This window comes from Passer domesticus, chromosome 14 (genome assembly GCF_036417665.1).
Source record: "Passer domesticus isolate bPasDom1 chromosome 14, bPasDom1.hap1, whole genome shotgun sequence".
Lineage (NCBI taxonomy): Eukaryota > Metazoa > Chordata > Aves > Passeriformes > Passeridae > Passer > Passer domesticus.
The window spans coordinates 15,655,950-15,728,038 of record NC_087487.1 but is presented as its reverse complement, the minus strand read 5'-3'; the positions used below and the strand labels follow the sequence as shown (position 1 = coordinate 15,728,038).

General features: G+C 41.0%; 3 long non-coding RNA genes across 4 annotated transcripts; 1 reads left to right on the top strand and 2 right to left on the bottom strand.

The window, feature by feature from the left end:
* Window positions 1-20,664: 20,664 nt before the first annotated feature.
* LOC135281085 (uncharacterized) lies at window positions 20,665-22,530 on the bottom strand. Of its 2 annotated transcripts, none has more exons than XR_010347863.1 (3): window positions 22,432-22,530; window positions 22,209-22,274; window positions 20,665-21,120 (listed from the first exon to the last, which is right to left on the bottom strand). It is a non-coding gene; the product is annotated as an uncharacterized LOC135281085 (long non-coding RNA). The 2 variants fall into 2 exon arrangements; XR_010347862.1 differs by lacking the exon at window positions 20,665-21,120 and adding an exon at window positions 21,554-21,978.
* A 27,863-nt stretch (window positions 22,531-50,393) lies between these two features.
* On the bottom strand, window positions 50,394-55,319 carry LOC135280536 (uncharacterized). The gene is made up of 3 exons (XR_010347426.1): window positions 55,256-55,319; window positions 54,997-55,074; window positions 50,394-50,512 (listed from the first exon to the last, which is right to left on the bottom strand). It is a non-coding gene; the product is annotated as an uncharacterized LOC135280536 (long non-coding RNA).
* Window positions 55,320-55,471: 152 nt separating this feature from the next.
* LOC135280705 (uncharacterized) lies at window positions 55,472-59,470 on the top strand. The gene is made up of 3 exons (XR_010347561.1): window positions 55,472-55,668; window positions 59,164-59,273; window positions 59,413-59,470. It is a non-coding gene; the product is annotated as an uncharacterized LOC135280705 (long non-coding RNA).
* Window positions 59,471-72,089: the final 12,619 nt, after the last annotated feature.

Genomic DNA, 72,089 nt, shown 5'->3' with positions numbered 1-72,089 from the left:
CTTTCCATCCATGCAGGCTGAACAGAATCAGGAATATGCTGTTAATTAAAAAGGGGCTGCAGCTGTTTGCCAGATAGAGCCAGGTCTGAACTTTGTTGTCTTGGAGTATCTGAGCTTGAGACTATCAGACCATCTCGGCTTTGTATACAACAGTCAGCCACAGCTCCCCTGATTGTCCAGGACTATTCCAATAATTAAATAGCTTTCAGGCTAATTTTTTTTAATTTTTATTTTTATTTTTTTATTTATCTGATTTTTGGGGTCTTTTTGGTGCTTTTTCCCCCCTTCCTTTTCTTATTTCTTCCTGCATTTTTCTGATGTGCTTTCAGGCCACATGCACAGAATTAAGAGAAATCTTCACCAAGATGGAGGAATGCATCATGTCACTATTCAGTTTTCTGCTTGTATAGGTAACCCCACTATTCCTTATCAATTTTGCAATAAAATTGACCTTGATTTGATCCTATTGAATCTTGTCTTTGAAAGATATCAGCTTCTCTGATGGTATCTGCCACTGTTAAGTAGGAGACACAATTTATGCCAAAATTATCCAAAAGACTTCATAGTGGGCCAAACCCAGCTTTATCATAGGTAAAAGGTACTGCAGGCTAATGCTCACCGACCACCTCTGTGGGTCTAGCTCTCTTTTTTCTTGTCAGACCAAGCACTAACACCTCAGCACTCCATACTATAGTGAGGAAAAAAAAGATTGTTTTTCTCTTAGAAAGAAAAAATATTTATGAAAGAATACTGATGCTACCATAGAACATGTGCTCAAATCTCAAGGGCAGAGGGAATTCTTTCCCAACCAGTGAAATGATGGTTGGTAAGATTTTTAAAGTGGAAAGGGCTGGGGGGGAACCAGGTAAAATCTGAATGGCAATGAGGATAGTTACTAATTTTAGGCTACTAATCCCCTCAAGAAATCCTCTGAGCATCCAAGAGCAGGTAGAGTGTTGCAGGTGAGTGCTTTGTGGGATTTGCATAAATCTCAGGGAAAGGTAGCTCTCCTATCTCTTTTTTCTCCTACATTTCCCACTCAAGTGGCTCTTCTACTTAGGAGTGAGGTTTCTATCCTGTCTATGGCTTTGTGAGGTGCTCTCTTCTGCAAGCCTCTCTATTCTATATACTTTAGAAGTCAGTGATATCCAAAGCCCAAACAGGCTTTATGAATTTGAGAGAATTACAACCAAAATGCTTTTCCTATTGTGTTTCTGAAGACCACCAGGGTTTGGTAAAAATTAGGAATGTAAATGATCATTTATATCACTAAAATGGCTGGGATACATATGGGTATAAAGGGAATAGAAATTACTGGAAGCTGTATTGATAAATGTGAGACCTGAAACAAAAGAAGAGATGCATTTGGACTGGATTCCCATTAAAACAAATATAACAACTACACAGATATATGTCATTCATATTTTTCCTGAGGAAAAGTGTGATATGCATGTCTTGGACATGGATAATGGTCTTCAACAGTCTGCATCAAATTATGGCACAACAGGTGAAAGCTGACGGCTCTTCAGCTTCCTGTAAACTTTTATCTTGGGGTTTTATCTTGGAATTCAGTTATCCACAAGTCTGACAGCACCCAAAGGAAACCACAGTATTTCATATCTTTGGACATGAAAGTGGTTTGGATATGTCCAGATCACATAAAAAAAAAATCCCAGGTTTATTCATGCTGATATTGGCTGATATTAGCATTTCACTAAACTTTGCCAAGTCTGGATTTATAATAAACCACCAAGCCAAGCCTGGCTGCCACAGCTTGATCTTGAGAGCCACATCTTCTCAATATTGTCTTGGGACTGTTTTCTTTGGGCTGATAATTATCAGTTTGGGGCTTCCCATGTTTTTGCTGTGAAGGAATTCCCTTTAGCAGTATCATGACTACAAGGGATGAGTACATGCCCAAGTATGTGTGTGACACCCTGGCAGAGGAGCTGGCCAGTAGCCTGGACACAGAGAGGTATCAGTCTGTGAATCAATTTACATATACTCCTTAAAATTGATGCTGATATGGAAGGGTTTTTTTGATTGAGTCTACTTCTAGAAGTGTTAGAATATTGGTCAGGTATTAAAAATTGTTAAAAGTACCACTGCTTCCATTCTGAAGCATCCCCCTTTTAACCTTTCATGAGGGATCCCTGTGTCCCCTCTGCCTGTTTTGCCCTTCAATGTTCCTTCAAATTTCTTGGACAATCTGTTCTTTCAAAGTTGTTACAGCAATTTGATTGCAGTCAGCTTTCTGATGCCTTGAGCAGTGGTCTGGGGACATAGTTCCTAATCTTATGAAGAAGTCACTGAATGGGTCTTTCAAACATCCCTTGATTTCCTTATTAGAGGGAGTTCACTCAAAGGCAGAAGCTCAATGTGTGTCTTGCAGGTCATAGAAATAACTCAAGACATTCCTTCACCTAGAAATGAATCTCTGGAGAGCTCAGTTTACTGCAATCAGATTCAGATTTACAAACCAAAATGAATAAAACCCAATTTTGATACTACTAATATATAAACACTCACGCATCTATATATTTTAAATACACTTAAATTTCATTAGCAATGATTGTTTAGAGAAACATCATTACATTCCTGGGCTTGGGAGCCTTCTCCAGGGTTGTGAACAATCAAAGATTTATTTGAGCTTTCTGCACACTGGGAAATGAAGACACAGAATCTCATTATCATGTCTATTAAAAGGCAGAATCTGGGGTACATCTAAGAAAAGATGTATTACTTTTTAAACTGCACTGCAAACTGTGAAGTACTACAGGGACTTGAACTATTTAAAAATACTCTGGGCTTATGAGTAAGAAAAAATAGGGTCTCTTTCCCAAACAGTATAAAAATATCACACCATTAAATTCTGCTGTTATTACAGTCTTGGAAATATGATTGTATCTACTTTTGCTTGAAGCTGGTTGATCCCTGAGCTTGATGTTGGGGTCGAGGGACCATGGAGGGCTACCAGAGTGAGTTACTTAGGGGACGATGCAGTGGGGGGTATGAACAATGACCAGTTAAATTCTAGTTAACCCCAATTATAAACCTTCACCTTTGTTAATTAGATTAATTCATCAGCAGGCACTGTGCTTACATTGTCTTGGAGGTGTGTGATCCAACATTTTCACCATTTAGTAAAAGTTAAAATCTTTCATGTCACTAGTCTGTTGCACACAAATGGCCACACAATATATTACTGTAAAGGTAAAACTGGGTTAAGTTTCCTATAAATTAGAAAGTAACATTTATTCTAAGGATCCTTCTTAGAAGTGAAAAATTTGCCTTGCAAGCACTTTCTGTAGTTATTAAAGATCTCCAAGCTATGAATCTGAGAGCTTAATTAAAAGCAACAGAGACATGTCCAAGGAAGGAAAGAAAAGAGCTGAACAGCAGTACAGGCAATTCTCCTAGATTTTCAATGTCTCAGCCTTTCCTTGATCAGTGTCTAAAATTTTGCATGCATTGATGAAGTGTCTTAACACACTGACCTCTGAGACCTGAGTCCAGCCAAGGCCCCTCTCAAGGCCCCAGGTGATGGTCAATGGGTGGCCTTCCAGAGCTGAAAGGTTGGTTATATCTCTTGGTGCCCTGGTGGTCAAACTTCCATGTGGACTTCCCATCAGAGAAGCAAAGTTTATTTTACTGCAGGTGTGGAAAGCAAAGGGCAGCCTTGAACAGCACCTGTTAGGTCTGTGTTGGATTGATAAATCTTTTTCACAAATGTGAGAATGACTGATCATTTTTCACGCTAGCAAACACCACACAATTAGTTTGCATAAACAGAGACGAGTTTTGCTCTCAGTCCCACACGTGCAATAAATTTACACTGATCCTAGTAAATACAATGGGGGTCATTTCTAATTTATATTTGTGAGAGGGCTGCATTTTATCCATTAAATATTTCCAACATCATTTGCAGCTCTTCATAAACTCAGTAACACCCTTGTGATGCAGAGATATATAGAATATATGTAGAATGCTGCATATACAAAACATATATTTCCGATATGCAGTGTGTAAACTGAGGCAGGAGAACTCAGCTCCTGACAATGTCACTGCTTAACTTCCCATTTGAGTGAAAGATCTCTAGTGACAATATTCAAAGAAACCATCAAGAAAACTGTTTATCAAAATGAGAATATTTTTAACATTGAGAAATCTTTAAGAACTGGTTACAAAACAGTAAAAAATAAGACTTTGAATTATAAAAGTGCTTTGCACTCTCCAGCAATGCCCAGACACTTCCATGTGTCTGCAAAGCTGGAGCTTCTCTTAACCCTGGTTATTTTCTAATTGTGTGTGTGAATGTTGGATGGAGCTTTGCATTTTGGGGGAAGATCTTTTCTTGGCTCACCACCTGGGTAAAAGAATACAGAAATCACTGAGATTTGCTCAAGAAGCCACACTTTATCTTTGAAAAAGTGTTTGAGATGCAAAATGTTTTGGTATATGTCTATGAAAATGGGTATTTGTTTAAGAGATTGCTGCAGTACATTTCTGGCAATTTATTTCTCTATATTTCAACAGCTACTTGGTTTGGGATGTCTGGACTAAATTGAAATTAAAGGAAAGAATATCATCCTCACTTCACCTGAGAGGCAGGGAGCAGCTGAACTGGAATAAATGCAGGAAGAACATCTTAAAATTGTTACTCAAGGTAAACAGGAAATGGGTTTAGTCTTAATTAAGAATTATGTGTTTGTGGCTATTGCAATTGCTCTGTATCAAATATCCAGAAACACTGCCCCCTTTTTCATACACTAAGTAGTGATATTGTTCTGCCAGCCTCTCCCTGAAAACCAAAAGTTCTTATGAGGCAAGCAAACAGAAATTCCAGATTATGGAAATTAATTAAAGCACACAATGCTGCCTTTCTCAATGTTCAGGCTCAGCTAATTAGGGATTAGATTATTCAAGAGCACCAGATCAATTAGGATTGCTTTCTGTAAAAAAAAACCAAAAAAACCAAAACCTCAGTGAAATATAGTTACCTGTTGAAAAGTGAAAGAAATTTTGCCCGAGCATAAATGCAGGGATCAAGGCACAATACTGCACGTTGACAAAATAAATTATGAAAACAATAATCATGTTTATCCAATCTCTTTGTGCAAAACTGTTATTTTGATTCTAGTGCCAGCTGTCTGAAACTTTAATTTAAGTGCTTGCTTGAGGCAAGACATTTGGGATACTAGTTTAGAATGTTTTATAGCCTAAGCAATATGTTTTACTAACATCAAATCCTATGATGATGATTTTAATGGTAACTATAATATGTTCAAGGGGGTTCCAGAGTGATCTTTGATTTTACCAGAATGCTTGCATGCCTAATGAACCCCGATATTTTTTGGCTTCATTAGCTGCCAACTCCCCAGGAGACTTCTCTGCAGGAGGTGAGTACTTTGTATTTTAAAGGGAGACATACCAAGTAACACACTGCACTTCACATTAGTGTCAAATGAATGTGTGTGTAATCTGGGGAAATGCTTAATGAAAGAATTCAACCCATATTGCAGAATACAAAAAGACTGATAAAAATAAATACTTTGTAATACTCTCAACTATCCATTTCAGCAGTTGGTGCCTGTTTACATGCTTAGGAAGAATACATTATCCCTTGACTTGTGGTCTGAGACCCTCCTCTGAAAATCTGGGCTTTTTTCTGCTTGTGCCAGGGCCAGCAGGATTGCACTTCAAGGGAGAATCCCACTGAACTCGATGGATAACCAGGATTCAATTATTTGTGCTGGAAGAGGTCTCTGGGACATGTCACTGCTCTGGAAACTCTGGCTCTGGTGTTGCCCCCACACATCCCACAGCCCTTGTGCCTCAGTTTCCAGCAGCCAGCAGGTTTGAGGACACTTGCAGGGCTCTGGGACCCCTGAAATCCCTGGGTTCGTTGTCAGCACTCAGTTTACCTTTTGCTTACCAAAAGATTTGGTGAAAAAAAAAAAAAAGGGTTTGGAATTGCTGCCCGGAGAAGCTGTGGCTGCCCCAGCCCTGGAAGTGTCCAAGGCCAGGTTGGATGGGGCTTGGAGCAGCCTGGACTAGTGGGAGGTGTCCCTGCCCATGGCAGGGGGTGGAATGAGGTGAGCTTTAAGGTCCCTTCCAACCCAAACCATTCTGTGATTCCATCATTTTATAATTCTTCATATATTCAGAGTTTTCTGAATACACTGGAGTAGATGATGGAAATATTCTCAGTGGGTTTGTCTACTCTCTACTAAAAAGCAACATGTTGAGTAAAAAATATTGATGCATAATTTTTAAAGTGATTTCCAAATACAAAGATTTCTTCAGGCTAAAGGTAGCGGTTCTGTGCTTTCTTTATTTTTCTCTCTCTTTTTTTTTTTCTTCTAAGTTTACTTGTTTTGAATGAAATATATCCCTTTCAATGAGTTTTTTTGGCACTTTAACACATAGCCTAACCCAGAAGTTGATGGCTTAGAGAAATAACAGCTTTGAAAGGGATTTTTTCAAGGAAGGAGAAATATTTAATTTGCTACATGTTAACACTGATTCATTCATGTTTTATCAGAGCAAAACAACTGCTTGCACGAATGTATATATTATATATAATTATACTACATAGTATTTTCTTCCCTCAACTGATCACATAATTTCACTGATTCTAATATAAAGCTTTTAATTGAAGATAATCTGTCCTGTCTTTTTTTTTTTAATATATATAATGAATATCCAGTTTGAAAAACTGTACTCTTAAATCATTTTAAATGCATAGCAATTCTGGGTAAGTCTTTATAAAAGGAAAGTTTGGGCCTAGATCTCCTGGGTCTAATGCATTACCTGCACGTGCAGCCTTCATGAAGCCATTAAGTTTAAAACTAATACTACATTCCACAACCTACAGCCTCTGGGCCATTTGCAACACTCTGGGATGATTTTTCTGGCCTGTGACTTTCCTCTTCCTGTGTTTTTCCTGATGGCTCCTCACAGATCAGCTCAGAGCTATGTGCATTGTTCAACAGAATTAGCAATCAGATCTCTGCTCCCAGCCAGCAGACTTTCCTCTGTTTAACTGTTCCATTTTCTGACTAGATTTCTAGCAGTTTCTTTCTAGTATTACTTTTGAAACCAATTTTTCACTCTAAAAAATATTTGTGTTCCTCATCTTTTATATGTACAATATTTGGTGGGTTATTTACTCGTTGAATATTCCTTTTATTGTTGGACATTCTCTAGGAGAAATATTAAAAGACAGGCTTTACAATGCAGGTTATGTGACTGCAAAAGAATAATCCAAATTTGGAGTTAGTTCTTGTAATTTCTTTTTATTTTTTTTAATTGATTTACTTTCCCCTTTCTGATTTTGAGCAATGGACCTGAAACATGATCACACAGTTGGATGATTTCATCTGGAGAAAGCTAGGAAAGTGGTTTTGTACTGTTTTATTTATTTATTTTTACTGCTGGTGACAAAAATATGGAACTGAATGAGAGGTTATTTCATTCAGCCAATTTATTTTCTCTGATAGAAACTGCATGGTTCTAAGTCATCCTGGACTCCACTAGGTTTGACATCCACTGGACAACGTGGGTCATTTTCATTCCATTAGTGTTTGTTTCCATTGCAAAGAATCCTTTTCCTGCTCAAATTTATGTCAGAGATAATAATCTATGTCTTGTCACTTTTCACTGTTAAGGGGCTGAACCAGTTCTGATATTAGTAAACATTTGATGTTCTTGTGGTTACAACAAAGAAAGAGTTTATTCTATTTCCATCCAAGATTAGCAGATGCTATGTGGTTTTGAATATTTACTTTAAATGGATTGACATGGCTTTTACAGCTGTAACTCCCAGCTCATGATCTGTGATAAGGAGAAAATCTGTGAAGTCACCAGAAAATCACCACAATCTAGATTTTTTCCACATCTAAGGCAAGGATGCTGCATACCAAGAAAAGACAACGGAGATGTGTTCACAGGGGATGTGGTTTAGTGTAAAAAAATGGTTTCACTCAGAGGTCTTAAAGGTCTGGTCCAACCTAAATGATTCTATCATTCTCTATATTTTGGAGCAGAGCAAAGAAATTTGATGTAGCATAGAAAAGCTGTGCATGACAAGACCTGACAAAATGAGACAGAAAGCTCTGGCTGGATGTGATGCACTGGAGCTTAGACCCAAATGTACCAGCTCAGACCAGAAACACCTCTAGTTCTTTTGAGCAAGGATGAAATTTCCCCCCCCCGCTATAAAAAAATTAGCAAAGAAGTCCCATTATAATAGAAATCAGGGTATGTGGAGAAAAGAATCTGGAAAATTCTAGACTCAATGCTGCAAGTCAGCAGCATTGTTTGGACAGTCATATTTCACCTTAAAATTATGACTACCATTGAAAGCACCAAAAGCAGCAAAAAACCCTGGAACACCATATTCATTAGTTAAAAAAACTCCACATGTGAACCTTTTGGTGAAGACAAAAGGAAGTGCTGTAATTTTCAAGATACCCCTTAATGAAACTACATATTAAATCTGTGGGAGTAAATGACACAGCAAGAACTAATTGAGATTCTGCAATATAGAACAAGAAGAGAAATTCCACTGCATTTTTATCCAGTATTCACCATGTGCTGAGCAGGACTTTGAACACTGAATGCTGGCTGGGGATGCCTTGCAGCACAGACATTATTAATAATGGCGAAATCCACGTATGATATTTCCTATTGCTTCTCAATGACTGGATTTAGTGAGCATCCAGCATCCAGGGAAAGAAGAACAACAACTCCACAGGAAGTAAGGTGAAAATGTACCTGGAAATCCAAACAGTCCAATGCTGATATGAGTTACAAAACCACCCATGAGCACTTGAGTACACATCCATCAGCATGGTTCCCTATTACCCAGTAAGGTTTTTTCTTTTACTTCCACTCCTGTAGATTCAGTAACTTTGCATTTGCTTCACTGAACAATGACAACAAATGTGTTGATTGTTGCAAAAAACATATATCTTAATATGCATTTTATTCTTTTGCCTATGTATTTCTGCTGAAAATCCATAACAGATCATAAAAAACACTTTTTAAATAAAAACACATCTTAAAGGCACCCTGTGAGTGCAATTAGAAACATTTCCCATCATACAGCAAAGATAATGTATCCTAAATGCTCTTAATTTCATACATCTGTTATGCTCTGTCATGGAATTTTTTTTCCCCTCCCAAGACAATTTTTGAAGATTTCTGCCAATTTAATTCAATTTAAAGCTTTTAATGTCAGCTCAGCAGGTCATGCCACTTTCTCCACATTTGTATTAGGCTTAGGGAAGTCAGAAATATGATGAACACTTTTCATCAGTACCCTATACTCATGACAAATAGCCATTGCATTTTGCCCCACTATTTGTTGAATAAATTTTGCTATTGTTGTTTTTTTTTTGTCTCTTTGATGTATGCACAACACATGTGCATGTGCACACATATGCAGTATCATTTTATCTGGTATTTTCTCAGGCCACAAGTCCTTTGTACTGTTTTAAACACTGCAGAATGTCTTCCTAATTCCCCTTCTTTCAAAAAAGGTCTGCAAGTATTTTTTGAATGCTTATTGAACAATAAACGTACGTTAGTTTTTGGCATTGTCTTGTAACTATCTGACTTGATATTATTATCCATTTTTTTTAAGAGCTATCAATTCTGCTTGCTGAACAATTTTCAAGTTCTGGAGCAAGTTAGATGGCTTAGAGTTATATGTGTCAGAAATCCATAATAACCTGGATATTACAATATTTTTGTTCTGCTTCTATTTCACAGTGCTACTGTGAAATTTGAACTCATTCATTGTATCTGTATCTGAGTAGTTGCACTGTCACTGAATACCAGGAAAACACCCAAAATGCTTCTTTTTTTACCTTTGTGTGGGAAGAGTGGAAGGATGGAGGGGGTATGCATATATGAGAAAAAAATTGCACTATTTGTAAATATGTGTATATATTACTATCACTCTGTCTTTAATTTGAGAGTCATTGTGTGAAGCTCAAGATTTCACTTGCAAAGGAAATCACCAGTCCCATGGGGTGATATATTTAAAGAGACACTGCACTCTGATAGACCAGTTCCTGGCTGTACACAAACTTGAAGAGTCCTTGGATATTCCAGGCCTGGGAGAAAATGTTTATTACAAGGAGGTGGTGATTCAGGATTCCCTGCTGCTGATTCCCAGGTTTCCTCAGAGTGGTCACCATTGTCTGCTGAGAAAGGGAACTCCAGGACTGCTCCACTAGAAGCTCTTTGAAGCCTTTGCTGACTGAAATGGCACAAACACGAGGAGCTTTCCTTTGCTAAGCCCTGGCCTGGGGTCACACCCAACTGCAGTGAGCCTTCTCCATCATCCTCACTCACACCACCAGAGCCAAGCTGGTGTTATTCACAGCACCATGTTCTCCAAAATCACACTTCTCTCTTGACCAAGAGCATAAATGCTCAGAGTCTAAATTATCAGTGATTCCTGAGGGTTGCATTCCAAAGAGTTTCCCAAAATAAGTCTCAAAGTTTCCTGCAAAGGCCAAGACTTGGCTTATCTTCCATCAGACCAGCTTTTTTTTGGAGTCAGGACTATCATACATTCCTGAAAAATGGCTTATCCTCAAGACCAGGTTCACAGACCTCACCTACCAGCCTCTCAGCTGTGTTTTTGTTTACTTCACTCTCAAAATGAATTTTCAGTTTCAGTTTTGAGGTGCTGTACTAGTGGAGAACTGAGTTAACACAGCAACTGATTTATGGAGTCACAGTGAGCCTCTCAAAATTTGCCTGCATCACCAGGTGGGATGTGGGGTCCTTGTTTCCTCAATGGCAGTTTGTTTATGCATTGACATTTGAAACAAAATATTTTTACTTTGTTGAAGCAGAATTTACAAGTTTAACTTTTCTAAGATGGCCCCGATCATTTAATTTTGTGACAATAAAATCCTGCACTGCAGTTTTCCAGTTTTTAAAACACCTCTCAGTTACCCCATCTCTAAGTCAAAAAAAGCTTAATCCAACTGTAAATAATCACCAGAATTTGAGGCCACATTTCTCCAAAAGAACCAAGAAAAATGGCAGAAATAAATCTGCAGTGTCCCTGAGTTGTGTGACATGCCTCTGTGGGAAGTTTATACAGCATTAGTGCTCCAGCTAAATTCAAATGGCTAAATATCCTGACTGGGACAAGTCAGTTTTAAATGATACACATTGAGGTTTATATCTAAAAATCTTCTGTGCCCCCCTCCCCATCAGCATAGCCTTTCACCGACATGTTTTGATTTTTATCAAAATAAGAAAGTGATTTTCCAAAAGGGAATTCCAACACAGGTTTTATTATAAATTGTTTCACTTTCACCTTTGTGGTATAAAGAAGCAGAAACACATCAAGATCTGCTAGCAAAACAGTGTATCTGTTTTCCCATGGGAATTAATGGCTAGGGAAATAAAATCAAGGGGAGATTTTACATTCTTAAATACCGGGCAAAAATGTCTCAGAAACAGTTAATTCCATTACAAGAGCCTGGCCTTGCAGTCTGGGGAGATGGTCCTGTGCCTCATGACTGCACACCAGCTCTAACACTGCTACAATTGATCAGGAAAGCAGATTTAAAATATCAGTCTAAGGCTTTTCTAATTGTCTTAAAATAATCGTTTCACCGCTTGAAATGAATACAGCCACAAAGCAAACCTTGCAGGCTGCTCACCACACACTAACAGACACAGACTAATGACCCTGGAGAGCAGGCCAGCCCTTCTGATGCAGCATGCTGTGCTCTCAAAGACTAAAGTGACGTGTCCTCTGCTCTCCACGTGTTCTGCCGACCGGGAGTGAAGCCACATCACTTCCAACACAATCCCGAAAATGACACCTGTTCAGCACAGACACCACCCAGGGACTCCCAGAGCCAGTCCCTCGCAGCTATGCAATCAAAGATCAGTTTTCAATGAAATATTACTTACTTGAATCAATGTTGTCTTGATTCTTCGTGAAGGGTGCAGCAGGCATAAAATGTGATATTGATTTCTGAGATGTAGCCTGGTCCTCTCTTCATGGCCATTTCAAAAAATGCAAAGTATTTCTTTTGTTTCACACCACAGATCACGTCATCTTTACAAACTGGAGATCAAGGCCCTTTTATGTTGCCTCATATTTATCTCCTGCCCTTTTTTTCCTGTCCTCCTCTCTTCATCTTGCAGTTTTTCTTTCTCCTCCTTGAGTTTTTATTGCCTCTTCGGCTCTCCTCTTAGCTCCTGTTCTAATTTCTGCCTTTTTCCCTGCTCTCCTGAGTGCTTTTAGATTCTGATCTAATTTCTCATGTCTTCTCCCAGTGCTGCTCTCTCTCCTTTCTATCTTTCTGACCCTCACCTGTTCTCCTTTCTGCATCTCTGACTCCAACTCCGCTGCTCCCCTTACGATGCTCCGGCTCTGGATTTTCCTCCTCGTCGCTCCCCACATCACTCTTGGGCTGTTTTTAGCACTCATTTCAATATAGTTTTCCCTGCTGTATGCACAAATACAATGTCCCAGCCTCTCATAATAATACATCTCTTTTCTAGGTTGCCTCCCATTTCCACGATTAGCATGCATATCTTTTTAATGAAAGCTGCAGAAATGACCAGGAACAAGGCTCCCTAAATATGTAATCTGTTGCTGCCAGCCTCCCATAATAGACAAGGGTTACTTTTTTTTCCTTTCCAGAAGCCGATATGAATTTAAGCCTATCCCACTGGTTTGCTTTAATTAATTTTGGAGCTATAGAGGGGTCCAGACCAGAAATCATAAAGCCAAAACTGTCTCTCAGTGGTCTAGGGCATGAAAGAGGGAAGAATTAATATATTTTCCAGTTATATTCTGGAGCAGCAATTTTAGATAGAAAAACTAGAATTTTCTGAATATAGTACTGGCTAGGTGACTAAAATTAATATTTTATCTGTGAAAAGTGCCTCAGAGGCTTGATCAACAGTTAAGACAGGCTGTGTCTGAAACAGCCTCCAATGCCAGCACTTCCCTGGTGCTCTGCAAGGTCTCAGAGGAAGGGTCATTATATCCTTGATATCCAAACCATGTTACTAAGCAGCTTGCCTGTTTTGCCAAGATTTGAAAACAATTCTTGCTTAGTTTTTGAGAGCTGAAAAGATTGCAGTGCATAATGATTTGCCTACAAATATCCTGGCTGATGTGTTGAATGTCATCCCACACTCTTGGGGCTGATCTTATATATGGCAACAATTTGATACCATAATTGGATGAACCCAAAAGCTTAGACTTAGGTCTACACTACAAATAGTTGTGGTTGCAAGCCTGAAATTCTCTTTCAATTACTTCATGTGTTATTTACTTAAGACATACTTTGAAAGTAGTTACCAGTAAATTAATTCACTAAGGTCAATTTAAAAAAGGGCTTGAATGCCCTGTCAACATGGGTTTCTTTCAGACTAAAAAATAAGTAAACATGAAAGTATGACAACTGATGGACTATTTAAAAAATATTTTAATACATTTATTTACATACAGGCCCCCTAAAACTAATATTAACCAATCTTTCTTGCTTTCATGTTAAAGTTCAATGATTCTATTTATTTCCCATTATATGACACCAGTTCCATCCATGATCCAAGGAGTTGTGATATCTTCATTTGGTACTCTGATTCCTTCTTGGTTCTGAGAGCAGAAACCTCTTATTTTGTCAGGGTAGAGAAAAATAACATTGTTACCTTAGAGATACTTCAGACATGGTTAAGACTGTGGACATGAGACTTCTGTGCAGAGAAGAAGTCCTCTGGCAGGCAGAAATCCAACGTATCCCATTGGAGAATCTGATCCAAAACCAATTAGAAATGCCATCTAGGGCCCAATTTCTCTCAGTTTGGCTTTGGCCCAGGAACATGCCCTTCTTCTGAACAGGAAATCAAGTTTTGGAAACAGATTTGAAAGGACGACGAATGACTCTAGACTCTGTTAGTTTACATTTCACACAAGTTCTATGGAAATCATTAGTGCCGCTTCTAATCTCAGTAGCAAAACTTCAAATCTCACACAGTTCTCCTGGAGTTATCTGTGTTTAGAGCAATGTGGCCTGACAATTTGGTTTAAGTTTTGTTTGACTAAGTCACAGAAGTATTTAGCCCAAATTAGTACATCCTGCAAGATGAAATGTGAAACCACGGCACAACACAGACACATTTCTCTTTCAAAGCCATGTTTGGAAGAACTTAAGAACTTTGAACACTTTAAAGCTATTAAGTGGACAGCTTTTGAGTTAGATTTGCCTTAGTACTGACACTGATCTCACAGGAATGCAACAGTCTTTGCCACAAATCCTGTGCTAAGGCTTTCCCTCTGTTGTTCCATGATGTCCATGTCCAGTACATTATTTCATGTGATTGACTAGGTGACAACTCACCCAGCCCTGTGTCTCTAAACTGGAAGTTGTCTTCAGGAAGTTTTTTGCAGAAAGAAATGTCACTTTTCGAAGAGTGTTCATTGGAAAATATTTTATTTCACTATAAATGCCTTGAAGGAAGAATTCAGATTCAGTAGAATCTAATATAACATGTCATTTTATATTCCAGCATTCCAGCAGGCAGAGGTAACATAGTTCAGTGAAAGCACAGGTTCCTTCCGACACGCTGTTTAGATGAAATAGTGTGTATGTACATTTTATGTATTTTTTCTTTGGTTTGGTCTTTAAAAGATCTTTTTCAATTTAAAAGCTTTAATTTTTCATAAATGTAACCATTTCTGCTTGGCAAATAGAAGGCTGAATGGAATTTACTGTGAGAGTACTCCTGACTGTGTTTAGGTCAATTAAATTGCTCAGGAAAATATAGTGGAGCTTTTGTGGTTTGGGCTAATTGGTGGCATTAGTTGTTATTATCAGCTTGATAATAATGTGTATCTTAGACATCTGGAATTATTTCTACACCTTGATGGGTAACCTGGGACATTGGAACCTGGTATGTACTTGCAGACCTCTTGAATTTAAGATAAAATTGAAAATTAGTCCAGAATTCAGATAGAAGTGTACCTGAATCAGATGGCTCCTATGTTTTTAGTAAAAATAAATCCTGCATCTGTACTAACTCAGACTAAGAGAAATCTGGAGATAGGCCATACATAAATACTTTATAGAGTGTTGTGTACACTAATTAATAAACACAAATTTCTAAGAGCTTTCTGAACCTTGAATAAACATTGCTTAAACAAATGGACACAAATTATTAATAGAAACTGTAATCTCCCTCTTTAACTATTATTTTTACTGGGCCCTAACTGCTTTGATACCAGAAGATTAGAAGAATAAAACCAAGTTAGCTTTGCCAAATAGAAAAATAAAATGTCCCAAGGAACAAAAGAAATAATCTTAAATCTGAGGCCCTGTTCAAATCAAAGCATAACAAATCTTGTATTGCCCAAACCTTGTTGTTGATCTTCTAATGGTAAAATCTGTGCCTTCCACTAACTGTTAGATATTCTTGCATGACTGCAGTGCTGTTTTATGTATGTGAGCCAACCTTGCAATATAGGGTGACAAACAAAAAAGATGGAAAAATATATAAAATGGTAAAAAAAAAAAAAGAGGGTCTACTTGCCACCTCAGGCTTTAAAACTCTTCTTACACACTTCAGCACGAAGTCTATTAAAGCGGAATATAGTGGAAATACAATATACAGCAATGAATGTCTCCAAACCAGCAATTTAGCGCTAAAGCTGAGGGCAGTTCTTATGCACCGACTTTTAATACCGAGACGATTTGTGGTCTCACAAAGTTCCTGCCTTGGGCAAGAATTGTGCTGTGCTCTAATAGGTCTAGTTTGTTGACTGTCAGAATAATGGAGAAATTGGTAGCAGAGGGCCTGAGCGCTGTAAACAGCTGAGATAATTAGAAGGTCTGTCAGGAGGAGAGTGAGGCTAAAGCAGTTTACGTTCTGTCACAGGGAGGAAAGTATTCATTCAGAAGGCTGCTGGATAATGTGGGATATGTTGTCTTGTGTCCTTGTCTAGAGATGAGGGAAAAAGTGCTTCTCGTTGACTTAGTTGCCTTTCTCTACCCTCCTTCCTACTGCAGACTTGCAAGAGTTTATATTTCTTATTAATAAAATAATACATGTTGCAAGCAAAATGCTGACTTGCTGTTTTTTAAACCAAGCTGCTGGGTTAATAGGATGCTCAGAGTCAGGCAGGGCAGTGCAGGGGGGGCTGTGGAAGCTGCAAGGGTTGAAGGAAAGCATTTGTGAAGAGCAGACATGAAAAGAATCCTCTCCACACACCCCCCACAAAAAGAAAAACCCCAAAAAACCAGCTGAGTGTATGGTTATGTCACCACCTTAAAGAGGATGCTCCTGTGTAGACAGAGAAGTGTTCCATAAGTTGTTAACACGAGAATTCTGGTGCCTTAGCCAAGAAACTAGACAGTGAGAAGTTCAGCAATCTAGAAATTGCCGTGACTAAGCCTTTTCTAGGCAACGACATGCCTAGGGATGGAGTAAGCCAAAGATTTCAGGGCTGGTTTGTGGTTTTGGTTCTTAGTTTAGGGCCTGACTTCTGGAAAGACCGAGGTTGGCTGTCTTCCACATAAAAAGTGTTAGAGTTCAGAAACTTGTTATTTAAAAAGATAATCACTTGAATTTGATGGTATTTGAAAAAATACCAAATTAGTGTAGGAATATCATATAGTGCAGAGCATCCAGAAGTGAGTAGGGAAGGAGGCTGCTGAGGTTGAGTTCTTAATGCTTAATAACAAGTAAATATTATTAAGTTTTGAGTTATAGTGAAACGGGGAGAGTGGGACAGGCACATGGCCAAGAGACCTTTGTCCTTCTCCTCGCTCTGCCTTTAACAAGTCACACATTAACTTTGCTCTCACATGAGGCTCTGTACCTCACCGAAGAGCCTTGGGGATCCATAGGTGTCAGATGACTTTCAAGCTGCTGTTTATGGATGCTGCCATGGCTTCCATCTCACGGGGTAGAACTGGGAAAACAGATTCTTGCACGCTGTTTTAATTTAATGTGGATTTCTCCAAGGATTACCACATTTTCTTGGGTCTGTGGGAAAGAGAGAGGCAAAACAGAGGCTAGGAGTGGATATTTTTAAAACTTGGACAGTCCAAAGCCACCAAAGCAAGGAACACAAGGGACCTGGATCCACTCAAACAGTGACATCACTCAGACAGCAATATTTGACATTGTTTCTCCTGCAACATCCACATCCCTCCCTTACTCCACTGCATTTTAGAGTAAGGGGCAAGTAATTCTTTGCTATCAGTTTCTGCCCCTGGTTCCCACAGTCTTCTGAACACCTGAAGAGCTGCTGCTTTAATAATTCGGTTGTCTTTTTGACAGGACTGGAGGAGTCTTTTTTAAGCTCCTGCAGCACTGTGGAGCAGCAGGCAGCAGACAGTGCATGATTGCATTGGGACTTGAGAGCAAACTCCAGCTCGCTGTCAATGGCTGTGTGCCAGACAGCTCCGCCTGCAGAGAGCAAAGCCTTCCAGGAGGCTGAGCATCCAAAAAGGAGACTGTCAACATCCCCCTGAACAGTGAGTGGGGGAATCGCCACGGAAAAAAAGGGAGCAAGCTGGAAAATTGAGGTGTATGGGGAGAAGTGGCGTAAAAGGGCTAATTATCTTCCTATTCCCCTCGCGCGCCTATTAAAGACCACCAAAAATAGCATCTGCTTAAGGATGAGGGTTTTTTTCCCTGCCAGTTAAGTTAAATGGACATCCCACCTGTTGTTTGGTGAAGTGAGATCACTCAAGGAAGATAGAGTTGGCCAGAAGCCACCTCCTGACAGCGAGAGGCAGGTCTGAACAACAAAGTTTGGATCAAGATCTGAACTTCTCTCCCATCCAAATGTGCTTGGATCCGGAGGCTGGCTGACACCCATCTCTGCTACATCCACTCTGTGATTATGTGTGAATGGCCCTAGTGCTTCTCACTACACCCCATGTAATCACTTGCATTTGGGCATCATTCTGCAAGAAAATCTGCTGTCATGATGGCAAACGTGTGTGATGCTTTTCCGGATAGATTCACCCCTCAACCTCACCAGACATCAGTTTTCACCTGGGAACCTGCTAACTGAGCTTTACTGATGACAACTCCCATATTTACAGGTCTCATTATTAAGTCAGCTTGAACTCCAGGTTTGAATGGAAGATCCTTTCCCAAGCTGATACCAAAACACTGCATGCTTAGCAGCCTGTGTGCATGTGCAGTGGGCCTGATTCTGGCTGTTCACATCTGGCTCCTGCCTGTGCAATCCCATGGACTTCAGTGGGATTGTTCCTGAACACAATTTGATGAATACCATATTTTCCTATGTATCACCCACAGATTATCTATAAAAAGTGTGATTCGTCAGCAGTGTGGTTTACAGGCATATGTAAGTTATGTGAGGGGAAGTTTACTCTGGGGCCCCCTCTTTCCCAGTAGTCCCATTGCTCTAATTCCTGCCCCATTTGCTTCCTTCACCCCCAAGTCCCACTGCTTCAGATTCCTCCCTACTTTGGGTTCTGCCCTGCCCTCTTCACCTCTGGTTCTGTGTGGTTTGTGAGAAGCCATCTGGGGATGCATTTTCAAATGTCAATGCTTTTTAAGGAATACTCAATATATGCAAAACAGCAAGCTAACTGATTTTTTCCTTATTTTTTTTTTCCTTTTCTGTTTGCTCTCTGAAAAATAGAAGGAAAAGAAAATGAAGACAAGTTTCAGTTTTCTGACTGAAATTGAATCTGGGGAAAAAACCCATGCAATACATGAAATATTTCATTTACTTGAAAGTTACTATTATTTTAAACTTTAAAAATATAAGTTTGACTTTGTTCTAAAATTATCCTTCTGAAACAAAAAAAAAAAAAAAATTGGAATTATCTGTTTGAAAAGAAAAACCAAAAGATTCTGACTTTCTCTTTCTGTGGTCCCAATAAGTTATTCAGAGTTTAACACATATTCTGGGAACATGTTTCTCAGAAAAAAAATGCCTTTAAAATCTACTTTTGATTAACATGAGGGAAGAGATGAAACAGACCCCATGCATTTGAGGAATCATTTACTCACCCTTAAGGTGGGAAAAATGAACAGAGGTGAAATCCATAATAATTTTTGGCACAGGAGCTCTTTATTCGGGAGTCACGTACACAGCTGTGATGAACTGCAGATAAAGTCATGCATCTCACCCAAAGTCATACAGCAAACCTCTGGCAGAACCACGAGTACAAGTGCACTATGTGTGGTTCCTTGCTATCTGTAGTAACCACTCATAAATGGTGGTTTTATATAATTACGTGCAGCTAGTGTATAACCAAAAGTATAATTTTCACTTTGTATTGTGTTCTTTCCAAGTTTTTTTAAAAGTGAGGACTGTATGTAGCAATCATGGTTGATGCCCTCAGTTGACCTTCAACCAAAAATGAGGTCTTGTTTCTTTGGAAAATTATCCAATAACTTCTGACCTCATATACACTTCAGCTACTGTCAGAAGAAAGAGGCAATAAATAGTGCTATGCAAAGAAAACAAAATGATTATCCTACAACCTAATAAGCAATTACAAAGGGCAAATTACTTTTACCCTCAGTAATTTTCTGCCATTAGATAATTAACATCAGAAGTATTAATAATCATTTTAACAAATTACCATATAATTATAATGTGTTTCTTCATTTAGCCCTACATATTGTACAAATCCTTCTAAGATTTGTCTATTAATTGAAAATACATTATTTATTGGTTTAGCTGAGTAACAACCCATACTGGTAACTAAACCCATTAAAGAAATGCTGTACTGGTTGTAACTAGCTGTCACCCTGTGGTCACCAGAACAATTCTTAGTGGATGCAAAGTGTCACCGACCAGGCTTAAATTAAGGATCAAATGGAAAACTGTAATGGGTCACAATATTTACTGGGGTCACAGACCTAGAAATGTCACTTCTCTGACTCGTGTTAACTTCAGCTGGAATGGAGGCTGAGTGGAACAAATGCACTCAGGAGTTTACAGGGCCAGCACATGCTGATGGCAATGCTGCTTCTTAGATTAATTAATTTCATAACATTTCCATAATAGAATTTTACTTAGTGTACTTTTCATAATCTAATTTTAGTTGAATTGCTTTGCACAATCTGCTCAAAATGTGTTTACGATTCAGAATTGTTAGAGTCCCCTTCTCATTTTTTGCTTAGCTGCCTTTGTAAAATCTGCCTAAATTGGTGAAATAAATTAGGGGAATGCTGCCAAAACTGGGTTTTGTACTATCCCAACATTCAAACCAATTCACTTGGGCCAGGTTTTTCAGCACTTCCCATGAATCCTCCCTTAGATGCACAAGAACAGGAACGTGGCTGGAAAAGTGAGCTTCAGGAGTGTGATAGAGATTTTTCTATGGGAAGAGGATTTGGGATGTGGGGGCGGGTTTGGGAAGCTGATTCCAAATCACCCATTTCCAATTTGGGAACAGATATGGCCCATGTGACCTAAGCATCTTGTCAAGACAGCTTGAATTTGAAATTGTGAATATGCATGTGGATGAGCTACAGACCCAAAAGGATTCACAGGATGATATCTCTGTGAATAGCCTGGAATTCACCCTTGGGCAAAAGACTGGGAGAAAGCTTGGAAAACTTGGCTCATGTGAGATACAAGTCCTACAGCTTTCCTATGGCTCCCTTGGACAATGTCAGTGGTATGTACAACATATACATGGACAAAAAATTCATGATCCCCTTCTGACAATTCCTGAAGAAGGAAATGATTTGGAATAAATTATTCATTACAGAACTACTCAGCTTTGGCAACAAATCTGCAGGTTAAGGGAGAAGGGGACCTATTCTATCTGCAGTGGTGTGTTACAGGCATTCTCAATTTTGGAAGCTTGAGCTTTGTGTACAGTTGATGATATCCTTCCTCTTTCTTAATTTCTGTGCCTTTTGGGAGCCTCTCCAAGATCCTTCTTCTTGAGAACCCTGTCTTTCACAGGACTCAGGATCCAGAGGGGCAAAGCAGGTGTTTAAAAAAATATTGTTTTTCCTAGGAAAGACAGGTTCCAGCTCAGGTTTCCTCACACCTTGATAATCCTTGTACTAGTAGAGTTTTCTGCTCCAGGTCCCTCATTCCTGCAGTGTGCTCTTCTGTGTGTAGGTAAAAGCAGAGAGAAATGAGCATTCAAGGACTTTTCAACAGCACCTCTGAAATAATAAAATATCAATTTCAGGAGTGGTTTTCTTGCTTCTTGGATAAAAGACTTCAGATCCTCCCATAATTACAGTTAATAATATAGGGATACAAGGAATGAAGCTTAAGGCTGAGCATATCAGCATGAAGGTTGTGGGGTGTAATCCTTGTGCCACTAAGATCTCTGGCCCAACTTCCATTATCTAGGCAGGGCAGGACAACACTCCAGATATCACTGGCCATTCATTTTCATAGATATCGAACTTTTCTTTTTTTAATTAAAAAGAATGATTTTTTTCCCTCCTCCTGCCATTTCCAGCTGTCTGAACAGCTATGATGACACCTTACAAAGTTGCCATTACATTAGTGATATTAGTATTAATCACACGTTGCTTGATACTGTAATTGAATAGTTTTTACGCAGATGATATTAACTGATAAAATATGGCATCCTCATGAGAAAACATTACCTTGAAATATTAGTGTTATAATATGTTAATTTCTATGGAGGATAGGAGCACAGATATATGAGGAGATGTAAATTTCCAGCACTTCTGCTGACAATTTCCATGTCAACATAATTCTTAGGAATTCCTACTCACTATTTTGTGATGACTTATATGATGATGTATAACAACTTAAGGGGCTTTAAAATGCAGTATTTTGACTAATGCAGGTTGGTAAATAGCACACAGGACTGTTCCCTCCCCTGGATTCTGGGAAGGCTGACGCAAGCCCTTGGTATCGCCAGGAAGTCACCAACCCCAATGCTGAATCCCAAAGTGGGGGCTCAGGTGGCTCTGGGCACTTTGCAGCTGCATTTGGCAGTGAGAGTAAAGGTTTTTATATCACAAATTGATGGTGAAATAGAATAATAATTAAAAAAAAAAAAAAAGAGAAAAGGGTAGGTGGTTAGTCCAGCATGTCTGGCAAAGCTGTAAGAAACTGGATTTTGGCTAGAAATCTGACTGGTAAAACACAGTCCAGACAGTTTGTCCCAGCTGTAGACTCCTAATTCTGATCTATCTGTTTTCTGTATGCTTACCTCCATGAAGAGTTGAACCTGGCTGTGTACTTATTAGGATAAAGCAAAGTGAGCAGTGCCAGGGCCCTGAACCGGACAGAAACCACAAGGCCTCATTAGCAGCTCTTATTGCTAGGGGATAGTTTATAGCAAGACAGCTCCTCTTGCCTTGCTGGCTTCTCATTTAATGCCACTGCTCCCCATACGTTCCTCAAGAAATAATCTGGAATAACAAGACAAGAACCTGAGAGTGGAGAGGGGCACCCCAAAGGTGGGAGAGATGACAGCAACAGGGTTCTTGCATCCATAAAGAGGCAGTAACCTGGCTGCTTACTCTCTCTTGGGCTAATCTGAATTAATTGGTGCTATTTGTGCCTTTGATACTCAAATGCAGAGCCTGGGGGTGGGAGTTCTCATGAAACAAGTGGCCACTTGGGAGAGCCGTCCCAGGTCCAATCATGTCATGGGCTCATTTGTCTCCCACAGTAATTCACTACTCACTTCAGTCACTTTAAATGTAAAACAGCTGCTGCTGCTTAGCCCTCTTTTAAGGTACCTAACCAGCAGCTTTAAACCAATCCTGAATGGGTCCCATCCCATAATAGTCTCCCACACAGTGGTCATTTGGAAACAATTAACCCTTGATTCAAGATCCTCTTGAAGAATCCTTTTCCAGGCTCTTCTCTGCTGCGGCCCATTGCATCCTTGCCTTGCCCCTTGCATGGGAACAGCTTTATCCTTTGGGATTGCTGGGGTTTGTGGGGCAGTAACCACCCCTGTGTACCTGCCAGGGTTGCTGCATGGATTTTGGGCCAACCCCATCTGCACTGAAGAAAATTGAAGGTTCACATAAAACAGACTAGTCCTTTATTAAAAAAAAAGAAAAAAAAAAGATATTTGTTTTCTCTCTTCATTTCTCCTCCCACAGTACCTGGGGGTCTCATTCACACATGTTTGGCGTGGTTGCTACCCCTCACCCCTCTCAGTCTCTAATGATATGATGAACTGGAGATTAATCTGTTTTAAGGGGAAGCATCTGGCTTTGAGCTAATAAAATATCAATTTGTAACAGCGAGGAAAAGGCTCAGCGAGAGGTCTGCATGCTTAGGGCTTTGAGACCCAATTTGATTCGGGACTTTAATGCCACTTGTGAATTTTAGCCTGTGCTCTGAGCACTTCAAAACCTTTCTCCATGCAGTGGTCTCAGCTTTCTCCACAAGCCCCATGTTTTCCCCTTGTTGGGGGTATCTCCCAGCTCTGGATCCTGCAGGGCTGCCCCCTCCCAGGCACCCCCCACCTTTCCCTTTTTCCTCTTGGCTCTGCGGCCAGATGTGGCGGCCCCTCGCTGGGATGTCAAACTGGCAACACCCTTGATCCAGGCAGACAGACACTCAATAGCCAACTTCTGGAAAACCTCCCCCCGCACTGGCCGGCTCTGACACAAACCAGCTGAAGACATTGCAATGCCAGAAAGTGTTACAGCTGGGCTGCCTGACAGATTGGCAGCACACACGCTGATTTGGGGACTGCATTTGGGGGCCCGTGAAGTACTCACTGTCCAGGCACCGAGCCACTAATCACAGTTTACATTAGGCAATCAGATACTTTTCAACTACTGAATGATCTGCTCTTTCCCCCCCTTTTTTCACCTTACAGGACCCTGTGTGTATATACAGCACCTCCACATCTGCATCATGTTTGGAGCCGTATCTAATGCGCAGCTACCAAGCTCAGCTCAGGCAGCCACGAGGAGCCCAAATCACTGCTGCTCTCCTTCCCACTCCCCCAGCCTGACTTTTGGCTGTTTCTGCGCTGAATCACTTGATTAATTTAACCTGGGGGTTACCTAGTTATGGAAAAATCCAACAGGACTTCAAATGAAGAGAAAGGCTTGGTGTCATTCTATAGGGGTCTGTCAGCATATAGAATCCTACGAGTGGCTTTAGATCCAACTCCAGAGATCAGGTCTTCCCTGAAAACCATAGATTTTAGAGTAATTTTTCTGGCACACTGCTGGCTTAATCACTTTTATGTTAGATGTGTTTCATTAGGAATGAATCTATGTCAGCCCCATGTGCCAATTCTGATCCCTGCCTTGGCCCAGCCACGATGCTGGAGATATATGCTCCTGTAAGATAAGTGTGCCATGGCTGGATGTCTAATGAATATGGCCTCATTTACAATAAGGAGGACTTAGACCTGGCTACGACCCAGAGGTTCTATTCCAAAGAAATGCTGACATTTTGGAAAACCTGGGTCCCTGTCAGAATGAATAGCTGGAATTTTTATCTTTTCCAAGCAAAAAAAAAAAAAAGTTGTTCTGAAAAATGTGCACAGTATTAAAACATTAAAACCAAGTTAGGCGCCAATTTAAGGAAAATATGTAAACACAGAACATGAAAATTCATATTTTAATATAAACTTATAAGTGAAATTAACAAAAATGTTTTGATGTTGGTGAAATGAGATATCATGACTTCTTCTCATCAAGTTTTTTTGCCAGAGCTGATTTATTCCTATGGAAATGTTTTGATTTTGATGAAACGATATAGTTCCCACTTATAATTATTTTGCAAAAGGAAAGAAAACAAATTGCACCATGTGAGAGAGTCCCAGACATTTCCTATTGAGGAGGGATCTATCACCAATATCTAAATAAGCTCCCAAATATCCCAAATTTGCTTGTGGAGAGTCAGCTCGTGGGGTTCAAGCAGAGCAAGAAGATGTTTTAATGGTTTAACAGGTGCTAAACTGTGCTTTGTTGGATTAATATTGCCCTCTTCACTCTTCCTTCACAGACATTGCAACCAATCTTTGCCAATTATGGCTCATTTTCCTTATGTAAAAGGTGCAAACACTGCTGCTTACTCATCTTTCTAAAGATCTCCTCTTACATAAAACTCTGGGAAGCACCAATTAACCAATTAACCAGGTGTAAACACACCCCGATGTGAAGTGGGCACCCACACTGTAGTGCAGATACACACAAAAAAAAAATAAAAGAAGAGGGTTTATTTTGGGCCCAGTTTTATGCTTCCAGGGTAGAGCTGAAGACTGTTTATTTCCTTCCCTGGTGAATTTGGGATGTGACAACCAACAAACATCCCTGACGACAAAATGGGAGAGGAAGAGGCTGTGGATGAGGCAAATGCAGTGTATAACTGGGGAGGCACTGTGTGCAAGCACACACACTTAGAGTCTGAACCAGAGCAGAGTGGACTTGAGAGATGTTATTACACATTCAAGCAACTTCAATGTGCCACTAATAAAATTAAGTGTTGGAACATAAATGTTTTAATTTTAGTGCGAATGCTCCAAGCAATACCCCCTCCTGCACCCTTCTCTCCCACCCCCAGCCCAGACTAATCCATTTAGAGACAAATTTACATTTTATTTCTCCAAACCCTATTAGCATTAATATAAAGGTCAGCACTGAAAAGGCAGCTTCAGAAGCTAATGTGCCAGTGTGCTGTGCTCTGTGACCAGATGAGGGCACGTGGGTCCCTCACCCACTGAGTCTGACAAGAATTTGTAATTTAAGAGGGCGGTCCTCCTCTCCCAGCATCACCATAGCTCATGGAGATGATCAGGTCACCCTCTGGAAACCAAATGGGACTGCTTTTCCTGATATCAGAAGGGGCAAAGGGGAAGAAATCACTCTGTGAAAAGCCTTCGATGCCATGGAAAAAGCTATATATTACATATATTGACAATATTTAAAGGCTTTTGGGGAAAACAACATTAATTTTGGAAAAAAATTCAGCTTCAACAGCGACGTGCTTTGGGTGTCGCTTACTGGGGATTTTATTAAGGGATTATGTGGGGTGCAAACAGAGTAGTGCTGGTTGGGATATTTGGCCTCTCATCCTGTCTTTGCTCCTGAAGAAGTCCAAAATATCTGTCAGGAGTACCCCTGCAGCTGAGTGGTGATGTCAGAGCATTGAAGAGAAAATTACTCTGGTTTCAGAAGTGCAAAATATCTGTACAATAACTCTATGAGCTTGATGCGGTTTGAGGTTTGGTTCCAACTGAGAACCCTACCCTGGCAAAAAGCTGAATAACCTGGACTAATCCCATTGAATGTACTGGGCCTTCTTCTGTGTATAAAATTACTTATGTGCTAATTTTTCAGAGGACCCAAGCCAAAGACATTGACCATGCATGCTGGACATCTAATTGCCTCATGGCTTTGTGTCTAAATCATGTGAATTTCATCTCAAGTTTCAAACAGATGTTTGGTCAGACTTAAACAAGAATGAAGTTTGCTTCATGTCCTGGATCGAGATCCTGTGAAATTCCTATTTTTGTATAATCACAAAGCAGATGCCAAGGTAAAGCCGTGTGGCCCAAATTAACGTCATTCCTCCAGGCAAACTACATCATCCATTACATTTGTTTTCCCCCCCATTATACTTGTGGGGTCTTCCTCCTCCTACTGCTACTACTATTACTACTAATCCACCATTAAAAGCTAAAGATTTCTTTAAAGAAAACCTGTAAAAATAATAAATCTCAAGCCCCAAATGAGCTCTCAAGCCACTCTAGGCCGAGCTGTCTAATTCAAGGATAAACTGATAGAGCAGGTGGAGATGCCAAATGTCATTAAGTTTGCCAGAGCCCAGCGCTGAGGAACACAAAGGTGAGAAGTATATTCCACAACAAATGACCCCTGACCGGGAGCTCCCTGCTACCAGTCCCCCTCGCTTTTAAATTAAACCAGTAAGCCTACTTGAGTGTCTAGCTTGTTTCATTTGATTCCACTCCAGGGGAAATGCAGCCTCTCAATTAAAGCTTTTAGAGTTTCACATGTGAAACCAAGGCATGGAGGCTCCTGGAGCTTGTGTGGAGGACTGAGGCAAGACATTTGAGTTCAGTTTCTTCCCCTGCTATGAGGAATTGTATTGTTTCACCTCATGCCTCAGTTTCCTTTTCTTATAAATGTGCACGCCCAAAAGGCACTTTTAGAACATCCAGGTGGAAATATGTGTAGTGTATCTTTTGCTTGTACATTCTGAGAGTGTTTCAGCATCTTCTTGAATTCTCAGGGTTGTATTAGTGATCTTCATTTAATTTGCTTCTCAAACAAAAAGCCATAAATAAAGAATCAATGGAAAAGCCCAGATGTGTCTCCATAGGTGAGGGCTGCAGGAATGCCACAGTTTTCATACCATCACACAGGCAGACATTTGGAAGATTAGAGGCTCCTAATGCATTGCTGGGGATCAGCACAAAGTTATTTGCAGTTGTTTCTGTAATCGTGTTGCTCAGGGAGAAAATTCACAGTATGTCTTGCTGCCTTGCCCAGCTCCCAGCCAGGCACCCTGGCACCATGCTGGGGGGTGCTAATGCCCTGTGCCATGCCAGAAGACATGTAAATTAATTAAGTGGCTAAACACTTGCTCTGTGTTTGTTTCTTTCCTGCTATGGTTTGGATTTTTAAATATACTTTTTAAATAATTTAAAACTATTCACGACTTTTTTTGATAGGGCCACAAATAGTTCTCATGCATAGCAAATATAAAGCTGGGCATTTATGGGCTCACTTTACATGAGTTGCGATAGAAAGATAAAATAGAGATTAAGGTCTCTAATTCAAACATTCATATTAATTTACCCAAAGATCCTGTTTTCAGGGGACAGAACTGAACATTTGGTATTATGCATGTAATCCCATAGTCTCCAGGAAGGAATGGTTCTGCCCTTCCTTATCTAACTTCCAGGGTCAGGTGTATGATTTCCTCTCATTTTTGGGGGAGAAAAAAAGGGACAGTACAACTTTCATTCATAGCCTGCTTTCCTACAGGAGTGACTTTTACCTGATCCCCCATTGCCTATATGGTTGGATGGGCATTTCTGCTCCTCTGCCAGTCCACTCTTGGTAATTCTGAATCTGTCAAGAAATTGCAGACAGGTTTAAAAGAGAAAACTTTTTAAATCCTTCAAATTTGATAAAAAGAGGTAGGCAGAAATGTGAGGCTCTGATAATGAACCCATTGAGGGAAAGACCCCAGCTTATGATCAGTACTGATCTACCAGAGAATTCATGTCAGAGAGCCATTGCCAATGCCCTGTCCATGGGCAAAGCTCCAGCTGGTATTTCCAGCTTCTTGGATGCCAGAGTCTCCAAGGACAGCCTTTGATGCCAGGGGAAACCAAGTGGATCTACTTCTGTAGGCTACTGGCCTATTTGTTGCTTGGATGGAGAGTTTCACTGAGCAAGAAAAAAACGAGGAAGTAGATTCTAACTAAAAAGTTGTATTTTGTCAACAGATCACAGGAAAACAACTACGTGAACTTCATTGGTTACTGATTCACATTTTCATTAATAGCACAATCAGATCTCCCCACACATCAGCACATAGTGAAGGCTGGAGGATTTTACTGCCTTAAGCCTTGTGTTTTAAATCTTTGCTGATGTTCCTGTCAGAGCTGAAAGGAAGTTTGCATTACTGATGGGTAAACCTCAGAAAGCATCAGGTAGGAGTGCTTGGTTTGAATAGGGAGACAGGACTTCCAGGGCTGTGCCAACACGATCAAAACTTCCTTGATTTTTAAAATATTTAAAACTCAAGAAATACAGATTTGCCTTGGAGATGCCATTTAGTTGTTGTTTTCCTTTTGGCAGGCCGTGGGAAAGTACTTATCTTATGGATGTTTTTGTTTCTTTTTTTTCCTGAAGTTAATTGAGCCCAAGCCCCCAGTAGCGAGGTACCTGACTGTTGGTTTTATGGACCACATCTGCACAGTATGGGCAGAGCCTTCCAATCCTCTAGACCTGTTCAGCTGTACAGAAGTCAACAGAGCCACAATAAACGTGGAAACTCTGCTGTGAATGTGTCCCCTAACGCCCACTACAGCTCTCAAAGCCTGGCCCAGCTTTACTGAGTGCAAAACTAGGAATGAGCGCTTTTTTAGGCACCAGTTTATTAGCTGGCTGTTAAAAACCTGGTTGGGAATTTGGAGAGAGGAATCTGTGGGTTCTTAGAGTGAGAATGTTCAGAGGTGTCCTGAGGATTTCTTTTGACAGAGGTTTGAATTGCTCTTCACTGTAATTGAAACACCTAGAAGTGACTTTACATCTAATTTAGATCAGATGCAGAGGGTGCAAGGACTAGCCCTCAGCAGTTCCAGACAAGGTGATTTTTGATTCAGTAAACCCAAACATGTATCTTTTAGTTTCACAGTGACCTACACTTTGCAAACATGAGTCCCCACGATGACATCTGAACAGGGATAATGTGGCACTGGAGAAATAGAGAAAACCAGACACCCTTCAGTGAGGAAGACATCAAATTAAAACTCTTTAGAGAAATCTCTCACTTCCTATTTGCTAAATCACTCATTTTGTAAATGTCTTTGCTGTTGGTGCTACCACATTTAATATGATCAATAGTCTTATTCTCTAGTGTTCCCCCAACTGACGGGTTGAAGATGCTAGGCAGGAGAAAAAGGGGGTGGGATGTAGAATGAGGGGGCTGGGAGGAGGAAACTGTACTTGATCCTTATGGAAGTCAGTTAAAATTAATTGGAAAAAGCTTTTAAAGACCTAAGATGAAGACCAAATGTATCTCAGACCTGCGGCCTCATCCCCGACACTGAATGCGAAGGTCATTGCAAAGCTGTAGATTTATGCGGAAGGCTTGGGTGATGGAAAATGAGACAAAAGCATTTGGATTTTATTATTCCATTTACTCTGACCCTGGGCCATAAAGGGTTTGGAGAGCCTGTTTTATGTATTCAGCTGGTTGCCACACTGACAAGCATTTGGAGCCACTTAAATAAACCACCCCAACCCACAGCTGCAACAACACCATATCAAATACAGGTTAGAGTTGAAATGTAGAGCCAGCAGCACAGCGTCTCCAGCAGGTGCATGTGGAGTGTTTTTAACCCCCTTGGTTTTGGAATAGTTCCCTTATTTATCTATCAGCTTTGATTTAAAGACCATTTAATCACCAGTATAACTCCAGGTTAGAGCATAGCACACACACACAGACACTGACACATGCAAAATGCTTTCTGCTGCTCCTTCTAATTCCTGGTTTTTCATGGGACTAACACAGAGTTTGAAAACCTCTTGTTTTGGGCCCAAAACAGGCAATTCTGTCCTAAGTGTCCCTTTCCCAGGTCGTTCTATACATACACTGAATCTCTATGATTCCTGGCAGGCACCACCGCTTTGGAGAAACAAGAGACAGGAAAGAGTAATGTATGGAGAGGGGGAGAGGGAAAGAGGATTTTGCTTAGAAAGAGGGGAAAATAGAGCATGTGTTTGGACTGATGACAGCAAAACTAGGTATCCAGGCGTGCTGGAAAAAGGGAAAAGGCAGACAGTCAACTGCACATCCAGTCACTCAGAAATCAGTGGGAAACCTAATATCGAGTTTCTTAATGTGTCTTGCACGCTGAATGTGTAACATGTTGAAACTCTCCTGTGGGCTACAGGATGTCTTGTGCCTATGTGAAGGTGTACAGTTAAGCTTAAGTAATCCACAGACATTCAGATTTTCTAAAGAATTCGTTTTCACCCTGCCTGCCCCTCTTTTGTTCCAATTTTCCATTAATTTTGTGTGATTGTTCATGCTCTGGCTCTCAAATGGCAATATCACCAGTGTGGATGCAAGTTCTTCTGAAAACTGCTACATTTGCTCACACAAGCCAAGTTGCTCATTTATTAGATTTAAGGAAAGCAATTCACCTTTAAATAGGGATCACAACTACTCAGGGCAAAACATTGAGTAGCCAAGAGAGTTTAAAAAAATGGCAAAGGAGTATGTCAAATACATTTGAGTAACAAAGCAATTCCAATCTCCTCTCAATAACCCACTAGCTGGAGAAAGAGGCTAATTTATGTGCTGTGAATTTTGCACTCAGCCTCTTCCTAGAGGCTATTCTTTCAGGAGAGAGTTGAAACACATGATGGCTGAGATGAAATGTTGGAAAAGACTGCACTGCTGTAGTGGGTGTTTTCTAATCTTGGCTAGATGAGCACAAGACAATGGTTTGTAGGACCTTTAATTTCTAAATTCACATTTTCTATGGTTTATTTTCCTCCATAGCATGTTTCCATAGGGATCAAACTGAATTCTCCTAACCAACACCTCTAGTCATGTATTACTAGGAATATTGTGACAAAAGGTAGGGTAGCCAGGACATCTTGCAGTCTTTTAATTTATTCTTATTTTGTGTTATTCATATTTAATTTTGAGTGTCAGGCATTGCCTAATCTACATATCAATCTAGAATAAAATAGGAACTGATAATGTTTAACAAAATTCAAGGCCTCTTTTCAAATTAAGTGTCTCTCATGAGAGTGAAAGGACAATAATACCAATTCTCGCTTTCATAAAGCAAGAGAATGCAGTCAGCTCCATCTTAACCTTGAAGATAATGCTGCATGACAGACAGCTCTCCTTTGTAGTAGTTGCAAACCCAAACTAAAAATCCCAACCTTTACTGCTCGTCTGCATCAGGGGGGAACGATAATCTGAAATTTTCTTGGTTAAACCAATCCGGATCTTTAATGGCCTGAGAGCTGCTTTGTTTTGTAGGGCTTGTGTTGTGACCATGAAAGCTGAGGGTGTCCTTGCATGGCTCTCAGATACCTGGACACAGCTGTCCACACCTGAGGTGGAAAGGCAGCGCTGAGTCTCACCCTGACAGAGGCAGAGCAGATGAATTGAGTACTAGAAATGCCCTTTTCCCTGACTGCAGCGGGGTGTGAGCATGATGAGATCAGATGTAGACATCTACCTTGTAGACATGTAAAGCTCCAGGAGACAAATCCCAGGCGTGCTCACCTTTATCAGCTCTTTGCCATGGCAAGGGCTGGGTTTGCCTCTCCCTCCCACTCTCTGCCTAGAGCAGGCAACAGTTCTGTCTCTTGATTTCTGAAATGTTCCCATTTAATTAATGTCACCGGGCTCAGCGTAGAAAGATGTGAGTGAAATATAATTGTGTGGGCTAGAAAGAGAGTCGGAGGAGATGAACTGAAGGTCTGTCCTGGCCTTAGACTCACAGCAACTGAACCTGAGCCAAATGTTGTGCAGAGCTGTTATCTGTAACATAATGTGAGTGAACTCCTGATCCAAACTGTTCAGGGGAGCCCAAAGCCCAGGGCTCAGCTTTTTATTCAGTAATTATTGATGCAGTCTCAATATTCAGTATTGGAGCAAACTAATTTGCAGGCCTAATCATCCTACATCTGGAAATGGGAAATGAATAAAAAACAATTCCTATTTACTTATACGTGATAATTAATCTTACTGGATTAAGAAGTCCTGATACTTTAAGTGCTTCACTGAGGAGATTCCTCTGTGTTTTATGGGCATTTAATGTCAGAACTGAATGGAAATTAGAGGTTTTCTCCATGTTAAAATTTTCCAAATGTAAGTTGCAAAATGATCTGACAAACAAAAATTTGTAATCTTGAGCAAAAGCCACTCCAAATGAAATTAGTGTTGGATCTGAGGTTTTCTCACTGAAATATTGAAAACTTTCTATTTAAAGCTAATAGCTGCAGCATAAAAAATGTGCAAATCCAGTCTTCAATCAGATAATGTCTGTATTTCCATGATGCTAGCAAGAGTTGGGACAAATTGCTGAGGCTGATAACATACAGTCAGACCTGTGACACTAGAGAAGGAGAGCTGGAAATGTTTCCCTTTTTATTTTGTTGTTAAAACTTGAAATCTTCCATAAGACATTTACATGGACCAAAGTAAAGAATGAAATGATAACCAAATCTGGATGGTTTCCAGCATCCAGAATTGGTTCCTTTCTGTCTAGCCTAATCCCATTTAGGCTACACTGATAGGGAAAGTGCTGGTATATAACAAAACTGGCAGTCTCAGCCATGTCCCTTCAGCCAAATATTGCAGAGTTTCACTGTGGTATCTCTAATGGTCACAGAAGCAGGTGAGAAAGATGGGAGGAATGAGCTGAGTCCAGCAATTCCCATATTGTTGTGTGGAAACCTGGGGTCATTTGGCTCACAATCACTGCTGCTTCTCCAGGGTTACATGAGTCAGAAAGCAAGCCAGCATAAGAACATAATATCACAGAACATATTGGCCTGCTTAATTCAAAAGAAAAAAAAAATAACCACATGTATAGAGATTCCTGCTGATCAGTAACTTTCACTGAAATTGGGACAGTTGCATTTTAATTGACTTTTTCCCTTACAGCATTGCATTGGGAAATCAGCTCTGATATACTTGTAGCAAGGTGGAAAACAGTTGAACTCTTGTCAGATTTCTGTAGAGATCAGATGGTATTTATTTGCTGTGGTGCTCTCCTGGGCTAGATTCAAACTCAGGTTCTGCAGATTACAAGGAAAACCTTTGGAGCCTCAGATGGATTTTATGCTGACTAAATTTAGAAATATTAGCAATTAAACCTGAAGCTGGGTTCCTTTTTCTTGGCATTCCTATGAAATGTTGCATTAAGGAGAGAACAGGGTGAAAATAAGAGCTGGTGGACTAAGGAGGAGGATAAAAGATTCATGAATATTTCTGCTAATAAAAAGTGCTGAGCTTGGCCTATTTGATTCATGGGGTCACATTATGCATTATTTTTGAGTATTCAGATGACCTCCAGGAATTTGTAAAGCTTTCATAAAAGTAGAGAATTTCTTGATATTTTAGCCCCAAGTATGCTTTTAAAGAGCACCAATCTCATACAGACACAACTTAATTCCAATTCCAGAGAAAATATTGTTGCTTCCAATATTAAAATCATAGGGTATATTAACAGAGCAGATACATTTTTTCTCTTTTTTTTTTTTTTTTTTAGGAGAAAGCACAAGCACTTAATTTGTTTTGAGGATGCTTACTGTTTATTATCACAATTAATTAAAAAATTGGTTGTAAGCATTGAAGGAGGAGGTAGAAGTGATCCACAGGAACTGGATAAGCAGTCACATCACTGCCTCCATCAATAGCCACAACCAAAATGGTTTGGAATGCCCCATCACCTGCATATAATTTCTGCCAAGTTTCCATGACTCTTTCGGAATAATAAAAGCACTTGTAGAAAATCAGAAGCTGTTTTCAAGCTGATTTTCAGTGACAATAAAAAAGGAAAAATAGTCGCAATTATTACTGTGAAAAAGAAAGGCAAGGAGAAGGAAATCCCAGCCTGGTTGCCTGTCATATAACTTTGTGAAATACTTTTGCTGTTTTTAGGTCCTCCAGCCAAATGCAAGCCCTGAACAAAACCCAGCCCTGTTGAGCAAACTGCTTCCTAGCTGCAAGAATGGCGACCATTCCTGCAAACAAAGAGAGAGGAAAATATGTAAATTTAAACAAATTCACAATTCTTTTTTCCTCAGAAAAAAAGCTTTCATGTTATTTGAAATAGCCAGACTGCTAGAGTAATGTTCTTACATATAAATGGAAATCCTTTTTGATATTTACACTACTGATTTCTGCACTTTCTTTAATCTCTGCTTTCAAATTAATAGACAATAACATCAGATTCCTTCCTTGGCTCACTCAGCACTTGTGCATATTTACCCAAGTGTCTAGAGTGGAGATTGTACACATATCTCTAATCCACCTGCCTATGTTAGTTAAAAGCCCAGATAAAATCAGCAGCACTTAAATCTTAACCTTTTAAGTCTGAAATGTTTTTAAAGTCTGGACTCATGGCAACTCCACTGAAGACGGGGTGGGGGTAGAGGTGGAAGTTGAATGTAAAACATTTCACAGCTAAAACTATTGTTTCTTTCCAGTGAAAACTAAGCTCAGGAGTCCCACAAGAGTGTTACTTTGAGAACATTAGTAATGCTGACCAGCTCATAAAGTTTGCAGCAGTGTTGAGTGCTCCAAGCCTCCTACAGTCAACTTCATTTTCTGTCTCGTCAATACACAGCTCCCGAAAACCTCAGCAAGCAAAAGAGAAACTCAAGGAGTGTGAGCTGTGATATCTGGCACTCTCCTTCCCCATCTTTGCCTTTTGTTTCAGTGCTTGGCCCTGGACCCTTCAGAGGCCACTGAGTGATTTAACACCTGGATGGCCCCGGGACAGCAAAGATACTCTAACACTGTTTTGTGCTCCCTTCTTCCTTAAATAGTTTCAAGCCTCTTGTTGGCTTCCCTCAGGAGCTGGGCCTGAGCGAACAGATGCACCTATTCCTTAGGGAATGAATAGTTTGTTTATGTAGAAGAGATGAATGGGGCAGTAAGGGCGTCTAGGTCAGTTATTTAGCATGAAAAAAGCCATCAGGATCACCCTGCGGTATTGCCCTAGGAAGTTTGGAGCAGCTGAGTACAAAGGTGTACACACATCCTCCTCCAGCGCCCCTCAGGGAGCACTTTAATTAGGAAGGAGGGCAAATTACTTGGGATGCTGTGTGTGGAGGTATGGAGACAGGCTGTCCCAGCCCCGTCTCCCGGGGGGACAGGGCAGGGGATGGCACTGCAGGCTGTGGGTGTTCTCTGGGCATCCCTTCAATCCGTTCCACTTCTCCCAAGCATTAAGGACCATTTTTTTTTTTTTTTTATTTTTTTTTTTGTTTACCCCCAAGCTAACGCTGGGGGAAAGGGCTAGCTGGGAACATGGATGGGGAAAGTATGTGTGCATCTTTCTTTTTGCCCATCTCTTTTTCTCTCAATCTACCCTCAACAAGGGTGCCTATAGAATATAGCATAATGCTGCATTGTTGGGTTAGGGATTTAATTTCACTCCATCACAAGCTACCATCGGAGCCCCTGTCATTGCAATTTGTCACACTTTTTTGTGTGCTATATCTCACTGAAGTCACATCTCCTCCTCAGCCCGTTGCATAATCTCCTAGTCTGGAACAAAGCTCTCCAACATAATGAAAGAGGTGAAATCAGGGAAGGGAAAGTCAATGGTTACTGTTATCACTATAGAACTCGCTCCCACTGGCTCTGCAGGTTCAGTCACACCACGCAAAACAGAGTAAGAAGGACATGCTGTGTGTGTGTGTCTTTTTTTTTTTTTTAAAGCCTGTTTATTGAACCTACAGGCAGCACCATTGGCTGCTGAGAGATGTAATCCCATTCCCTCCCACAGACCACCAGCCATAAAGAGGCTGCAGGATGTCCCACTGGCCCACCAGGGAGTTGAGAGCCTCCGAAATAGATATCACAGGGAAAGAAGTGAAGAAATGAGTTTGCTTTAAAGCAGGGGGATTGACTCACGTCTCAGGCTAAACCCACAATAACGTTGTACTTAGGGAAAAGACCCTAAAAAGCCAGAAAGAAGACAGAATGGTGTGCTTGAAAGGAAAAAATGAACATCTGCCAAAATAAGCAGTGTTTTGTTTTCTATAGGAGGGTGGTCAAGGACTCTGTTATGTGTTGAAGGCTGGATTTTGAAATCTAAGCTGACTGCTTTAAGCTTGTGGGGAATGACACGGTGGCTTGCAAGGCTGGCCATGTGCTCAGGGCTGCACACCTTGCTGCGCTGCTCCAACAAGGACCTCAGTGTCCTCCCTGCATTGCTCCTGGGGATCTATAATGATGCCCTCATGTTCTCACTCAATTAAAATATTAGAAACTTGAATGAATTTAAGATTCACTTACTGTGACCTCACCATAAATGGCATGTTGTTCCTAAAAAGGCAACTTGTATACTTGGGGAAAGGGGCTTTGTGAAGTCCTCTGTGCTATTCCTGTTGCTGTCCTGTGGAAGGGAGCAGCCTGATGTAGATAACTGGTCCACAGAACAATATTCTTTTTGTTCTTCCTCACTGGTGTTGCCACTGTGCCTGCTCAGAACTGGTGCAAAATCCAGTAACTCTGGGCTCCCAAATCTGAAATATCTGGGAAAACACTTTGCCAGGCTGGAGTTCACAGGCAAAATCCAATGATTTGCAGTTGCAGCTTTCAAGACCTGGCAACAGAGTTATTTTGAAAATGTGTTTTGAGGGCTCCTTAAGAAATGTAAATAATGTCTTCTATGAGGAATTTAAATTTTTTCAAGAGGGTCAAAAGAAAAGAAAAATCTGAAATGTGAAATATTTATGGCCTTGTTTGAGTTCTTATATTCTAATTTCTGTTAATATAATTTTTTAATGGAAAACTTGTATTTTGGCTGAAACTTCGGCCCCAGTTTTTGATCATTACTGAACACTGTCCTTTCATGTTAAATAAAGAGAAAGTATAAAGTATTCACAAGACATGTATCAATTTGACATCAGTGTAACATTTCTTAAGTGGCTCATTCAGGAGTGAAGCCCATGACTAACAGGCAAATGGCAGCGAGATACAAGGAGAGATGGTTTTACAAAGGAGAGCAATAAGAAAGGAAAATGTTACACTGTTTGCACCGTGTGTTTTATAAGGAAGATCAGGGTAACAATGAGTCACTATGGAAAGGATTTATTGGGCTATGGAGCTAAAAGTCTGTAAAGATTAAAATTCTGATGGGGTTTGGATGGGGAATTGTTTCTGAGGTTAGTTTTATCCTGCACACTGTCCAAGTTATTAATCCCCTTGTGTTCCCTAAGCTGGGTAACTGGTGTCGATATGCTCCCCGGGCCAATTTCAGGCACGCCGGCCACAGGCTGGTGTAATATTTCTCCAGGCGAATCTCTGGGTGGTCTTGTCTTGTCTTGTGAAGAGTGAGAAGCAGATAGCAGGAGACTTTCAAGATTGCTGTTGCAGGCATCAGTCTTTGAGTGGAAAATAATCCACCTGGAAGGACACAGCCTTCGCGAGGAGGGGCGGCCAGCTCCCCGATTGGGAGATAAGTTACACGCTGAAATGTTTGTGGGCAAGGTGCAATTTGTCAGGGAGAGGCGAGGCTGGCGATCCGGGCTCTCTGGTGTCTGTTAGCATCTGCCACTCGCATCCACTTGCAGCTTCCCAGGAGCTGCTGAGCCCTGGCAAGCAGCACACTTCACTGCCTCGAAAGCAGGTGACTGGCGTCAGCCTGCAGCTAACCCCTGTGACAAACCCCAGGGATGTGATGACTAGCTGCAGAAGGTGTCTAGTGTCCTGCTTTCCTCAGGGGTGGCCGTAGGATGTCTTGCAGCATAAAACACAAAGGGAGTGAAACTGGGACAATCCCAAGTGAAAATAAAGTAGGCAGGGGAAGCGTGTTGTGACAGTCCCATCTCCAGGATTGTTATCAAGCACTTTTTCCTCATTTTGTGGATGCTGAGATGGTCTTGGAGCAGATATTTTAGTTTGGGCAATGTGTTCCAACAGGCAGCAGGGAGGAGAGCTGCCTCAGTGTTTTTCACGGGGCTGTGAAGAGGCCAGGGGAGCCCCTTCGTGCTAATCCCGTGGTGTCTCTGAACTCCCAAGGAGACTGATCTTAGAGCTGGCCCCTAAAGACAGATGCTTCAAGTCAGATTCACCGTGGCTGGAAGTTTTTCCAAGGATGTTCCCCCCTGGTGCTTTGTAAACCAGGAGAGAATATCGTGTTTCACGGAGAAGAGCATGATATTATCACTAGGCATTAGTTTTAACGAAGAGGAATTTGGTGAATTTGTCACTCCCCTGCATAGTTCTTCTGTTTTTGCTTTTGTTATAGCAGTTTACACAGTGTAAGAAGATAGGATGGAACAGAAATCCCCTTTTTATTTTTGTTGTTGAAGAACCTTTTTTACAAGGGAAGGGCTCAAGATGTTCATAGCTCAAGCTTGATTTGGATAAAGCAGCCCACTGTCTGAAGTTATCCAAATTACCTCTGCTCCTCTGCTTCTGTTAGGACAATGAGTCAGGAGATTTATAACATGTCTATTTCTCATTCCATCTGGAACTACCACTGGAAGATTTTTGTGTGTGGGTCTGGCATAGTCAGCTCTGATCCCATCTGGAATGAGTGAGTAAAATGCACCTGAGTGGGAAACAATTTTACTGAACTTTTCAGAACACTAAACCACACCATCAGAGACTGAAACCTAGGGATTCTCAAGAACAATCTTGTACTTGCTCCAATAAAGGCATCCTGGACTTCCAGGATGAAGGCACGGAGGAGACATACTGATGACCCTAGAATTCAAAGGACAGAGAAAACTTTATTAAATTTTCCATAAGAATGAGCATGTGCCTGAATACCTTTATTTTCTATCCTTAGGCAAGTGTAGCTCACACAAAAATGCATGGATATTCAACAGAAGAGTTGCTTTTCTTAATTCTTGTTATGCACAAGTATTAACCTCAATTTACAGATCTAAATTAAGCCATCTGACAAATGTGGTGCCATTAGCTTCAGCCCTTCAAAGACTACTTGTAAATTGGAATATCATGTTATTCTACCAAGACCATCTCCAATAATCCCATACTCTGCTAAAATCCCTCCCTGACAAGGATTCCCCAGTAACTTCTTAGAGCCAAACACCATCTTTTTATACTGCCTGTGTAGTATTCATTAATAAGAAGTAATGAGAAAAATACACCATCTTTTTATACTGCCTGTGTAGTATTCATTAATAAGAAGTAATGAGAAAAATCTGGGCCTTTACTACAAAATGATCCCTAACAATTTGAAAAATCACGTCAAAGAGAAAGTTCGAAGCCTGATTTATCAGCATCTTGTAATGGATATTACATAACTAAAACCAAGTTGCTGTCTCTGTGTAACAGCATCATTCTGCCTTCTTCTGGATGGGCAAATGAAAATGATTTGGGCTGAGCTTTGTGTATGGGATTCAGAAAACCAGAAAAAGAAAGGATGGCAAAAAACTTCACTGCTGATCAGCAGATCTTCACAATGCCATAATCTCTTCCTGTTTCTAGATGTTTTATGTAGTAAAAGTGGTGAGGATTTTTTTGATGTTTTGCTCGGGAGCTTGGTCAGGTCCTAATGGCACTAAATTCCTATCAGGATTTTAGGACACAGATTCCTCCCCTGCAAAAACCAGCTGATATGACCTAGGCAAATCACTTCTGATCAGGTTTTCAGTACTTCTTCAGCAAGTTCTTGTAAGTGCTTAAGCAGGTTAAGTGCCCAAATCCCATTAATTTAGTTTTGAAAAGCTGGCCTTTAGTCCCTCTAGCACATATTTTCATAGGTATTTATGATCCCAGCTACCTCTGAGGACTTGCCCCTCTGTGCTTTCAGGAAAAGATGGATAATAGCACAACCCTACCTACCAGGGATGTTGGCAGGACATGTACATTAAAGATGACACAGAAATAATTTAGGCTGGTTGATCTCACAGCTGTATTTACATGGCCTAATTCTATTCACATGAACTCTTCAGAAATAAATGGAAATGCAGTGATCATAAAACTGGTGTCACCAGAGAATGAATCTTATGATGTGCTATGATGACGAGAGGAGAAATGAGTGCAGAACCTGAGGGACCTCTTATTCACAGAGGGCTTTTCTCTGTTGGCAAGTGAGTGTTGAGGTACTTGAGGTTGGAGCCCCTTCTTCCTTCCCTTTTGCTATGACTGTGAAGACAAATGAAGGCTGGATTTTACAGAAACACTTTTAAAGCCACTACATAAACCAGTTTAAATACCAAAATGAACCTGGTATTCCTCTTACCTACCCCTCTATTCTTGAGGCAAAATGAGCACAAGCACTTTGGTTGTGAAAGGTGGGAATTTGCACTCCAGGAAATAGCTGAACATTAATGACATTCAGCCTGTATGGAAGCATATATTTTATAGGAAACCACATTGGTTATGCTTGAGAAATCTTTCTAGGACAGCCATTGCCCTGAGACTTATGCATCTGCATAAAGTCTGCTACATTAGAAACTGAACAGAATGGCCTGTCTCTCCCACGGTCTTAAGTTAACACTTTTCCTTTTGTCTGGGGCACCCTTTTCTAAACTTGAAATCCAATTGGCCAACAATTAAAGCCAATTAGCACGTGAGGAAAATAAACGGCAGAGCCCACTTCTATGTGTTTCCCGGGCTGTTAGAAAGCCCAGTTAGCTCAAGGCATTAGCATAGTTCAGGATCGGGCGAGGCACACAGCACAGAGTAGTTGGCTTAAAGTATTAGACGCCTGCGATAGCGCCCTGGCTGAGCGGCACTGTTATTCTGGGCTCACAGCTGCCAAACATTCTTGACAGTAGATGAGGCAGATGTCCAAGGACAATCAAAGAGAGAAGAAAGTTTAAGCCAACGTTTGCCTATCTCATATTCTCTACTTGATCCTCTCCTCAAAGACAAGGCACAGCTGTTGCACTTCAAGGTCTATGTGGCTGAACCCAGCAACTCCTCCCTTTCTCCCTCCTGGCCTGCCTGAGCTTTCTGTGTGCTGGACTTTGGCAACCTACCAGACCTCATTAACTCCTAACAGGACAATTCATGACATTAAATGGGTTTTATTTAATCTTTTTGTATGTCTGTGAGTATCCGAGAACAATTCTGCCGCATACTAATTGCATGAAAACGCGGCAGATTATAATTATGTGCACACTGCCCACCAGTCTACACGGGATCACCCTGGGCCACAGGAACAAGCACTGTAACATTAACAAGGTGATTTGTTATAGCTGTGATGGCAAAGGTGATACAAAAACAGCAGACAAAGGTGTTTCACAGACAAAGGCATCAAGAAGCTCGGTCATTTTGCTCTCGCTGATGAATAAAAATACAAGAACTGTTGTGATAATGAACACACTGAATGATGGCAGGTGTATTAGTAAAAAACTGAAGTGTCATATCTATTGCTCTGAGTCTGCCACAACAATTTATCCCACTCAGATCCTGCTCTCTGCAGCCCTCGTTTCTGCCTGATATTTTGATTTGGGCAGGGAGGGAGTTGTTGGCCAGGTTTTGTGATGATCAGATCGATTCCTGCATTTGTTTCTTTTTTTTCCCTGAGTCCCACAGCAGTTATGACCTGACATGATGTGGGACACACATCTGCCATGTGGCCCTATCAGATGGGGATGCCTCCAGTTCAATTCCATAGTATCCATGTGATAAAGGAAGTGTGAGTAACATTAAAATGCCCCCTTAAGGGAATATATGGCATTTTAGGACCCCCAAACTGGATCTCATTGGCCTACAGGAATAGACTAGGACATGGAAAACTAAGGCTCTGCCACTAGTTTACTCTGTAGCCTCCATCAAATCACTTATTTCACGGTTTATTCTGAGCCAATACATGGGAATAATAACATCTAGATCCATTTAAAAAACACTGTGAGACTGTTAGAGGAAAGGAATTGGCTAACTTCAAAGTACTATTATTAACTGAACACAGATCTGTGGAAAAGATGTAGCCGGCCAGTTTAATTCAAATAGCCAGCTGAAGTTTCTGGTCCAAAAATATGGAGAGTTTGGTTTAGATTTTCCAAATGTTAGATTAAGTAATGCAAGTTTCTCAAAAAATATAACTATTTTATATAACTTTTGAGTTATATAAAATATAACTCAAAAAATGTTTTCAGTTTTTAAAAATTGTTTACACATGGAAATTTTTTTTTGCAACAGGCAAAGTTGCAATCCTGAACAAATTGAGGCAAAGATTTTGCTCCCCAAAACAAAACTGGAGTTTGAAGGAGAAATCCTACAATACAGTTGTGTGCATAGTGGAGTGGTTGTTCCTCAAATTTAGTAAAGAACCACAAGTCTGAGTGCCCAGCAGTGGTAGAAAATAGGTTTTTTACCTATTATTCTTTCTACCAAGAAGTATTAGTGCCTTCTGCCCTTCACCCACTGCTTTGTTCATCCCCCCTGCTGCTCTTGCTCTCAACATCATGAGTTGCACCATCAGGAGCCACAGCAGACACTGAGGCCACCTCATGCCTGAAGCTTAGCAATGCTGTGTGATCAGAAAAATGTGTCCTTTCCATGGCTGAGAGGGTTGAAAATGACTCTGCTCCACCAGCAGCCTCCCATGGACTGAGCCCCAGCAGCCTGTGCATGTTCTTGAAGCACCACAGCTTGGGAGCTGACACAATTGCTTAGACCATGACCATGGTTCCCATGCCTCATCTGGCAGGCAGCAACTGGTTAAATTGTGGCAAAGGGATCACTTTCAATTCTGTGACTATATCCATAACATAATCTGGGATTTCAAAGGAGCCTTGGGCAATCAGCATCTCCCACTGCTCTACTGTGGGCTTTGCATGTCTCCATCCCTTGGGGGTCTCAGTTATAATTCCTAGAATAAAATAATGTCAGAAACTATTTTGAATGTCTTCTAAATGTAATAAAAATCTATCCCTAAAGACTCATCAGTGACTGGTCTCTGTGCGCCAAATTTAATTTTCAGTGTAGGGAGGAGAGGAATGAAAACAAACAACCCCTTAAACAATGACATTGGGATCTGAATGTGCTGTGCTTCCCAAACTATCCAAAATCAAACACAAAAGGATGCAAAGCATTCCCAAATGCCTTCCCTTCACTTCTCTTCTCACAGCAACTCCAGTGGACTAAAGCCTTTGACTGAGAACAAACTTATGACCACAGCAGCGATTTGGCTGCTCTTTCTCACTCCAGCAGCCCTTCTCCCTCTCTCTCCAATGTCTGTTTGCAGCAGCTTGCATTTATTTTTTGGCTATTTCAAGTCCAACAGGAGCTTAAGGGATGGATGTGAGGAGGCCTGTGTGAAGAAGGACCTTGTTTGTCAGGGTTTTAGGGGCCAGGCTGTGGTTTGCTCTGTGCTGCTATGCTGTAGATGTGCATGTCAGACATCGGTACCAGCTTCCTCAGAGGCAGCTGGGGCTGTTGCATACTCAGGATCCCAGGGAAAAAAGTGAAAAAATCATCAGGAAACCTCATGAAATAAGAGAAGCAAGAGCAGCACTGCAATAAAACTGATGCATGTGCTACCAGCAGGCTGGGAGAATTAGGGTGCAACATTTTTGCCCAACTTTCAGCTGGCTGAGGGAGGGCCAGCTTCACAACTACTGCCACTCTTTGCTCGAGGCTAAGAGGAATTTGGCAGCTGAAGCCCCATCCTCTCACATTCATTAAAAACCCCATTTATTCTGTGTGATTTAGTGCTGTGAGACACATTAGGAAGCAGGAGCTAACTAGTACTTGAAAAGTTGCTTAGGTCTATGCTGCTAAAGATATTTAGGCACCTAAGCTGCTTCAGAGAGATTTTTCAAAAATGCCAGGATGATTCATTTCTATTAATTTCAATAAGAGGCAGTTAAATGGTGCATTTATTTATCACTGCCTAACTGCTTAAAAATTGGATGGTGCTGACTCTGAAGATTTAGGAGCCCTGGCTCTTCACCAGAGCCAAAATCCCATGAAGCAACCATCATTTTCCCTGTCCAAAACTCCCTGTATTTTGGGGGCTGTTTGCTGTGTCTGTCCAGGCCTACAATCTTTTACTGCTGTTTCCACTTTAAAGGCGGCTGTATTTTAGTGCCTGGGGAAGGATTTGCTGTATACACATGGCCAGACCATGCTTAAGGCTTTTTAAATATTAAAGAAATGGAGAAGCTGAAGTTGCCCTGAGGCTTCGTGTCCACCATCCCTCAGCCCAGGTGTGAATCCCCATGAGTCCCCACAGTAAGGGTGGCCTGATGAAGTGTTGATTTTGATGACATATGTTTTAAGAAGTAAAAATTAAATGCTGAGACTTTTTATGCTCAGACGGAGTGCTTGGGATTGTCTGACATATTTTCTTGTGGTTTTTTTTTGGGCTGTGCTTTCAAGGCATGAGCAAGTGCCTAGAATGCAGGGATGGCTCTGGAAAGGACAGAGCTCCCCACACACTGTGGTAAACTGGAACAGAGCAGGAGGAATCTCAGCTGCTGGCTTGGCTGGGAAACACCAGCTGAGGGTTGCAATCCTGTCTCTAGATAGTGTCCCAGGGCTGGGAGCCAGCAGCCTGGGGTGGGGAGCTGCTAAGTTGTGGCACTCTTGTGCTGTGAGGGCACGACATGAAATTGATGCTTTCTGCGCCCGAGAGGAGGAAAACACAGTGGCAGTCACTGTGGGAGGGCACACATCCCAGTCCAGCGGCAGAGAGGCTGTCTCAGGTGTCTCTCCTCTCTGCAGAGACAGCAGGGAAGGCAGCCAGGGTGGCTCAGATCAGCACAGAGTCGGTCAAGCAGAGCAAAACACAAGGAAAATCTTTCTCCAGGTCCCCAGCTGGGTTTGCCCTGACACTACCCCACCTTGTTTGAGGAAGGCAAGAGTCTGGTTACTACGAGCACTTTTTGTTCATTAAACCTGAGCTGCAAGAACTAATTTGCCTTTTGGGCAAGGTTGCTGAGTACAAAGCTGTGCCTTGTCCCTCTCACACGACGTGTCTGCGCGGGTGCTCACCCAGCACATCGGGCACTGCAGCACCTCCAGCACCTCAGAGGTGGCACAGACTCATGTGCCAAGGTAACCAGGCTGGTTACCTTGCCTGGTGTGCAAAGCAAGATTCTGATTTTCCTGGCCTGCTGGCAGAGCTTTGGTTTGGAACACAGCAGTGCTTCACGTTTGCTTCCTCACCTGAGTTTTGCTGGTGCCAGAACAGGTACCAGCGAAGCACAGAGTGTTTTATCATGACAGTCCTTCTTCTCCTTTCAACGGGAAAACCTTAGGATGGCCCTTCCCAAGGGAACAAAGCAGCCCACACTGCTGCCTCCGTAAGGGCTGGCACCTTCCAAGGGGCTCAGACCCTGGCAGTTAAAGCCACTTTTGCTGGGGATGCCACTCTCAGGCAGACCTGGCCTTTCAAACCCACATGGCAACAACTCTGAGACTGAAATCTCTTGCTGCCCCACAGAGAAAGAGCAAAGGGAAGTTTACAAAAAGCCCATATGTGTCTGAGTCATTTTAAGCAGCTCAGGTACCGACACACCTCTTCCTTATCCAGAAACCTCCTCAGGGAAAGAAGGAGAGACATATGTTTGGCCTCTGCAACAAGCTCTTATCTTGGCAGGAGAAAGCTATTGATGTTCATGTTTCACATTTCTGGCGCCCAAAACAGGTTCTGATGTTTAAAATGAGGCAGTGGTGGAACCTGTTTTAAATATGTAACAGTCTCGGAAAGGAGCAGTCTAATCACTTCATTATCCAACACAGCAGAAAATGGTTTCAAACCCAAACTTGGGAGAGGGGGGCTTAGGGAAACCTTTCCCAACAAGACATTGCCAGCATTAACCCTGGTATTTATTGCTCATTTTAACTATGGTGCACAGCAAGCATTTTCTCAGCCTCGCATTGCAAGAATATATAATTCATATGCTTAATATTTAGTCTCAGCTCTCCTTGCATATGTTACAGAGCTGGAGACTGTTTGTGTGTTTGCTATATATCAGTTGACACCTCTGTAAAATCTTTATATTGAATGCCTTTGGCAACTATATGCCAAATAATAGCATTACCATTTGTAATTTTCTTAGCTGCAGCTTTCCTGTAAGCTTTGCTCTATGCATGACAAGTAGGAAGGATTTAAAGAGCTTTATTGGTTCTCAAGTCTTCCTAATGACCTTTCCACGCTTTTGTAAGTCAAAATAACTTTTTTTTCCTTGTCTCCTTGTGCATTTTCAAGTAAAACAGCAAGAGCTCTTAGGTAAATAAGTAAGAAAAGCAGGTAACCAGTGTCTCTGACCCAGCTTTAACTCTCTGTTCCTCCTCTCTTACTCCACAATCAGAATCCCCTGGTGTCACTCAGAGATACTGTTGACTCTTGCCTTGCAGATGCCTTTCTCCCCTCACTCTCATCTTCAGATCTGCTCATTATATTAGCTATGCTGGAGAAAGAAATAGAAAAGAGCCCGTGAAAGATCGGGGCCCAGCAGTGCTAAGCACTGTACAAATAACACAAAGGCTGTCCTTGCCTCGGGACTCGTCGTGCAGGATTTAGACAATATGCCACCAGGGAATAAATCAATAAATGGAAAGGAGAGGAGATATGTTTATACCTGTTAATGATTATGTGGCGTTTCAAGAGCTGTATTATTTTCTTCTTTTATAAGTTTTGCTTGTTTTCACCGAAAATGTCTCGGTGTTTCCCTGAATTGTCAGCTTTTGTTGTGTCTTCTCCATTATGGGCTGTGAACTTCTCAGACCCAGGACTCTGTGCTGTTCTTGTTTAGTTAGCACCAGGTACATTTACAGGGCTGTGTATTTGCTTAATAAAAATAAATAACCAGCAGAAGTTCCAAGCTCAGAATTACTCCAGACACAGCATTTTCCTTATTGCTTTGTCTTGTGGAAAACAAAGTACATTTTATCCTACGTTTATCATGTAGCTTATGTGGTAGTTTTCATTTTGATGTATGGCACACTTTCTAATGTGTCTCCCCTCATGTCTCTTTATTACTAAAGTGTTTCGGTGGAAAAGTATATTACAAACAAATAAATAACTTTCAACTACTGTCACTAGTGTAGCGAGAGAGCCACAGGCACAGGCTAGTTGGGTCCATTCATTACAAAGCCTTATTCATGACTTTATGGATATCTTTTTCTTTTTATTTTAATGAATGCCTCTCACAGCTTTGTCCTAGCAAATATTCCTTTCTAAGTCTTATTTTCATATATCCTTCCAAAGAGATATTACACCCAGTTCAAGACACCTCAGAAACAAAAGCAAAATCCAGGCTGGTTTCCCCACAAATAAAATGCTGGGTCTTGTTGAGGGTGGGAGAAAGGAGAAGGAGCAAAAAGGGAGTGAATGGGAACTGGGCTGCTGGCTTGAATCCCTTGTTTTATCAGGGAGGGATGGGAACAGTGACCACTGCTGATGCAATGAGCCCCTTTTTGTCCCCATTATATTTTCCGCTCTGGACAGCAACTGCTGCCTGTGTCACATCATCAGTGAACCTTGTTTTCCAGGGCTCTGAGGGCACACCACCAATCATCAGCCATGGTGCACCTTGGCCCAGGCTCAGCCTTGACTGAGCTACTGCTACAGAAACCCAGATTCAGCCTCAGGTGTGAAACAAGCTGAGAACCAAGAGTTTAGAAATCGAGTAATTGTGGTCCATGGATTGTTGGGGTGGGCAGCTGGATTGACAGCCTTGACTGGTGTTATTTGCAGGCTGGTTGGGGCATGACAATGAGCTAGCCATTGATAGCCAGGGCTTAAACCTAATGAAAACGAGTTTAAATGCATGAAACTCTCTTTGTCCAGTTAGGAATGAAAGACAAAGTCATGGCTCAAATGTAGCACCTGCAAACCTTCATTAGTAGCACAGACCTGTTCTTGGTAACACAACAAAGGAGCAGGGGCAGGAGGGTGCAGGTTGCACACACAAGCAAGCTCTGTACTCAGCAGGGACAGGATCTCACCCCACCCCTGCTTTCCACCATCACCTTCCTGCTCTGAAGCCACAAATGTGCCTGAGGTTGTTTTACATGGGCCAGGCTGTACATGCAAAACTCCATGACAAGCCTATTAAAAGTGTGTTAAATTTCAATGCTCCTGTTTAGGCTCCTTCACCAATATGTGGGCACTAATTTATGGCAGCTGCTGGGTCACAAACCTATGAATGAATTGAAGAAGAGAAGGAGCCAGGCAAAGGAAAACAGAGAGTATGGCATGGGAATTCCTTTGGACAGGTCTGAAGCCTAGGAATATCTGTTTATTTGGTTTTGAGCACTTTCTATGAAAATACAGTTAGAAAAGAATTCTTTTAGCTCCATCCTCTCTGCTCCCTGCCCCAGCCCAATTGTGTGAAAAAGCAGCTTTACCATAAACAGATTTTACTATATCAGAGTCAAATTTTACTACATCATTATAGGAGTGTTCCACTGGGTAATATGACTGGCCGCCCTATCAGAAGACCAGTGCTAATGCCATAGTGAAAACATGCCATCACACTTCCCCAATAAAAACTTTTATTGTATCCCAGTGCACATTAAAAAACAACACTAACTGCATTAATACATTGTAATTTACTTTTGTATTATGGAGCAAATGACAAACCTGGTGCTAATGAGGTCATATTTTCCATTACCCCAATGCAAACTCTTGGTTGATCCAGTCCTTGGAGATTTCCATGTGGAACTTGGGAACACTTGTGTGTGCACGTGTATGCACAGGCACACACAGTGTGCACATGCTGGCAAGGGATGTTTCCATTGTCAAATGGGGTGGCAGAATATGATTCTATTTTAAACTACTGGTTTTGAAACAAACACTTAATTTTAATTGCTCTGACATCTGCATTTTGTTCACAAGGCAGTCTTTAACAAAAAAAATACAAGCAATCCCATCACTGATGGTGCCTTTTACTTGTGAAGTCTCTTTCACACTGTGGTGAACAGAAATGCAATTCTTCTGTGCTGCAGAAGATGAGGCTGAACAGATTCTTTAGGGATTGCTTATATTTCAAGTGCAATTATTTAGGAAGCTGTAAGCTTTCCGTTTATTTTGTCATGAGCGGAATGTTAGAGGAAAACTCATTTCTCAGGAGATATGGATGATTCTTTATTTCTAAACTTCCTGTGGTGTTTTCTTAATGATGCTATTAAATGATTAAGCTTTTCTTTTATAAATTAAATCACCAAAATGAAATCATTAAGGCTCTCTCAGTTTTATTAAGCATAGTTATTTGCCATCATGTGTAAATTCACTTAAGTAATCATCTACACTATCTGCTTTAAAATTGTGTTGGCAGCACCATGGGGGAAGTCAGTTCAGCATGGTGGATGGAGATATTCTGCTCTCCTCATTTCAGAGGGCTCAAAATACAGTGATGAGGGAGAAGAATGAGTTTATATGGGGAAGGGAAAGCAATGCCAAGGGTTTAGTGAATGACAGATCCCAATTCCTGGCACTGCAGTCAGTCTCTGGTAGGCACTTACCTCTGGGGCTTGTGCCATGCAAAAAGCAATGTGCGGCTGCACACAGGTGTAGCCTCCTCCCTTCCAGGGGACACAGAACTGGGGCCTCCATTGAGTCACATTATTTAGCAAATTACTTTGTCTTCATTTTCCCTCCAGTATCTTCTCTTCCCTCCTCTCTGTTTCTCTCCTCTGCTCTCTGCTATTTGTTCTTGCCACGTCTTGGTCTCTGCTGATGAATTAGTCTGTTGCTCAGGGAGAAAATTGATCTTCACTCTTACAGAAGTTGCAAGACAAGTTATGCTTAGTTCAGGCTGTGGTATTTTGCTAGCCCGTGCTAGGATGAGAAATAGTTGGTACTGAGTATATAGACTTGAACTGCAGCTGCAGAAACTGAAACAGAGACTCTCGCTGGTATTTACATTTAGCACCTTCCCTTTAGCTCTTAAAACCACTGCTCATTCTTAATGATGTTTTACCAGGGAGGTCTTTCTGGAAAGATTAAAAGGAGAAAGGATAGGAGATACTTCCAGAGGAGTGGGGAAAACTTTATTTTTGTTTCCTTGCACTGCAAACTGTGGATGCTGTCAGGACAGAAGTGATGAGGCAAACCCATGGGACAACACCAGCATCCCAAGCACTCTTCATGTGCCTAGGTTTTGCTTTTGGCTCTCCCTCCTCTGGTCACTGGAGAGGGTGGAGATAACAGGGAGGCTCAACATTCCAGTTTGGCACATGCTCAGGTTCACAGGGACAATGTCCCTCTAGAGCAATCACTCCTCCATCAGCCATGGCAAATTGGTGGATTTTTTTTTTAACCTACTTAAATTATGAAATATAAAAATAGGGAGTAATGATTTTCCCCCTCCTGTTACTTTCAAACTTCATTAGTAAGTATGCCCAAAATCCATTCTGCATGTGCTCACTTTATCAGCTTCCTGACAAATAAATAAGTAAAAATTTTCAGAAAACTACATGTAAGTGATTCCATGGAAGAATTCCTGAGGTGATTATATCCATTTACTGGCATTTTCCACTTCAGAATAAAAATTAAAAAAAAAAACCAAAACCCTCTGAACAAAAACTAGGTGTTTAAAATATATTAAGTGCAACTCTTTGTATCCTCAGATTAATTTTTCTGTGGTTCTTTCTTCTCTTGATCATTAGTTTGACAAACCTGAGAGACATTTGCTGAATAGTTTTATATGGAGAAATTTGATTATATTTTGCTATTATTGTTGACTCATTTTGTTATTCCTGAGGAGGAATTTTTGGGTTCATCAACTTAAGATTATTTACCTGAGTTTTGCCTCTTTTTCTTCAGTACGTTGCTTATTTACTCAGATTCCTCAGGAAACCAAACACTCAGAAGTAAATAAATAGTTCTCAGTTGATGGTAATGTTAAAAAATAAAACCTAATTTGCATTATAAATCTATTTATGTATACATATTTATTTATATACTTATAAATAAATACTTATATGCTGTTAACACATATGTGTTAGAACTTCAAAATAGTCTGAAATATATGAAGTGCTTTTAAATTTGATGTGGAAAGATATTAAAACAAATGAAAGTCAGTAGTAAATCTGAGGCAAAATTATTGCAAACCTGATGCAGATATCTCTGTTTTTTGCAGAGAAGCCTTTCTGACAGAGTAGTTTTGGCTGAATTTTCAATGAAACAATTTAAACTACAGGAACAGTAAATTTTTTGACTTGACAGAAAACATTGTTATGTAGACAAATAACTGGCATGCCAGTAAATAAATGGAGCACATTTTCCAAACATCAATAGATGCCTGGGCAAAAGATATTTTAACAGGAACAGATTTTTTTGTGTGTGTGCAGTGGCTCCTGTATAGTGTTTGGAAAATGTACCCATATGTCTACTCACAAATAATGTTCACCTGTAAGGAAATGCACACCAGGTTTATGGATGCTATTGAGTATTCCCAGTCCTACCACTATGAATAATGATGCTTACATGCCCTCAAACATGAAAAATGCTCATCTGAATGCACTGAACTAGCCTGACATACAGACTGTTGGCATTATTTTTTAAAGAAGCGTTCACATGTGGAGTTGGTGGCATTATCCCAGCCATGCTCCAGTGGAAGGAAGAGTTTTGGGAACTTAGAAGAAATCCAGTTGTCAAGGTTGGCTAAAGCTGGGAGTCTGCCTCAAAGCACCCAGGGGAGAGCAGCAAGGCTGAGGATTTGGATTCCCCAGGGTGGGCAATTGCTCACTGCCTGCCAGACAGGCTGCAGGGCCTTAGGCAAATAACTTTGCTGCCTGTTGCCTCTTTTACCCCATTTGTAAGAGCTGACTGGGTATAATTATGTATCTGTTGCTTTAGAAGATAAATTAGTTCATATTTGCAAAGCAGGTGGAGGAAAAAAAAAAAAAGAGCAAGTTACCTCTGGTCTTTTCACTCCTCTTTTTACCAACTGCCCCTTGAAATTGCTTTCCTTTGCTAGGAGGAGATTAAGAAATGCAAGCTGCTGTTCCTTCCTGACATACAATGTTGCTCTGAGCATTAAAATGCGCTGACCTTTTTAGCAAGGTTGGCTGGTGCAAGCCAGAGCAATACAGGGGAGGCAGCGGGAAAGTCCTGCACTAGCAACAACAGGTAGCAATTTGGCTCGCTGTGCCTGCATCCAAATTTTGTCTGTGGATTTGAGCCCTGGATCGCCGTGTTGCTAGGCGGATACTATTTTCAAACGTTTAAGGAAAGCTTTTGAGTGTAATGTGCACTTCTCTCCTTCAACATTTAAAGACTGCAGCAGTGGGAGAGGCATGCGGCATATCTGTAAAAGCCTGAAAGCTGATGAAATCTCAGTTAGATCTGTTATCTCCCAATGCTTTAAAGGTCTTCAGCTGGGAGATTAAAGAACAAGGTTACTGTGACAATTTGTTTACACGCAGGGAGAGATTAAGATCTCGTTGAAAAGGAATAAAAATAACATCATCTTGAGCTGTCACAGCATGAAACCCATTGTAATCAACACTGGTCTGATTTCAGGGATAATTTAAGACCAATTTATTATCTTAATTAAAAATAAGAAGAAGGGAGAATTCGGTGTTTCAGAAGGCAGTTGGACTGTTAAACCAGATGCCTCTGGAGTATCTACATTTTGCACAGTCAGAAACTTTAAAGGTGTTCTGAAAAAGAAGCCAAAACCAGATGATACAAGCATTTCAGTCTATCTTAATAAACACTGGATTAATCATGCAGTTAACCACAGAAAAACAACTCCAAAATTCCCGAGCACACTAAAAAAATGAACACAGAAGGCATCTCTTTGCAAAGTCTGTTCTGATCCTGTGTGAAGCAGGTGAAAATGAAATAAATACATACATAGAACCCCCTTTGATTATGTTTCATGTGTATATTTTAGCTGCTTAGTTACAATAATAAGATGACGCTGAATATTCTTCATATCTGCTGTTCTTAAAATTTAAAATCCATGAATTCCTGGTATCCAAATAAATGCACAAGCAATTCGGAGTTCAGAGAAGGGCTTGCTGTGTTTCACAGGCATTTGATATCTACCACTATTGAAAAAAGAAAAAATGCTATTTCTACTTTGTAATTTGTCTAAAGTAGAAAAATCCTTAGCTCTCCAAATACAATGGAGGGGAGGAAAATAAAAAGACTAAATGGATTTGCCTGTAATGTTTTTGTGGTGCTTTTGCACTTGTTTTTAGCAAACATTCATATGGTTATTTCTATCTTGCATGCTCGGAAAAAGCAACTTTAAATTTGTTTTTCATGATCATTCGCCCTTGGAAGCTGATGATACAAGTTGCTATATGCTCACCCAGCTGGTGGAAGATCAGGTGACTCAAATGGCAGAGCTCCTGGCACAAATAACAAATTTTAAAGGCAACTAGGGAAAAGGAAATTTACCACAAGTGTATCGCTTACATGGAATTTGAATCAAATCTGAGAAACAGTGTTTGCAGATATCTCCTTCGGAGAAATGGGTGGGATGGGCCAGATAAATTAGTCACTGCAATTTTCCCAGATCTCCTCTCTCCTGAGGTCTAACCTTCTGGACAATCCTTGGAAGTTTTGTGAACCATTGCAAGACCTGAAACAGACTCAGACTGAGGTCGAGTAGAAAGCTGAATCCAGGATCACCATGGCCAGAAAAAGGGATTTGCTGGTCAATTCTCACCTCAATACAAAATAAGAAGGACTTGAGGTGGTTTTGATGGGAATCTGCTGGATCCCAGTGCACCAAGGCTGGCAGGCTGTCCTGTCTGCTTCCAAAGAGGAAGACTTCAGAGCTAACTGCTAGTCCAGTGTTTCACTACCCACAGCTAAAAATTCTACCTAGGCAACAACTCAGATGCCAAAAATAGGGATCTCCACTGCCATCTAAAATCTTTCATGATACTTCACCAGATCTAGAGCCTCATCTCAATGGGAACAAGCTTCACACAGGTTCCTTAGGATATTTGCCAACCTGCCTTGGATGTTCTTGGGACCCTAAATTGACAGTAAATATTTATATTCAGGCACCTGAGTATTGCCCCAACCTGAATCCCTCTTGCTACACTTTACTTTCTAGCCTAGCCAGTAGGGCTCTGGAGGGCAGATTTCTTCCATCTTTCATCCTTTAAATTTCTGAACACCCTCAGTTAAAACAACTGTGCTCATTTGGTCTCTTTCCACAGGTCAGAGCTCTGCTCTCCCTCTAAACCTGTCCCCAGCCAGGGCTGCATGGGTGGAGGTCAACCAGGAGTCTGGCAGGCAGATCTCCCACTCATATGTGCTAAAGTCACTTTTGCTTTTTCCACAGCATCATAACAGTGTTCCCTTCATTTTATCTTGGGATCTGCTCAACTCCTCACAAACTTTAATGAGGAATCACCACTTTCTCTGGCTCACTCTGTATTTGTGTACCTTATTCCTACTGAGACCTGGACTCTGAAATTGCCCACAAGGACTGGCACACTGTTCCCCCTGCTCCAATTTATCAATAAGTATTTGAATTTCTCTCCTTCTTTCCAGTGAGCTCGCTGCCCTCCCCAGCCCCGTGTGCTCTGAACAGTTAAAACACAAATTCTTTATTTCACCGACTTTAACGAACACGGTCCGAGGACAGAGCCCAGGGGACCCTGATCTGTATCACTTTTCATTTTGACCCCTGATACGTTACCTCTGCAATCCCCATGCTTCAGACATGCTTTTCTACGTGGTCCTTTCATCCACTTGCCCCTCTTGGAGAGTAATTTTCCTGGAGATTTGGGGTGTGGTGGAAAGGCACAGATTTCAAAGCCTCATGTCACTTTACCCCAGCAGAGGATCTGACTGTTTATTTCCCCTCTCCCATTGAATTCCTTTGTGCTGCTGCCCTGTGTATAAAGGCAATATGAATAACCCTGAGCCATGTGGAGGGGGAGGTTTCTGTGACTCACACTACCATGCTTTTTTCTTCCCCCTTTGGTGCTGTATTTCCTAGTGCATGTCCTCACTCCTGGCTCTCACCACAAAAGGCAGCAACAATCAACCAAACCTCCGAGTGAGTAATCTGCTCACAAAGAGCCTTTTGAGCTCACAAAGTAGTTGCAGGAGGAAACGTCCCACTGGGGAACCAGGTGGACAGCAAACATTCGCTTTCCATTACAAATGAGTTCAAGGGAAATGGAGTCACCCCAGCATGGGATGCCAAATCCGTATCCAAAGCTACTTCCCACCATCCAGGCTAAACATGCTTCCCTTTCTCTGGCTCCTCATCTCCCCTCCTTGTTTACAAACACGTTTACAAGTACTTGATAGGTGACCTTATTTACTTAGTAACCTGTGGATTCATTTATCTTGAAATTAGCAGGTAATGAACTGGAAACCCTCAACAACCCTCCCACTAATTAACATGATAATAAGATTGTTTTGCTACAGAGGTACAATTAGCATGTATGAGCTAGAGGGGGAGAAAGATCAATAAAATGTCTGAAGGGTACTAGGAACCAGTCTCAAGAAGAGAACAAAAGAAAAGAGCTTTATGGGGTTACAACAGCAGCAACGACTTACAGACCTGGTGCTTTAAAGATATCCAGGGCAGTGGTCCTCTTGCCACTGGATTTTCTGCAAGTAGGCTGGGAGGAGCTACCTGTATCCCATCTTGCTCACCATTCAGAGTGGATTAGGGATGTATTAGGAGCATTCCAGTCAAAAGGTTAAAATTTGTGGAGGGAAAAAAAAAATAAAGTTTGGGAAAAGTCCAAAACATATATATGGCATGTGTGCATAAAACAAGGCAGGTGTTTTGTGGTGAAAGGGAATGATGTAGAGTCATTTAGTGCCCATAATCATGAAAAAGAGCTCCAGCACGTTGTGTTGAGAAACCCCTCTTTGCCATTCAATTGACTTTTAGGAGATTTCTTGGGTAAATAATGCTTAAACATAAAACTTTGCAGGATCATGTCTTTACACAGGGCAGTGAATTGGAAATGGTGAGAAAAAAATTGCAAAACAGTTTTAGTGGGCTCCCTTGGCTAAATCAGATCAGTTGAGTGAAGTGAGTTAGGGAGAACTCACGTGAGAGTGAGTTAGAGAGCCAACTTTGGCAGTCAGGGATGTCTGTCTCCTAAAATCTCTGGTTAGGGGAGAGAAAGGTGCACCAAAGCAGGGATGTATGTTCGTTTCCAGAGCAAGGAATATGAAGAAAATGGCAGGATTTTTTCTTTCCTACATTCATAGTTGCTTGTCTGCTAATATATTTCCATGGCCTGGATCCATGGCTGTGCTGAGGAGAGAGGTGCACATCTGAGATGCAGGATATGGATAGAGGCAAACATGGCATGGGATTTAACAGGCTAATGGGGAAGAAGGAGTATGGGGCTACAGTCATGTTAGTCACTATATCCTGTGAGTAAATCTGTGTGTGAGTAAATTAATACCTAAATATTGAAAATAAAGTATAAAATAAATATTGAACATAAAGTATAAAATAAATATTGAAAATAAAATATAAACCAGCCCTCCAGCACGAGGTGCACTGTCTGATGTCAAGCTGAAGAGCCAGCATCCTGTACTACTGCCCTTTTATGCAGATATTTCTGGATAAACAAAGGACTCTCTTTCTGCTTGGAGGAGCTTGGTTTAAAAGCTCTTCAGGTCTTAGTTAAACTCAATTTTTTTTTTATAAGTTCCCATAGATATTGGCTCCTCGACACAAAGCCATATTTTGCCCCAGATGACTTGGGAAATGAGATCATTCACAGTTGCTTGACGTAAATGGGAGGTGCTGAAGGCTCAAATCTGCCCCCAAGCTCTTTCCCTCACATCTGGCTTAACCCCACATCTGTCCTCCCCATCTGCACTGACGCCTTCTGTCACCTCCCAAGCCTTACATTGCACAGCACATTTCAGCACAGAAACTGCAGAGGAATTTGGGATAGTTTTGTGTCTGGAATACAAGTCTTCAGGTACCACTGACAACTCCTGTGAATATTTTACCATGCGTGTGATTTTTGAGTGAATGTTATTCATCAGTCATTTGAGCTCACAGAATATTGTCTCATGGCATTCTTTGGAGTGCGAAAGAGGAAGGAAAACTATTAATTACTTTTGATTGACATTTTCCATTTGTGTGTGTGTGTGTAGGGGGGGGTTGTTGTGCATTTTTTTCACAGAACCTCAGGTTTGAATTGGGTAAACTGACACCTTGCAATCTGATCTGACAGCCCTGCTTTGTGTGGGAGTTTGTACGACTCCAAAATTTCAGCTGTGAGACTTTCTGCGTGAGCAGTCATTTTATTAGAAGTTTTGACACCTCTCCTAGCAGGGATCAGTGCCCGCTGTGTGAATGGAAACACCAAAAAGAGCATTGTGTGATGCAGAGTGGGAAGGGAATAAAAGGACTTCTGTACCCAATAGCTGAAATTAGCTCAGATAAAGATCTTTGAGGACCTTCAAAGTAGTAATAGTGAGACACTAGGGCCATCCTACTGTAATTATTGACATGGGTTTGTATTATAGTTTAAAAATCACAGATGCCCACACAGGTTTGTTGGATTTTGTTTCTGTCTTTGAATCTGCCCGTTTTCTGTGATTTGGGGTTTAACTGTTTATTTTTTTCCTGTAAGAGGACAGCAACATCTTTGGTTTGTTCCAACTTTTGTGGATCGAAATTTGCAACTGATTTGTCAGTGCCTGGCTCTGAAACTCTTGTCTGTACCTGAATGGGGTAGAGCAGCTGCCTCAAGTGTCCCAGAGCTCAGTGCTTCTATGGGTTGTGTCCACTTCTGTTGCAATTGATGGGACAGATGAAAGAAGAACTGAAAAGACACTGTTGACTACAGGATTTTGCATTTTTGAAATAAAGAAACAGCTTCACAAGTGTCCTGCATCCATGTGGGGTGCAGCTGGGTAAAGGGAGTTGCTCAAGTGAAAAACACATCAAGCAGAGACTGAAGTAAACAATGTGAAATGCAGGGATGTGGATCAGGAGGAGAAGTGTAAAGGGGCTGCACCTCAAGAGACTGATGCAGCCCTGGGAGTAATGCACAGACAGCCCCTGCAAACCCTCTCAACTGTTTTTACTTTGTCCTCCTTAGCTAAAATGTTGTTTTTGTGTTTGCCTGAACATGATCTTCTGTGGGAAAATCATGAGAATTAGTTACATTGGAAATTTCCTGTCTTTCTATCGTGTCCCTGCCATACCCTTCCCATTAACTGGGGGCTTTTTGGACAAATTTTGAACAGAGGAAATGCAAAACAAACCATGATTCATTGTGGAAACTAGGCTGAGGGTTTTGTGGGGAGAAAGCAGGCTGATTTTTTCCCCTGCTCCCAGTCACCTGCCCTCAGCTAAGTTGATAAATACCTGTGAAGCATTTGCTAGCAAAGTTCCTAGGAGTTCATTGTAATGAGCAATCCTTCTGGCCTAGATTTGTATCTTCCTTGAGAATAGGTGTAATTTTAGATCTGCTTTGCAAGCTCTTTTTTTCTTTTCCCCCTTTTCTTTCCAATACTCCTCAGTACAATAGGAATCTTGTCCCATGGTGTGAAGCCCCTGCAGAGTTATAAAATTGTGTCACCTTCCCTGCCTCCCTTATAAGTTACTCTAAGTGACACTATTAAAAAGAAAAACCACAGGATCTCCTGGGATCAAAACAATGTCCTGTTGTTATCTTAACACAACTCCGTTTGGCTTTTTTGGCTTTTACCTTTCATTTCCTACAGCTCTGTGCAAGCAGAGCTTGCCTTGCATTGTGCTCCATTCCATGCATGCATTTTCTCAGAGAAGATGCTTTTATTTCTGAAGGATATGCTGGGTGGCCAGAGGTTTCAGATTTCTTCAGCAGGGATTCATCTCTTCCAGGAAGGGGGAGGATGGAGTGAACAGGCCAGCGGAGAAACTTTCATCTCTGTGCAAGAAGGGAGGAGAGACTTAGATGCTCATCACTTCCTCAGACAAAGATTTAAGCTCAAGTATTAACTAATAAACTCCCTATCCCATAGGAGTTGAGACAGGGGGTGTGGGGGAGGGAATGGATTGAACATGTGTGAGTTTCCCACTCGGAGCAGGAGTTTTGGTGGCCTGGAAAATGTAATGTGTTTTCCCTTGCAGATGCTCTGGAGTGTGACTCACAAGCCTTTGCAGCTCGGACAGCTTTGCAGAACGAGCTACCAGCAACCTCTTTGTCCTTCAGGTTACATCACTGAATAAGCTCAAGGTAATTCGTTCCTCTGAGCCATTGTCAGTGAGTTGCTGCAATTGGTGTTTTCACACTTGTTTCCCATCTGTTGACAACAACAGAAGTTACCTATGAACGATCAGGTGTAAAACCCCAGCTCCAGAAAACATCTACATGTTACTCGCCCCGAAGCCTATTTGCATGTGTGATGTGTCAAATCACATATCCTGTGTTACACATTCCTGTAATCTGATTTTATCTTTAACTCGAAGATCCTGCTATTATATATTATTATAACTTGGGGATGAAACTCTTTCTAATACTACCTTGCACTTATTGTTTTTGACCCAAAAGCCCACAAAGTGCCTGACAAATGCTAAATGGTTTTACCAGAGACCTTGGAGGTCATTAATTGTAGTTATATTCATTTTGCACGCATGCTAAGTGAGGGTTTCAGTGGTTTGTACTAGAGCATGTGGTAACTTACTGGAGTCAAGTGGAGTGAAGTAGAGATAAGCCTCAAAGTTTTCTGTTAATCTACAAAATTTCCCTATGAAAAGTCTAATGTGAGCCATTCAGCTCATGTACCTGGAGACTGGCCATGGAGCAAAGAACTAATTTTCTTGGAAAAAAAAAAATCCTAATTTTTTTATGAGAGATCTGCAATTACATAGCCAAGAGTCTGTCAGCACCCTAGAGCTGCACTATCCCGTGGCACAAATCTGCCCAGCATTCCCACAGTGGCCCTTGATCCCAGCCTTCAGTGCATGTCCAGCACTGCTCTTTGTGAGGAATGCACTGAGCTGGGAGCAGGAGCAGCTGCAGAACTTGGGTGCAAAATGGTTTTTGAAATGAGAAGGAGGAAGCAGGCTCAGCACTATTTGCACTTTGGTTGTTGAGCTGTGGGTTTTAGACCTGGAAGGAGAAGAGGAGAACCACAACCTGGAATGGACTTGAAAGATCATCTTGGTCCAGCCCAACTGCCAGGGATGGGGCATCCACAGCTTCTCTGGGAAACGTATTCCAGTGTCTCACCACTCTATGAGTAAAAAACTTAACATCTAATCTGTTTTCTTTTAGCTTAAAACCATGCCCCTTGTCCTATCCCAGTCTGCCTGGGATACTCTCCCTCTCTTTTTTTCATTTTAAATACTGGAAGGCCAGAGTGAGATCTCCCAGAGCCTCCTCATCTCCAGGCTGAACAACTCCAGCCTTTTTTCTGACTTGTTGTCCAGATACTGGGAAAGACAACAACCTGAAGAAGCAGTTTGCTGCAGGCAGTCTCATCTCTTCTTGTTACAGACAGTTTTATGCTCTTAATTTTTAGTGGTCACTGGAAATTGTTACTGTCCTGTGCAGCTCCTGGCTCCTGGCTGTTCATCATGACATCAGACCAGCCTTTGGAGCAGCCAAGGCAGAGAGGGGAGCACAGTCTGGCCCCTGGTTTGCACACAAAGACTTCTTTTGCTGTGTGTCTCTATCCTTGTCCCTTTTACCTTTCTGTGACATTTCTGAATGTTTTGAGGTTGCTTTTTTTATTTTTTTTATTGTTTATTTTAATTAAACATGACTAAACAATGATTCTCTGAGTGGGAATCATTCTTCCTAATAACCACAGTGTGCATGCTAACTATACTAAAAATAAATCTTGTCTCTGACTAGTTAAAAATTGCAGTGATTTGTTGATGCTTTTTACCTGTCACTAGTAAGATATAAATATAAATAAGTAGAATTACATTTAAAATATCCATCACTTCACATATGGAGAGTGGCAATGAGTGGGCTGTAATAATAAAATATACTTTATAAGTGTCATAATCATTCAGACACCAGGAACTCATAAGCCACAGATCTGACGTTCAGATGATGAATTGTGATTTTGTTTTAAAAGCCAGACATGTCAACTCCATGTGCATATTGGGAATTGTAGTTCAAGTGACCTCTGCTAAAACACTGACCTTAACAATGACTTTGTTTTACATTTCCCAGAAACTTTTTAAGTAGGTGTGATACTTTCCAAATGTGGTTGTTGCACTAATGCTTATATAAAGTAATTTAAAATATATTTGACACCTTTGCTGTGCTCATATATTATATGGCACAGAAAATGAGATTCAGTGAATGGCTTAAAATTAATTCTATTTTGGGGATTTGGTAACATCGTAAACCCCTTGAGGTTCACCTGTGTGACATATGATATCACTGATAAGATGATATTCTTCTAAAACTCTACAGCTCATCCATTCTCGCATGCAATAAATAAATACATTAGATGTACATACGGATGAGTGTTTGTATTGGTGCATATGAAAGTGGATTAGAAAACACTCCAGGGAGATTCATGGACTGCAGGGATCTTGAAGCTGATGGAGGAAGGTTGATTCAGTGGACTTCAGAGACCTGGATTCAGCTCCCCTCTCGGCTGCAAGTTCCTCTTGTGTGACCTTGGGCATGCTGTTTAAACCCAAATCCTAAAAGTATTTAGTCTCCTGATTCCTGACGAGATGCCTGATTCATGCTGATTTCAGCAGGAATTTAAGATCTGAAAAGGAACTGAGCACTAAAATCCCTTGAAAGATCAGGGTTAACTTTCTCAGGGGCTTAACCAAGATGGAGATCCTGCTATTTCACAGGGACTTTGCTTGGGTGAGAGCATAAAGGATCATAAGGCAGCACGGTCGTGGTAGCTGTACAAATGTGTGAAGTGCTGTTTCTGATTCCCTGTGAATAGCTGCATGCACTATATAGATGTAATTATAGTCATATCAAATGAAAACACAATTAAGTTCCAGAATTGGAGCTGATTGGCATAACAAAGCTGAGATTTACTGCTTCCTTCACCAGACCAGCGCAGGTTCTAACACAAATCATGCCTCTTAGCCTTCAATTTGATAAACTTTCAGCTATTTTGACATGTAGAGCCAACTGCAGCCTACTCCATCCTGACAAAAAGAGCCTAACAAATGGATTTTCAGTCACCCACTGAACAGAGCTAGATGACAGATCTACATGAAATCCTTTTTGGAGAGAAGGCAGCCTTTTAACTTGATTGATGAAATTATATCTAAATCTAGTAGATTTGGGACTTCAAAGGCATTTTTGCCTACTTAGGGCATCCCAGATGAAGGGAGTATGCTATTTGTACCAAACTCCCATGCTCAAGTGGTTTGCAAATTGACCCCTTTGTAATAGGTTAAAGGTTCCGCGCAAGATAACGGTGGTTCATTTTGATTAATTATGTCAGGGAATTAATGTATGATTACTAACTTTTAGCAGACCCTGCTCTTTCTGACCTCGAGCTGCTTGTTTGTGTGGCTGGTTGTAATTTTCGACCAATGGGTTACGAGAGGTCACTGTGTGGTCAGCATATTTTAAACAAAGAAAAGGGAGGTGGGGAAGGGGGAGCAGGCAAACAGCAATCTCAGATCAGAGTGGGTGGACTACAGTTTACTAGCCTGACAGGGGAGATTTGTTGAGTGTTTTAACAGTAGATTTTTATACATTTACCCTTTCCAATAAAATATTCTTCTGAAGAACTAAGAGAGTGGCCTAGAAAGATGTTGGGAGGATAATTTAACAGTTGAATGTTAAGCCCATAATTGCACTTCATACTGGTTTCAATAGTAGAGAACCTTGTTAAAAAATAAATTGGTCAGTGTTGTGTTTAGCACTTGGATTGGCTGGGAGTGAGGCTGAAAGCTTCTGATTAAGCCAATGCCTGGGAAATGCTGCTTACAAACTTCTTAACCAATCACCGAGGAGATAGCAAAGGTTGATAAAAGAAGGGTTTGTGGGGATTTAGCTACATTTCATATTTTAAACCCTTGGCTGAGTATGTGAAGCCATCTGAGAGCTTCTAAAGACTAGAAGGGAAATACATGAGACCTGTACAAATCTCAGCCTGCTGATTCAACTGTATTCACTGTGTTCAGTATGGTATTGAATGGAATTGCTCATGCTGAAAGAGAAGACTGTGCCTAGGTCTTCACAGGGCATTAGCTATACTATGAAAATCATGTGTAGATGAAGGGTGTAGGAGCTCTAAATTCCACCATTCCTTGCACAAATGTGTGGTCTGGTTCTGGCAGAGATCTGCAGGATGGAAGCAGGTACTTTCAAAGCAACTAAAGCAGGACTTGAGTTTGTGAGTTGCTGCATGCTAAGAGCCATTGAAACCCGGGATGTTTATCACTGTGAAAATCAAGTAATTCTGCAGGGCCTAAATATACATAGAATTAAGCAAGCAACAGCAAATGTTAAAACAAAATTGCTATTATCTTACCTGGGCCTCACCCCTCTGTTAAAAATGGGTCTAAAATGCCTGTGTTGTTTATAGGAACACCGAGAGGCTTTTCATTCATGTTGGCACTGTGCTTTATGGTCCTTAGATGAAAGGCACTACTGATGCTTAAAGAATGATTATTATTGTAATACTTATTCTAAGAACAATAGGCACATTTGTTTTATTTTCCACCAAGCCCCTTCAAACACCAGGGTGTCCAATTAAGAGTAAGGGCTGGGACTTTGATGAAACTTTTCCAGTTTGTTTTGGAAACTCCAGTTTTGCTGTACTTTTGGTTGTACCTCTTTGCCTACATGGGGTTTTGTGTTTGGCTTTGGATCTCCTTAATTTTGTTATTCCTTGCAAAAATATGCTCTTGCCAAACTATCTTTTGAATTTTAAGCGAGAACACTATAAACAAGTTTTGTAAGGGGAGAAACAGATATTATCTGAATAAAAATGTGTGGTGTTAGTTGGGCCAGGAAAGTACACTTTGAGCTAAAAAGATGTGAAATGTTCGAGGGGAAGAATTTGAAGGAAGAAAGGTGTGGGAAAGGTAAGGACAGTGAATATGATGATAAAAATGTGTACAGACTTAGAGATGGGGGTGGTGTTAAAAGAAGAGAGAAGCTAAAGAAAAGAGAAAAAGAAACAGTTGAAGTTTATATATATTTACACATAAACCTGTGTGTCTGTTATGATTTGCTAAAATTGCCTGGGTCTTCTGAAAATCAGCCCATACAAAAAGGAAGACAAGCAGTAGGACTCAAGATTTGTTTCACAGGCAGTGGGAAAACAAATCTCAGACAGAACTTGAGGGCTGAGCTGTTATAACCAGCTGGCAGAGGACTGATCAGTGTTGATTGCCCTGCAGCTTTTTGCAGCCAACCCACTCTAAGCATAATTCAAACTGGTGTCTTTTGCCACTTAGCAAAGAAAGGAAAGGCTTATGCCAGGCTGACAATTCCTTAATCCAGTGTCCTGTTCACAGAGGGAGCAAGGAACTGATACTTTAGGCATCCTGATTGCACTTCCATGAGTGACGACCAGAAATTCAGTTTCCTGGTCCCTGCTTTGACTATTAGTTGCAATTGCCTCTTGAGCTCTTAATTTAATGGAAAGTCTCACAGCTGCTGTCAGAGCATAGATGTCACTATTATTTACTTATTTAGTCATTTTGCAATGGTGTTGGGGATCTCAGGCAGGTCATTGTACACACATTTAATAAATGGCAATCCCGCCTGAAATTATTCACTATCAAAACTGTTGATTCAAGTACTTGTACATATGTGCGCTTCCAGGAATCACAAAAGCACATGTTAATTTGCTGTCATACAAGCACAAGATGAAAACTTGTGCTCTGTGTCCAGAATTAGGTCCTGAGCTGAAAACATAACAAGCTGTGGGAAAATAAAGTAACATAAGTAAGGATTTTGGGATGTACTAGCAGTGTTGGAACATTTTCAGCCCGGTTTTGTAAGAAAATGAGATTTATCCAATCGTGTTTTCTGTCAATCTACCAGTAATAACACTTAAACTTGGACAATGTTAACCATCCTTGGCAGAAGGGTGGGCAGCTCTGGATTAAAGAGGGTCTGTGGGCAGAAGCACAAAGCCTGCAGTTTATCCAGTTCCCAAAATGCCTTCGGTGCTGGAGCTTTCATGGTACCCAGCTGCTCACGGTGGAGCACTGGGGTAAAACAACACAGGCACAACCATGCTTTTAGCCACATGAGCACCTACCCTGCAGAAAGGTCAAATATCAGGTTTTAGAAATTCCACTTCCCAGGGAACCACTGGCATATTTGTTCCTGAGCATAAGGGAATGAGTTTCTCAACCCTTTGAAAGTGAAGGGAATTGGTGCTGCTTCCTATGGAGAAAGGCTCATACCCTGTTACACAGTCTGTAGGGACAGAAAATATTTGTTTCCTTTGGTAATAGGGGAAAACAAAGCAAATTAGAAGCAATAATCTTTGGGTCTGGCAGAGAATATGTCAGGTATTTGTTGCTTTTTACATGTTTGTACATCAGAGACTTGCATTTTCCTGCTCCTGTGTGTGCCCAGGGTTTTGGTGCTTGTACATGCTCTGATTAAAGACCAATTCTGAACAATGCTCTTTAATTTAATGATTTTAATAAGCACATGGGGGGATTGTCTTTACTGTAAAGGCACAAACAATGCTACATGCTTCAACATGAAACATAATTAGGGTGTGCAGTAAAATAACGGGGTGAGGGGGAAGGGGACATTTTTTAAAAAATGAGCACAGAGGTGACTTCCAACAAAACTTCAAAACCAGCTTGGCTAACAATGAACATAGCCCCATTCTTTTTAATCATCAACAAAATCTATCACACATGTTCTTTCAAGTAAAGTTTATTAGAAAGAAATTGCTACTAGAGAACCACATGTGAGCTCTGACTTGGCAAGGTCAGGCCAGGGCAATAAACCCTTGAACTTTACAAATATGCAAAGCTGACATAAATAACAAATTAAACCCAGCCAGGTGTAGAGCTGCAGCGAGCTGCTTGCCAGAAAGATTCAAACTCTGGCCAGCGTGACCTCTGTTAGCTTGTGTGGAAAGCAGGGGCTTATCTCCTTGGCTTGCTGTCCATTAAGGTTCATACCTGTGGGCTCAGGTCACCTTCTTCTCATTAGCTTAGAAAAATTATATCACTTCATTAGAGGTGTTTGTTCAGCTTCTGAGTGTCCCCAGGTATTTGGATGTGTTGCTGTGTGAGTGCTGATTTTGTCAGAGCTGCAGACTCTGGGTGTTTTGGGTCCTCTTTTAGGGATAAGTCCAGGATCAGTAAGCAAGAGGGAGTGTGGAGATTCCTCTACTGCAGGATTTGGTGAGGTAGCACAGGGAGGAGAGGACTGGGGACTTTTTTCACTATATAGGGTGAAAAATGCCTGGTTAGAAGAAGTCTGGCCAATAATAAACACAAATGAACCCCAAGCTGGATGGCTGGCCCTGGGAGCCCTCTGAGAGTGGCTGCTCACAGAACCACACATCACCCGAGAGCTATTTTGGATGGAGCTCTAAGTGGTGCTTCAGAAAAAGGAGTTGATCCTTGCACCAATTTTAGACATATCTGTTGTAAATTCTCTGTGTAATCAGGACTTCATTAGAGGTGTAATTGTCACTGCAATCAATCACTGCATCATTCTGAGCATCACTGACAGATTTCCAGAGGCATTCAGCTGCAGATACACCATCTCAGTGGGATTTTCAAATGTCTCTTAAGCGCATTAAGCACCTAACTCCCACTGAATGCTCAAGGGGTTTTTAAAATCCCACTATGTGTCTCTCTATATCTTGCCCTTAAACAAGTGCTTAATTTTAAGTGCAGGTAGTTTCATTGATGTGTGTAGCACTACTCGTGTGGTTAAACATGTGCTTAAATGTGCAGTTAAACCATGGCCATAATGGGTGGGGGAGGAATTTGGTGAAAACATACAGTGCTTTAAATATAAATGTTTCACTATCACACCTTAATTTTTGGATACCGGTTTGAGGCAGAAGCAGTGAAAAAAAGTCTCTTTAGGCTTGAAAACTGAGGAAATTTGTTCTGAGAATCACAAAAAGGGAATAATATGGCACACTGGGGCATGATGTTCTACAGAATCTCTTTACAAGTGTAACCAGACTTTAAAATCTTTGCCGTGGGAATTGCTTTGAATTTTTTTTTTTTCAAATGCAAAGCCAGACCTCTTATAAAAACACTCACCCTGAGAGGCAATACCCTGTAGTGACTACTGAGCTGTCGTGTCCTCTTGAGCAACAGGTTTCACCTCTCCGTGCTTCTCTTTTCCCTCCCACTGTCTTTACTATTTATATTATAAGAACTCTGGGGCAAGGACAGTCTCTGTGTTTGCATAGCTCTCTCCATAATGGTGTTGTCTGTCTGCTGGGATCGCCCAGTGCTGTCGTTAGTAAAATCTAGTGACTACCTTACACAATAAAAAAACCCCTGTAGGAATAGGAAATTGGAAAAAAATCCCTGAGCCTTGCTTTTAGTTATTCAGGTTTTAGTTTTGTCTCTGAGTCACAGGTTATGGCTCTTCAACACGTGAGGTTTATACAGACTTGCTAAAGAGATCTGTCCTGATAAATGGGTCGGATGCTTTTTATAGAGTTCTCCACTGGGTCCACTCCATCATAATGAAGCTTCAACACAGGCCTCCACAGAGCTCCAGGAGAGAAATCTGGGAAGGAGAAAGTGAAGGGAGATTGGGTGAGTTTACACTACGTGTTAAGTGGAAGAGCTGCAAAGAGGTTGGGAGACTTGTCATGACATGCAATTAAAGGCTCCTCTGGGAGTGTCTGTATAAACTCTGCATGTAGCAGAAAGAAAACAGACAGCTGACAGTTGTACTGTGGAGTCTTAGAAGAATATACAGTGTTCACTGCTGACACTCAAAGGCAATTTTGCTGAGTTCTGTGAAGTCTAAACACTTTTACTTAGAGTTAGGGACAATTCCTGTCAAAGAGCTGGAATTTCTGCCCTAGCTGTTATGAGTTAGCTTCCAGGAACCTCTCTTGAACTGAACCTGACACACACTTTGTTTGTTTTAGTTATGTTTCCATTTGATGAAGGCTCTTGCTGGTGCTCTTTTGCCTTTGCTATTGATGGTGGCTGGAGCATGTGACAGGTATCCCCGTCGCCTGGGGTCCTGTTTGGATCACATCCTGGGATCCCTGGGTCAGGCTTTTTCTTGTGTGTCTGCTGGATTTTCTAGCAGGGGCGTGTGTGCATGTGTGACACATCCAGAAGTGCAAATGGGGAGGTACAGGGAAATTACAAGTTCTGCAGGGCTTTGAGCACCAAGGAACAAATAAATCTGGGAAGAATCCTGTCTTTATGTGCCTTCATACATGTGTTGGTGGTTGAGGCTGCTGGTTGGGAGAGCAAGGATAAAAGGAAACCTCTGATCTACCAAATCCTTCAATCCCCTTTTTCGTCATAGTGCTGAGAAGCCTGAATGGGGATCTGCATTGTTTTGAGCTGTGACTATTTGGTATATTTAATTAGAAGGAAAGGAAGGTCTGCAGTGGAACTTGTGGTCAAAATGGAAACCAGCTTGGCCCAGCCATGGAGGCAGAGGCCAAAACCTCCTTCAGCCTCACTCAAAGAAAGAGCTTTATCTTCTCTGAGTGACCTGGGTGAGGTCCCCAAGTAACAGGTTGCGTGCTGATCTGGTCAAACCCTACATTTCCCATTACACCTCACAGGGTCAGTGTTGTGATTTCTATTTACTCCATGAACATCCCCATTCTCTGCTGGGGAGGCTGCAGGTTTTTCTTCTTCCTGTTGTCACCACAACAAAAGGGAGGAAGTCACTGGGCCAAGAAGCAGAGGGAGACATCACTCTTTCTTTATTTTCTTTTAGCATTCCAACCCTTTCTTTATTTTCTTTTAGCATTCCATGTGGAGGTCCCTAATAAAAAAGAGGGAAGATGTAGAGAACCTGAACATCATTCAAATCATCAGAGATATTATCATGAACTACTATGGCTATTTATTTTTGGGATGGGATGTCATTACTTTGCAAAGAACTTAGAAGTCCTATAGGAAGAACTCAAATAGATTTTTATTTCTTTCTAGATGTAAGGGAATGGCAAATGAGAAGCAAACAACTTTAAATTCACCAGAGAATTTGGAGTGCAAATTTAATTTATATGAGAAGACTGTGGTGATGGGAAATGTAGAAAACTCTAAGTTTTGATGGTTGGACCAGGCTCAGAGCCTAAAGGCATGTATCAGTGAAGGGTATTAAATATTTAAAAGAAGGTTTATTTAGAGTCCTCAAAACTGACAGGATCTTAAATACAAGATCATATGGCAAGAAAGCTCAACATCATTCTTGTCAGGGTGAATTAACTGTGGTGTATAGCCCTGTATAAATAAGCAGCTATGGAAACCCCCAGCTTAATTTAAAGTCCTGAAAAACCAAATTATGTCCATTCAGAAGAAAAAATAATAAGACAAGGGTAAGAAAAAAGAGGACAAACACAAGCTTTCTGAGGAAATTTATCAGCACATATTTCTCAGGTACCTCCTCAATTATTTTAGAAGAATACAGAAAAAAAATATGTTTCTGGGGTCCATTGGTTATTGCCCAGTCCAACTGGCATTGGTTGGAACAAATTACACTTACAGTGCATTTCATGATACAATTTTTCACTCAAATCTTTCCCTTCTAGGTGTTTCTTCAAACTTTTGGGGAAGTGCTCCTCCTCAGGGGAGGAAGTTGTTATTATTATTGTAAAGAGATTCAGCTGGACTGTACCTGAGAGACTCATTGAGAATATTCATCTGTGTCTCTCTTTATTTAATCCTTCTCACTATTGCAGCCCCTCCTGCCTCAAAAAATAGGGAGGAAAAAAATAGTCTTGCTTAGACTGCTGAAATTTGTGACCTAACAAAAAAATAGTTTGGCCCAATAAATGATAATGAGTTCCAGTGTGTTGGTCATGCTGATGGAAAGGATGTGGGGCTCCCCCACAGAAATGCAAAGGAGCCTTGGCCAAGTGCTGGGGTGGTGCACCCACTGTGTTTCAGCACCTCCTTCCACCTTATTTGTGCACCAAAACATAACTTGGGAACATTTCAAGGATCTCCACCATGCCAGAATTTCTCCTTTGTAAGCTCCAGCAGACAGCTGCCAACATGGTATTTGTACTGCTGTGGGAGCCTTTCTGCAGAAGGTCAGTGGGGGAGTGTAATCAGTTTAGAACTGGATGTTGTAACTTACTTGAATGAAAGATTTTTTTCTAAAGGTGACATTAAGATGAAATATTTAAGATAAACCAGAAGATTTGAGTGGAAATTCACAATGTCCCTCTGAAACAGTCCATGCTGATTTACTGATCTTCCACTTTCAATTTATGAGCTGAGACCAGAGTATACCACTGGAGGATGAGAATAGAGTAGTCATATTAGAGCCAGCTCATATATCCTACAGACAGACTTTGGAAGAATTAGAAAGTATAATAAAGTGCTTGTCCCTTTAAGACACTGCTTGGATCCTTGCCAATTTAGATCCCAGAGCATTAGATATTTTAAAAGCCCCTAAAACTGTCTCTTTTCTTTTTTCTTGTTTTTTTTTTTGTTTTTTTTTTTTTTTTTTTCCCTCCTTTTCCTTGTTTTCTGAGGTTTTCACATTTTAACAATGCACAAACAATGGCAGGAGCATCCTTTGCTTTACAGCTTTCTTCCCCTACAGCTTATTGACAGCAGAATTCTGTTCCCCATCCCATTATTTTAAACACAAAATAACTCTTTAGAAGGCAGTGCATGTATGTGACGTGTACATGAGAGAGGAAACATACCTTGTTTTAAAAAGGCAAACCCTTGGTTTTACATAGGAGCAGTAACTCTGGGATACACAAGGGCATCCAGGTACATTCAAGCATATAAATACTGCCAGGGCACTGCAGTGACCTTTGGTCTCTGACATTTTCAGCTAATGGTCACCGTATGTGGCAAAAAAAGCTGACCCTGGGATTGCTGGGGGACCTGCCTGGAGGTTTGGATATCTCCTTGGAGAGCAGCCACCTTATCAGTGAGCTCAGCAGCCCGTGGGTCAAACAAAAGTCCCAGTCTGGGCTCTGCTGCAGCTCCCAGTGTCACACACCCGATGCAGCCACTCCTCCCAAGGGGGCTTCAGAGGGGTAACAATCATTCTGCAAGTATCTGAAATGAGTTTTGTTCAAAAATAACCACTCTGCTAATAGTTGGCGTGACTAAATAAGGAATTTTTTTTTTAAGATACTGTCCCAAGAAGGTTTTTGGAGAGCTCTCATTGGCCTGGGCTGTGAAATATAGTTTGGTGCAAGACAAAAGGAGTTTGGGTAAAGAGGAAAGGTGGTCTGGGACAAGAATAAACAAAAAGTGAAATAATAGGCCTTTAATATAGGTCCATTTTCTGAACAATACAGAGCAGAGGAAAGACCCAGAGATCTTTGTGCCATAGCACATGAATGGCAAATTGTGATTCATTCTCCTTTTTGCTATTCCTTCAGATCTGATTTTTCTTCTGGTAGGGACCCAGGCAAAGATCCCCTCCAGTTTTAGGCAGCAATTTCATATAATGCAATGGGGACATTAAGCCTGCTGAAAGACGTCTTTAAAGGAGGATTCAATATTCCCTTCTCTCTTCATGGAGATTATAAGATAATGCATCTGGAACAACATTAGCTCATCCAGGTCTGTGGTTTTATTCTTGATAATCAAATCCCAGAAATCTCATTCTCCATCTGCCTGAACATATTTTTGGGTAAGGGTAGGCTTCAGCTACCAGACATGGCTGTGGTCAGATA